The sequence below is a fragment of the Trichosurus vulpecula genome, chromosome 2 (assembly GCF_011100635.1).
Source record: "Trichosurus vulpecula isolate mTriVul1 chromosome 2, mTriVul1.pri, whole genome shotgun sequence".
NCBI classification, from domain to species: Eukaryota; Metazoa; Chordata; class Mammalia; order Diprotodontia; family Phalangeridae; genus Trichosurus; species Trichosurus vulpecula.
The window spans coordinates 86,711,524-86,783,612 of NC_050574.1; the positions used below are offsets into that span (position 1 = coordinate 86,711,524).

General features: G+C 37.5%; 4 protein-coding genes and 2 pseudogenes across 4 annotated transcripts; 4 read left to right on the top strand and 2 right to left on the bottom strand.

Annotated features, from left to right (window-relative positions):
- Nucleotides 1-5,794: 5,794 nt before the first annotated feature.
- LOC118840531 lies at nt 5,795-5,895 on the bottom strand (annotated as a pseudogene).
- Nucleotides 5,896-13,874: 7,979 nt separating this feature from the next.
- Nucleotides 13,875-14,822, top strand: LOC118838934 (olfactory receptor 51F1-like). Its single transcript, XM_036746317.1, has one exon. It carries the CDS (start codon nt 13,875-13,877, stop codon nt 14,820-14,822), a length of 948 nt encoding a protein of 315 aa, XP_036602212.1.
- A 10,097-nt stretch (nt 14,823-24,919) lies between these two features.
- LOC118836618 (olfactory receptor 51F2-like) lies at nt 24,920-25,876 on the top strand. The gene has a single exon (XM_036743859.1). The coding sequence runs from the start codon at nt 24,920-24,922 to the stop codon at nt 25,874-25,876; it is 957 nt and encodes a 318-aa protein (XP_036599754.1).
- An 8,542-nt stretch (nt 25,877-34,418) lies between these two features.
- Nucleotides 34,419-35,369, top strand: LOC118838866 (olfactory receptor 51F2-like). The gene has a single exon (XM_036746239.1). The coding sequence runs from the start codon at nt 34,419-34,421 to the stop codon at nt 35,367-35,369; it is 951 nt and encodes a 316-aa protein (XP_036602134.1).
- Nucleotides 35,370-47,838: 12,469 nt separating this feature from the next.
- Nucleotides 47,839-48,789, bottom strand: LOC118836619 (olfactory receptor 51F2-like). The gene has a single exon (XM_036743860.1). It carries the CDS (start codon nt 48,787-48,789, stop codon nt 47,839-47,841), a length of 951 nt encoding a protein of 316 aa, XP_036599755.1.
- Nucleotides 48,790-63,098: 14,309 nt separating this feature from the next.
- LOC118836620 lies at nt 63,099-64,088 on the top strand (annotated as a pseudogene).
- Nucleotides 64,089-72,089: the final 8,001 nt, after the last annotated feature.

A 72,089-nucleotide genomic window follows, 5' to 3' on the forward strand; every position in this document is an offset into this window, starting at 1 on the left:
GATACTGATTCTGCCCCATGGTACAAAGGAAAGAGTGTACGATAAGGACGAGGGAGAAGGTGGCAAAAGACAGGGGAATCAAGAGCTGACTAGACAGGAAGGCTCCAGGATAGAAGGAAGTGAGACCTGAATCAAAACTGGAGTCTGCCTTCTCCCTATAGGGATGACCACAAACTAGGAACCAGGTTTTGAACCAGGAAAGAAAAGCTGGTGCTAAAAAAAATGAGAAGACAAACCAAGATACTGGTAATTCAAGAATACATGTGAGAGGAAAAAAGGTCCCAAAGAATGCTTACATATAAAGTTAGCTCAGAATTAAATAAACCAACAATGAGTTTCATAAATATAAAAGTAAAAAATGTATAAAAATTCAAAGGAAAACCACAAATCCAGTCTCAAGTCAAATAAAGTCAAGAAGCACTTATAAAGTGCTTACTATGTGTCAGGCACTGCGCTAAGTACTGGTAATGCTAATAGACATTGTTTTTTGTTCTCAAAGAAGACCAAAATAACCTCATTATGTTAGAGTTACAGTGTATCTGGCTGCCTGGTCAGACCAATAGGGGCTTGGAATGCTCTACCACAGGTCAGGAACAAATAATCCAAGTGAACATTTGGGGTGCATTCTCTAAATTTGTGCAACTCACATCTCTTTTGAACTACTTCAATTCTGCTCTGCTCATAGGGCCAAGTACCTTCTTTGATGCAGGCACATCATACTGGGCTATCCTTTGCCAATATCTTCCATGTCACAAATCAATTCTGCAGCTCTTCAGAGACCTTGAAAGTGTCCTTGTATCACTTCTTCTCATTCCCATGTGAGTACTTGCTTAGAATGAGTTTTCTGTAAAGTAGTCTTTTAGGTAAGCATATGTTTGGCATTCCAACAAGATGGCCAGCCCACAGGAGTTGCGCTCTCTGCAGCAGAGCTTGAATGCTTGGCAGTTTAGTTTGAGAAAGAATCTTAGTGTCTGGCACCTTATCCTGCCAGGTGATCTTCAGAATCTTCCTAAGACAGTTTCAATGGAAGCAATTCAGTTTCCTGGCATGACACTGGTATACAGTCCAGGTTTCACAGGCATACAACAAGGTGGTCAGCACACTGGCTCTGTAGACCTTCAGTGTGGTAGACATTCTAATCTCTCTTCTTTCCCATACTTTCCTTCAGAGCCTTCAAAACCCTGGGCTAACTCTGTTAATACATGCATCAACCTCATTATCAAAGTGCACATTCCTAGAAAGTAAGTGAAGGTAAGTGAACTTATGCAAAACTTCTCCATTTGCTTTAACTGATGGTTTCACATGTGGATAAGGTGCAGAGCACCTGTGTTTTCTTGGTAATGCCAATACAAAACAAACAAACAAAGGACAGTCCCTGACCAAAAGAAGCTTACAATCTAATGGTAGAAGACAAGGTATAAAAAGGAACTTAAAAGAAGGGAAGGTAGGAAAGTCGTGAGAATAGTGGAGGAGTGATCATGATTCTTCTGGACCCATCTTCAAAATGGAGCTTCCACAAGGAACTTATCAATTCCAGGAGAAGGCAATGGGGGCAGTTAGATCTCCAAAGTGATAAGTCTGCTGGAACATCGTTAGGGGTATTTGTAACACTATTAAAGAGAATTAACCAAAAATTCTCAGTGAAAAAAAAATTGCATAGACTCTACCAATTTCTCAATAAAAAAAAAAGAATTCTATAGACTCTACAAAGATCATGGAACACAGAAAGAGAATCTAGGTTACTGTGTCTACGTTATGTAAACATACATACATATATCTGCATACATATGCATATACATGTGATTTATAAATGGAAATATTAGTTTGGAAATGACATCAGAAATTAGATCTTATAAACTAGCATTAACAAAGACAGATAGACTATGTAGAACAAATGATGGACAATCACTTCAAAGAATTAGAGTCTGAAAAATAAAATAATAGATTGAAATTCAAATGTACTGAAGTAGAACAAAATTTGTCTAAATTGAAGCAAGAAATGATGGTTATATCTTTTAAAATTATTTTTCATTTCACTATTATATGTTTGACATACATAAACATGACTACATCCTTATAGAAAGAATAGGGGGAAAAAGTACTACATGTGAAATTCTGATACTCCCCTACATAAAACTTGTATATACACACAGATGCACACTCGTATACATGTGTGTATATTACATAAATATATATGTATATGTATATATATATATATGTATTTGTATATAAATATATAATTTAACACGGTTGTTCTAAGAATATCTTATTCTTTTTTGTAATTTAAATGATTTATTGATTTTATTTTATTTCTTGTATGTATTACAATCACTACCTCCATTCCTCATAATTTCCCCCTCTAAAATGAGTTAATAAGTCTTCCCTATTAAAAAAAAAGTTTAATTACCCAAAATAATTCCAGACATTGACCATGTCTAAAGGAATATAATGTATTTTACACTTCAAGTTCCATGACTTCACTGCTAAGAGGATTCATCACTAGCTTTCTGGAGACATGATTGGCAATTGCATCATTTACAGTTGCCTTTTCCCAATTGTTTTCCTTCTCCTCTTTATAGGCTATTTAGAAAACAAAAAAGAAAGAAAGGGAGGAAAGGACAGAGGGAGGGAAGGAGGGAGAAAGGGAGGATTGAAGAAAAGAAGGAAGGAAAAGAGGGAGGGAGGAAGGAGGAAAGGAGGGAGCAGGGAATAAAGGAAGTGAGGGAGGAAAGAAGACAAGAAGGAAGGGAGGGGAAAAGGGAGAAAGGAAGAAAGAAAGGATGGAGGGACAACAAAATAACAACAAATAAAAAAACAATAAATACACTCAAGGAAGGGGAAATGAGATAAAATCTACAAATGAGCTAACTTAGACAGGATAGTATAGAAAGGGAATTCTATTTTGGTATGTAACAAGCTCTAAGTCCATGTGTGACTTAAAAGAGAATAAAAATGCAACAAATTAAGACAGAAAATAAAAGGGATTGCACTAAGGAAGAGGAAAATAAATGAAAATTTTATCTAAAACATCATCATAAAAGAGTATTACCTCAAGCTAAGAAGGGGGCAGGACTTGTAAATATGGTTTTACTTTGCTAGGAAACATTGAAAAATGGAAAGAGATGGGAAAACTTAGAGTAGTAAAAAGAGAAATTGAACTTGGTAAATTTGAGGAACATGGGACAGAAAGTCAAGGTTGGGGCTGGTGAGAGATCCTTTGAAACTAGGAAGTAGTAAAAGAAAAATTAATCACAGAGGCAAAAATGAGGGAGTTGAATCAGATGGACTCTGATCCTTTCTAGAACCATGGCCTTATGATCTTAGAGTGGAAAGGGCGTAAACAATACAAATGAAACAAAAATCCTATATATGTATAAATATGTGTGCATGTGTGTATACATATACACATCTATGTGTTTTATATTGTTGTGCACACATACACACATGTACATATACATACACACGTGCGTTTATGTGCATGTATGTGTGAATAGACAATGGGAATCGGAGGAGAGAACCCTTAACTTTGTATAATTACAATGATCAATCTTGGCTCTGAAAGCGGCACAAGATAATTCATAGCCCATGTTTCCTTGAAGATATGAGAGATTATGGGCAAAGATGTCATACATGTTGTTATGTTATACACATTGGATTCATTTTTGAGGGAGGATTTACTGGGTTTGAACAGGGGAGAAAGGTTAAATTTAGAGATGAATATGATATAAACACAAAAAAGGTACTGATAAACATTTTGAAAGAAAGATAAAAAGATGAGATCCTGTTAACTTAATCATGAATCTTTTGGACCTTTCAGTTTTATTAAACAAATATTTATTAATTGCCTACTAAATCCAAGCCCTTAAGTTAAGGACTGAGAGTGAAAACAAGAAACAATACTTACTCCCTAACCTCAGGAAGTTTTTATGACACGTAAGGGATGGCATGTATGAAAACAAAAAAGTGTTGAAAATTAGAATATGAAAAATACCTAGGGAAGGTCAAGGTCTGATAAGATATTTAGAAAAAAATTATATATTTCTAGGGTAGCTATGGTTTAGGGAAGAATAAATGAAAAAGATGTTACCTGACTGAGACTTGACAGAGAGAAGATTTTGAGGAGGAGGAAAAATCTTTGGTAAGCACAGAGTACAATATGAGCAAAGTTACAGGGGTCAGAAAGGGTTGGCCAAGAGTGGGGGGTAGTGAGTAACTCAGTTTGTCTGGAATGTAAAATGTGGGGAAAGAAACGTGATATTAGGACAGAGCGGATCATCAGTGGATTTTTATGAGCTGTGACTCTTAGCTATTTATGCTTTTCGTTCTTTATTTGCTGTTGTTGTTGTTCGTTTGCACAGATTTCTGACAACTAGAGTTTTGCCAGGTTGGAAAAAGCCCTTCTGCCTTTGCACGTGTTTGTTGGTATTTGTATTTGGGGACATTCCCAAAGACCCATTACTTTCACATACTAGGGAAGATGCAGGAATTTAAAGAAGGAATCTAAAGAAGGCTAAACAAAATAGAGTAGAAGAGAGCCACATTCTAAATTCCCTTCACCTCTGAGGTCTTGATACATCCAGAGCCTTTTGAGTAAGGTTTTCAATAAACCCTAAATGCTCTTCTTTTGTTTGTTGCCTCATATAGCACTTTGGCTCATCAATCACCCTTTTGCTCTTATGCTATCTCCCTCTCCATGGTCTCTTTCCTCTCTGCCTACAAATATGCCCAGAGCTCTATTATCCTAAGAAATCACTCCTTGGATCCTACTATCCCTTTCAGCTCTCTTCTCTCTGTTTTCCCATATGTGACCACATGTCTCAAAAGGGTGATCTAAATTTCACACCTTCAATTTCTTGACACACTTATAGCTCCACTCATTAAACTGTCTTTCCCAACCCTCTAATGAAGTTGTTTTATCCAAGGGTGATATAGTGCTATTTTCTTTAATCACCAAACTCAATGGCCTTTCTCTACATGCATTTCTCTTAATCTCTCTATCGCATTTAACACTATTGATTACCTTTATTCTTGAGCCCTCAGTTTTCTCACCTCTATGATGACTCCTCCCTTTCATATGGTAAATCATTTTCTTTCTCCCATGTCAGAAATATGGATATCCTGTGAGATTCTTTCCTGACCCCTCATATCTGTGCTTTAAACAAACTTTCCATAGTAAGTCATTCTTTGGTGTATCTTCAACTATAAACTCTGTTAGTCACTTCCTAGTCAATCTATTATTCAGTTCTGAATTTCCAATTACCTGCTAGAAATTGCTACCCGGATTTCTCATTCATCCATCTAATTGAGTATATTTACAATTGAACCATTATTTTTTAAACTTCTCCATAATTTTTAATCTTTCCACTGATGAAGCTATCATTTGTCTAGTAAACAAGAATAAAAACAAAGGAATATTATTGTCCCCAAGCTCTCCCTCATTTCTCAAATCAAAGCAGCATCCAAGTACTAATTCTTCCTCCTTGAAATTTTTCTTATTTATCTCTTCCTTTTCTCATCTCTTCTATTAGCATCCAGATCCTTCTTATATTCTCCCCAACTATTACTCTCTCTCCCAAATTGTCTTATACACCACCACTAGATTAATTAGCCTAATATGCAACTCTAATGAGGCCACTCAATTATACAGAAACATTAAACAGATCATCACTATTTATAGAATAAAGTCTAATTTCTTTAGTCTGGCATTCAAGGCTTTTTAAAATATTTCCTTAACATTTTTTTTTCCAAATTTTGTCTAATACTACATCACAAAATCTACCCTTTTCTCCAACTAAACAATATAGATTATTTCATGGATTACTGTGTCATCCTTTTCCAGAGACCACACTAAACTTCCCTGTTTCTTTCTAAGCATGATATATACTGGGAAAAGATCTTTATCTTATGAAAACAATAGCATCTTCTGAAAATAGAAGTGAATCTGGTCTTTCCATTTAAAAGTTTTCTCTATGCCTATAATCAGCCTACTAACTTAATTTCATATTAATGACTTTTTTTTCTAGATTTTACATTGGGGTGGTAAAGTTTCAGTTGCAGTGTATGAACACTTTAAATATCCCATTAATTATGTTCAGTTTACAACATTTAATCTTGAGAAGGGCATTGACAATTGGAGCAAGTTCAGAGGAGGGAGAATAAGATGCTGTAAGCACCATCCTATATATGAGAAACAATTGAAGAAATGTATGAGATTTTGCCTCAGGAAGAGAAGACTTAGCCAGAACATCTTAGTTGTCTGTGAGTATTTGACGGTCTTTCATGTGGAAAAGGAGATAGTCTTGTACTCTTGAATACCTATTACACACACATACACACACACACACAGATATATATATATATATATATATATATATATATATATATATATATATATACAGAGAGAGAGAGTAAGAGAGAGAGAGAGAGAGAGAGAGAGAGAGTAGCAAGTTACATTTTCATAGAGATAAAGGTTAGAAATATTTATTAACAAACAGAACTGTCCCAAAGTAGAATGAGTTGCCTCAGGAGAGAATGGATTCCCCATCAATGAAGGTCAAGTGGAAGCCAGATCTCATGAATGTTGTAGAGGGGATACTTACTTTTGTTTGGATTTGATGAGTTTGCTCCTATGGCCTTATCCACTTATGATATACTGTGATATTAGAACATTCTCTTCAAATGTTTTAAGTTAGCAAATGACCAAATGTACAAAGTTTCAGTTGTGAGAGAATGTCCTCAAAGGCTAAAAGGCCTTTGTCTCTGTCTTCCACATTCACAGCTATAGAAAAGGAAAAGCAGAAAATCTTTTTGTTCCATAAGTCACCAGGGAATATCCTTCCAGGGACAGAGAGATTTAAAATGCAACATATTCACAGAGTTCTCCCATAGGAACAGATCTTTCCATTGGCCATTTCATTAGCCTCAAACATCATGGCTCTATATAAATCCTCTCTCATCAATTAGCAAGTATTACTCCTCCAAGCTGTTTTCCTATTTGGATAGGCTAGCTCTTCCTCCTTACTCTAAGGTATTTTTGAAGTAGGAAGCTATCATCAGATGAAGCCCTGCATATTTGATTATTTGTCTTATAATGTTTCAGATGAACTTAAATTACACCAAAAGAAATTTAATTTAGATACTAGAAAAATGCCCTGAGATGTGAAGATTGAGACCCTCGGCTGTTTCATTTTCAGTCACTCCTTCTGTATGTTTCAGTGGCTCCTCTGCTTTCCAGATAATCCAAAAGTAAGTAATTAGCCCTCTCTCTGCTAACATCCTATTACTTTGTGATTCTCTCATGTACCTGGCATTTATTATAAATGTGTATTGATACATCCATTGTCAATTGATACATAAATGAGATAAAAGAATTTTCCTTTAAACAAGCTATTGAGTTTTGGCTGGTTCTTAAACCATTTTTCTATCATTCATCTCCATACTTGTATCACTAATAGATAAAACTCTTTTCTTGGTCCCTACACCCTCATCTCTGTATGCATTTTGTAAACATATGAACATCTGCATGGAGATGTAGAAGGTGGGAGCTAAACTATGCAATGGATAGAGGGATAGGACGCTTTGCTTGGAGTCAAGAAGACCCGAGTTTAAATCCAGCCTCAGATATTTACCTCCTATGTTATCTTGGGCAGGTCACTTAATCTCTTTTTGTCTCAATTTCCTCAACTGTCAAAATGGATATAAGATTAACACTCACTTCTCTGGGTTTTCCTGAGGATCAAATAAGGTAGTATTTGGAAAGTGTCCAGCACAGTGCCTGGCACATGGTAAACATTATATAAAAGATGTTACTATTATTGCAGATAAAGTTCAATAAAGATAAAAAAAGCTAAACAAAATTTTCCTCTTAGTCTGCTTCTTCTTGCCTGATATCCCATTTTTAAGCCAATTTCAAGCCAAAATCTCAGTTCCTGAATCCTGTTATATCTTCCTATTATTTTTAGTTTCATGATGCTGGGCTCAACTTTTAATTGATCATGAAATACTTATTTTATTCTGAAGAAAAATATTAAGTTTGCTTGGTCTCATGGGAAAGAACTAAAAACATTCATAGAACCATCAATCTATGCTATGGAAATACTTGTTTTATTCCTTAAACAAAAAAATATATAGAGGGTAACTCAGAAACTGTCTAGTCCAACCACTTTACTTTGCAGATGATGATACTGAGGCCTTTACTTACCCATAAAGGTAACATGCATCTGAGGTAGATTTTGAAACCAGATCCCCTAACTCCAGGGCCAGTACTTATTCTATTATACCACGCTTCCTCTTGAGTTATGACATAATACATGTAAAGTGCTTATTACAGTTCTTAGCACATAGTAGGCACTTAATAAGTGGTTATTTACTTACCTCTTCCTGAATTTTAATTGCTAGAGTGAAATGTCTTGATGAGTCTTCTACATGCTGTTGAAACCACAGGTTCTGTCAAAATAATATATAACATCATTACAATTATGATTTATATTTAGCTTTTTCCTCACAGCCACTCTGTAACGTTTATAGTCTAAGGAAGAGTTTCTTAAAATTGGAACTATTAAAATGGTATAGGGGATACTTCACAAAGAGTGGGTTCTAGAATTGTCCACTAGAGGTCAATACTCAGAAGATGGATGGTCACTTGTCAGTCAGTCAGCCAATAAGTGTTAATTACTGCATGCCAAGCATTATGCTTTATCAGGAGTATTACAATGGAACTTTTTATTTCAGGAGGAGATGTGTCTCAATGAATTATGAGGAGATTTCTAACTTTTATAAGGTCTGATTTTTAAAAATTATTCTAGGAGCCTGTTAAGGGGGTCACTGATACTCTGGGGACATAGAGTGACATGATCTATCATCCTTTTTTTAATTAAGATTTTTTTTTTAGTTTACAACACTCAGTTCCACATGATTTTGAGTTACAGATTTTCTCCTCCCGCCCAAGATGGCATGGCATCCAATATGTCTTCTACATATAACTTCACATTAAACTTATTTATACAATAGTCAAGTTGTAAAGAAGAATTATGACCAATGGAATGAATCATGAGAAAGAAGAAACAAAAGCAAAAACAAAAGAGAACAAATAGTTTGCCTCAATCTGCATTCAGACTCCTTATTTCTTTCTCTGGATGTAGATAGCTCTCCCCATCATGAATCCTTTGGAATTGTCTTTGAACCTTGTATTGCTGAGAAGAGCCAAGTCTATCAAGGTCAACCATCACAGAATCAATATATCTGTGGTTGTGTATAATGTTCTTCTAGTTCTGCTCTGCTCACTCAGCATTACATCATGTAGGTTTTCCCAGGTTATCCTTTTAAATAAAAATTTCTTGAAGCCCACAGCATTCAAAGCCTTGTATGAGGTGATAGGAGTATAGAGAGAGGAGGTATAACTTGTAATCACAATAACATAGAAAGATAATTTGCTTCTTTTTTGTCTTAGAGTAAACATTGCATGGCTAGCTACAGTCTCACCATAACAGATTCAGAGGAATGGAAAAATCATTAAATGTGTCATCTAGTTCAATATTCTATAAAGTATCCCTTGCAATAAATTTAGTGTAATTCCAAAGCAGCATTTCTCAAAGGGTGGTCCAGGAACTCCTATGAGTCTCTGAGATCCTTTTAGGGAAGGTTAATGAGGTCAAATATATTTTCATAATGATACCAAATATTTTTTTAATTTGAATATAGTAAATATTGATGGATATAATTCACATAAACCAAAGCTCCTAAGGTTGTCCTGAATGATTTTTAAGAGTGAAAAGGAGTCCTGAAACCAAAAAGATTGAGAACTACTGATCTAATTAAATGAACCTACTTTAAAAAAAAAAAAAAACAAATATCCCAGAATGCACACATGCAAATGAGTATTACCTTTACAATTACCCCCTTGGGACACCTGAGGAAATGAAAAATGAATCTGGTTTGAGGACACAGAAAAAACAGAGTTCTAATAATGGCTCCTTCACTTACTAGGTATAGGTCAATGGCCAAGACATTTAGCATCCCTGAATCTGGGTTTCTTGTTTTGTAAAATGGAGCCAGTAAACCCACAGTACCTATCTGGTAGGATTACTTTGAGGATCAAGTGAGATAAGCCATGTGAAGCAGCTTGAAAATATTACAACAGGGACAGCTAGGTGGTGCAGTGAGTAGAGCACCAGCCCTGGAGTCAAGAGGACCTGAGTTCAAATCTGACCTCAGACACTTGACACATTTACTAGCTGTGTGACCTTGAGCAAGTCACTTAACCACAATTGCCCTGCCTTTCTCCCTCAAAAAAATAAAATATTACAGCACTGTATACAAGTCAATTATTATTGTTGTTTTTATGGCAATGGAGCATAATGGAGCTTGGGGACCTGACTTTGGAGTCAAGAATCCCTGGGTCTGATGCTCATCAGCTGTACAGGCATAGACAAATTCCTTAAATTTTTTGTAATTCCAAGTACCTCCATAAATTTGTGAACATATTGATTGACAAGATGCCAATCTGAATAGATAAAAACGATTTCCACAAACAGTCCCCTCCACCCAATAATGAAATTGCCGGTTCAGACGCATTTTAATCAATATCATTAGCATTGGTAATATTTATTCATTCATTTATTTATCATCTGTTTATTTCAGTGATGATGCCATTACTTGAACCATTTTGGAACCTGTTCTCAGGCTTTGCAGCAAGTTTATTTAAATTTCATGAATCGTGTTATAATTATTAAATATGAGCTTTGGAAATGGTCAAAAGACTGCTGGATAAGGTGAGTGATGAAGCTAGGGAACATCTGTTAGGGTTAATGACAAGATGTGACTATAAGATAACAAGACTGGCTTTCTTGTGTGGTTCATAATTGGCATCTGAAAGTTATTATCATTCTTTTTTTTTATTTGAGCAACGAAAGTGTCATTGGATATTAAAAAGAATGCCTTTAAGAGATGACATTCACCTGGATTGTGAGTTTTGAGACATTTTCAAAAAAATCATTCTTGTTACTTCAAAGTCAATAAATAGTCTCTTGTAACATGGCATTAAACATTACTAATACCATTATTAATAATAATAATACTAAAATTTATTACATGTATACATTATTTTGTACATATAAAATACAAACCATATTATTAATTTACGTATATCAACATAAAACTATACACATTATTAATTTAAGGAGAGAAAAATGAACAGACCAAAAGATGACAGAAAGGTGGAGAGAGAGAGAGAGAGAGAGAGAGAGAGAGAGAGAGAGAGAGAGAGTGAGAGAGAGAGAGAAGAAAGGGAGGGAGAGAAAGAAGGAGGGAGAGAGGGAAAGTAAGAGGGAAGGAAAGAGAGGAAAAGAGAGAGGAGAGAGACTATCAATATATCTTAAGAATTTTAGAGCCAGCCTTGCAACCATTCAGCAAATCATGCAAGCTGAGTCTGTTGTTTGTAAAATCTCATCATGATAAATGTTCTCTCACAGGGTTGTTTTAAGGAACTGATTACTAGGGCATAAACTAAAAAGTACTAACTAAATTCAAGGAATTATCACGATTTATTATTTTTTTTTTACTTAGCTGAACATATTTATCTTCTCATATCTATCTCATATATAGCACAAACTTGAAGAGAGTATCTTTGACAGTTCTGAGGAATGTGATAGTAAAGGAAACTAATTTTCTTCCTTTAGAAGGTAAGGATGGGATATAAAATTTGTAGAGTTGACTCTCCCACTGTTGAATAAGTCCTTGATATTTAGCAAAGTCAGTTCTGTCTCCTGCTTTTCCCACTTCTAAACAAGAGATAATATAATGTAATGTAATGTAATATCATATCATATCACTAAATCGGTAATTATTTCCAAAATGCCTGCAATGTTCCAGTCACTGTGCTAGGCACTGAGGGCAGAAGTAAAAAGAATGAAACAATCCCTACTTGCTAGGCACTTATGTTTTGATTGGGGAGAAAATATGTACACATAAAAACATATGCAGTCTAAATATAAATTTCATAAACATAAATGTATACAAAGTAGCTAAATGTAAAATACTTTGATAGGAAAGCAGTATTAGTTGTAAGGATGAAAAAGAGCTTCCTGCAGAAGATCATGCAGAAATGCATCTTAGAGTGAGAGAGGGGCTCTCTAAGGCTGTGCTAAGGAGAGATTTATTCCAGGTGTTTTAGATGGCCAGTACAAAGGCATGGAGACCAGATGTGAAGTCCTTTGTGTAAGAAATGCAGAGGATGGCAATTTTATTGAATCTCAGAGTGTGGATGATGCTGGTAACAGCTAGAATTTATATAGCATTTATAAGCTTATCATGCATTATCTCAAGTATTCTGCTTTTATCTGATCGTTAGCTCTTTGAAGTAAATCAGGCTGTCCATACTTAGGTTATCTTAAGGCTGCATTAAAATAAAATAATTATTTGAGGGCCACACCCAGAATTAAAAATACAGTACACTAATAGAAAGTTGTGGAACGAGCATCATCAATATGACAGATGAAGGTGGAAGTGCAAAAGCAAACACAAAACAACAAAGTGACAACTCAACAGTATTAAGGTAGGTGCATACTGACTAGTCTGCATCGTACAAATGTAATGCATCCCACAGATTGATTGAAAAGTCCATGCAATATGTTCTGTCCATAATACTGCTTAAAAACACCAAAGAAAACTAACATTGATGAGATTATTTATTATTGATGGAATTAAAAAAAATAATATGCATTCCCTACAAATTATTATTTTATTTATTCACTTGTGAAAACTACAACACACAGACGGGCTGCATAAAATCAAACTGCAGGCTGTATACAGCCTAGGAGCCATATTTTGGACATCCCTGAAGTAAATCATTAAACTATGGACCAAATCTTCACAAATGTGAGATGTCTTATCCAAAAATATAGAGCTGGCAAGTGGCAGAAATGCCATACAACTATCCTGACACCAACTCCAGTGAAGCTATACTTTACTCCAGCAGGAGATTAAGTATGTACCCCCCCCAACACCCAACACCCCAGTGTTTAAGCCCAAGAAATTTCATCCCAGGAGACAGGGTGGACTGTAATTCTCTAGAATGGATCATGTTTCCTGCTCCAATGAAGAGCTATATAAAAAGTAAATTTCTCATTGTCCTATGTCATTAGAGGACAATTCCTGGGAAGAAATCAGTACCTGCCCTCACCGAAAGCATAAGATTGATACTTCAGAAAAAGGGAGGAAAAAAGAGAGAATTCATTTGAGTAATAATACTTAATAGCTAACATTGATTTAGTTCTTTCTATATGCCAGGCACTGTGCTAAGTACTTTACTGACCAAATAAAGGTTAAATAACTTGGGCAGGGTCATACAGTTACTCTGAGTCTGAATCCATATTTGAACTCAGATCTTCACGACTTCAGGCCTGGTCCTCTATCCACTGTGCCACCATTTTCCCCTAAAAAGGAAAAACAAATATAGAGAAACTGCCACATGCAAGGAACCATATAAGGCCAAGAAATTGATACTAAGAAGAGTTAGAAATAGTCCATTAACTCAAGGAGTTTATACTGCTGCTGTTGTTACCATTGCTGCAGGTCTTGTTCAGTCATCATTCATGTCTGACTCTTCATGAAAATGTATGGAGTTTTCTTGGCAAAGATACTGGAGTGGTTTGCCATTTCCCTCTCCAACAGATCACCTTTTGTTAGAACTCTTCACTATCACTGGTCCATCTCTGGTAACCATGCATGGCATAGCTCACAGCTTCATTGAGTACACAAGTCCCTCCACCATGACAAATCAGCAATGCAGGAGGCACATACTGCAGTTAACCTGAATTATATGTTTCATTTCAGGATATTAACCTCTCATAAGAAAAAAAAATCTTCCTTATCCCATCATGTCAGCTTTCCCTAACAGTACGTCACCACCATCTTTGACCTTCTTTCTGACGGGTGTTCCTGGACTAGAAACTGCCCATACGTGGATTTCTATCCCCTTTTGCTGTCTGTACATAACAGCCCTCTCTGGAAATGGTATGATCCTATTTGTCATCATCACTGAACCAAGTCTCCATGAGCCCATGTACTATTTCCTCTCTATGCTATCCACCACTGACCTAGGATTGTGCATCTCCACGCTGGTGACTTCACTGGGAATATTCTGGTTCAATGCCAGGGAGATAAGCTTTAATGCTTGCCTGGCTCAGATGTTCTTCATTCATCTATTCACTATTATGGAGTCTTCAGTACTCTTAGGCATGGCCTTTGACCGCTTTGTGGCCATCTCTAATCCACTGAGGTATGCTACCATCCTCACAAACTCCAGAATCATCCAAATTGGAGTGGCAATTGTGACTATTGCAACGGTAATCTTGATACCCCTTATTCTGCTTCTTAGACGCCTCTCTTTCTGCCATAGCCACGTGCTTCAACATTCTTATTGCTTCCATCCTGATGTGATGAAACTCTCTTGTTCAGACACCAAGATCAATAGTGCATTTGGGTTGACTGCAACCATTTTAGTTGGAGGGGTGGACTCAACATTAATCCTACTTTCCTATGTACTGATCATCCGCTGCATCCTCAATATTGCATCCCCGGAGGAACGCAAGAAAGCCTTCAGCACATGCATCTCCCATATCACTGCTGTTGCTGTCTTCTATATTCCATTGGTCAGCCTGTCCTTTGTCCACAGATTTGGAAAACAAGCTCCTACCTACCTGCCTACACTCATTGCCAATGTCTACCTACTCATTCCCCCAGTGATGAACCCCATCATTTATAGTGTAAAGACCAAAGAGATCCGTAGAGCTTTGCTCAAAGTTCTTTGTCCCAAGGCAATCTAAGTCTAACCATCACCATCTCCATACAACCCAAGCATAGGAAATTCCATCCATGAGAGTTTTATTTTTATGGTATAACTTTATCATCTTAGAATTGAAAAGAATCTTAGAATTTATACAGTCACCCCAACCACCATTCGAGAAGATTCTACAATATTCATTTCAGATGATTATCTGCTCTCCCTTTGAACTTTGCCAGTCATAGTCATAGAGAGCAAGAAGATCTTTTATGCAGTCTCTCCAAATTTAAGATAGTTCTGCTTGTTAACAAATATGATCTTCTGTATTTTCCACCAATTGGAAATTTCCATCTTCAGCAGCATAATGTGTAGATTTATTTATGTTGAATCTTAATTCAATATGAAAACCATAGTATAACTAAGTTGTCTTTTCCTGAGCTTAAGTTCCCACTTGTTCAAGATGAAAATATCTCTAATGTTCTTCCCAGTAAAACATTGATGATCTCATAGATCTCTGAAAAGAGCAAATACTAATAAATCATCTCAATTTTTGTTTAACACACTTTAATCCACTTGTGAATCTATTATTCTCCTGAAATTCCCATATGCTTTTAGATTCCGCAAACTCATGATGAAGACCTTGATTACTATATCCCTAAGTACAAGCTACCATGATGCACAACTATTTGAACACATTAAGTATGCCATTTCCGCCCCCCCGATATGATTATTTTCCTAAAGCTATTTTTGAAAGCCTAATCCAATCTAGAGAATTTAATTGATTTTTTCCCACTTAAATCTCCTTATAGTTGTTAAGGTATAAAATTTATAGAGTTTTAGAAACTCAGAGATGGAAGGGACTTATTCAGGATTCTCTACTTTTTCATACCCATCAACTCATAACCCCTTTGATCATTTTGTCAAGCTAATATATAGTTTATCCTTATCAACTGGCTTCTTATACATTGTGTACAAATAAAACCAGATCTTAACCTATAGCAAAAGAAAGCCAGTTGATCTTACCAAGTCTTATAGTTGTCATCTTTGCCTTTGCAAAATCAAAATCCTAGAAAAAACAGTCGACATGTGCCACTTTAACTTTCTCATCTATCATTGAATTGCCAACCCCATGCAAGACTGCTTCTACCCCTACCACTTGATTAAAACTGATCACTCCAATGTCATCAGTGATCATTTATTGACAAATCCAGTAACCTTTTTTCATCCCTCTTTCTTCTTGACCTCTCTATTGACTTCCCTCTTTTATTATCTCCTGCCTGAGATTTTGTGGAAATGATTCTACCAGATCATTTTATTGAACCATCATCCATAAACATCCAACAATTCTTGGGTATGCCTCAGGGATCTTTTATTGATCTCATCAGTTCCCACATAGGCAAATATTCTCTCTATGTATATTACTTCTAATTCTGCACACCCAGTACTCATTTCTCTACTGAACTCCAGTCTCACATCTCCAGCTGACTACTAGACATTGCATCTGAATGCCTCTTTGGCATCTCATATATGTCCAAAACTTAGTTCGTTTTCTTTCTCCATAAACCATTTCCTTATCTTAACTTTTCTGTTTTCTTTAAAAACAATTAATTGTTTCAGTTACCTAGATTTGAAATGTAGGGATTATTCTAGATGTATCACTCTTACTCATTCATGTTAATCAATCAATTAAGCACTTATTAAGAACCTACTATGTGCTAGGAACTGTGTTAAGCACTGGGGATAGGAGATGAGAAAAAAAATGCAGCCCCCGCCCTTAAGACATTACAATTTAACAGGAGTGACAATATACAGATATATACAAAGTTAACAATATACAGAATAAATAGGAAATAATTAATAGAGGGAAAGCAGAAGAATTAAGAGGAATTAGGGTAATTCCAGTATAATTCTAGTAAAAGATGAAATTTTAGTTAAGACTTAAAGGAATCCAAGGAAGTAAACAGTCAGAGTGGAGGAAGTAGAGAATCTCAGGCATGGGAAACAACCAGAGAACATGCTCAGAGCCAAGAGATGGAGTGTCTTGTTCATGGAACAGGCAGTAGGGCAGTACCACAAGATCAAAGTTGTGGAGTAAAGTATAAGAAAAGTGGAACCTAAAAGAGGTCTAGATTATTGAACAACTTGTGATTCTACTTCCGTGACACCTCTTAATTTCATCCCCTTTTCTTCATTCACACTGTAACCACTCTAGTCCAGCACTTCTCCCTAAACTTCCAATCTCCTTGACCAGAGATGCCAAACATACCTGGCTAGCAACACTCCTGAGACAGGCTGAAGCAGATTAAAATGTAATAGTTGACAAATAAAATACAATACAATGTACATAATATTAATATGGAGTTTTCTAAGACAAGTATATAGCTCAGAGGAATTCTTATGTATGGTTCACTTTTTATCTGAGCTTGACAACATCAATGTCTTAGACTATTGAAATAGTCTCCTCACTGGTATCCTTTCCTCAAGTCTCTCTTCTATATAACCCAGGCTCCACAGAGCTGCTAAGTTGATATTTCTAAGACACGGGTCTGACCATGTCACTTCACTGCTCAAAAAGCTTCATTGGCTACTTAATGACTCTAGAATTATGTTGAAACTCCTCTGTTGGTCCTTAGAGTACTTCACAAATCTTCAAAGCCTATCTTTCCAGAACGATTGCACATTCCTCCCTTTTAAGTGTTCTGCTTTCTAGCCAAACTGACATATTTGCTTCTTCTTGGATGGGACATACTCTCTCCCACTTCTGTGTCTCTTCACAATCCACATACTATTTTCTACCCTTCACTTCTTGACCCCTGCTGGCCCATTGCTTGTAATGCTTTGTCTCCAAAAGTCCATCTCTTAGAACCCTTCTTTCAATGCTCAGTTAATCTGCTACTTCCTGCAACAGACCTTTCCTCATTACCCTAATTTTTAGTACTCCCTTCCTGGTAAAATATTTTATATTTGCATATGTCATATTCATTTATCAGTGTTGATGTTTTATTTTTAAGTAGGATATAATTTCTTTGATATCAGTGACTTTTGTTTTTGTATTGTATCCTCGGAATCAAACATAATAATTGTCACTTTATGGCGTTTATGAATTCTTGTTGTGAAATTGAAGGCAGGAGTGTATACATAAATGTTTAACATATGGCTCTACAGAAAAAAAAAGTAATTTTAATCTGTATTGTTAACATTTTCTACATCACTTTCTTAAGTCTAGACAATCAACAGAATAACAAAGCCTGCTTTATACTGTTTAACTATTTATGAGTAAATGCTCATCCTGAAAGTTTAACAATTGGCTCTTATGAGCCAATATGAAGTAGCTTCAACTTTCTCAGAGATTCAAGTAAAAATCATAGTTTTCACTCTTACACTCTTGAAGTTTGTGAGTAGACCACCAAATGCACATCTTTGGCCCTGAACTCTTTCCTATATTTCAGTTATGGATTTCCAACTGCTGGCTTGAATTTACCTCTAAGCTATCCCATTGACATTTTTAACTTGATATATTGAAAATCAACATCTCCATCCAATAAATCCCCTGGTTATGAAATTCTTGTTTAGAGTGCCATCATTCTTCTAGCCATCTATGCTAGAAACTTGGGAGTCATTTTTGACTCCATTCTCTATTTATTTTCCTGTATCCATGCAAGCACCAAGCATTATTGATTCTTCCTTCCCAATATTTTTCATATATATTTCTTTCTTTTTTATTCTTATTGTCAGTAGCCCAGTTTAAATCATTTTCACCACCAACATGGGCTATTCCAATGGCCTTCATACAGGTTGTCTCCTGGACTGAGGTTTATCTCCCTTCAAGTTCAGGAAGAGTTCAAATTCAGTCTCAGAAGGTACTCACCAAGAGTCACTTGGGTAACAAACTTAACCTCTATTTTTCTCAGCTGTCTCAACTAAAAATTGGGATAATAACAGCACCTTCCTGGAAAGGGCATTGTGAAGAGGAATGAAATAATATTGTCAAGCATTTAGCAAAGTGCTTGCAGTTAGTAGGTACTTTGTTATGGTTGTTATGATGGTGAGGATGATGATGATGATGATGTTATACATCCCTGCCAGATTAATCTTCTTAATGTACAGCATTTTTTACATCACCCAGTAGCTCAAAAAATAATTTTTCCCAATTGCTAACACATAGGGAGTGCTTAATATAAACCTTTCTTATTGATTGATATGTGAAAGCTTATTATGTAGAGATAAGTTTTGTGCCAATTGTTCTCAAAGGGTAGAAACAGGATTTTAGGAGATTTTAGGATTTTGGGACACAAATTTAGAGTTGGAAGGCACATTATTTATGAGGACAACTAAGATTTAGAGAGTTTAAGTGATTTGTTCATGGTCACATGAGCAGGGTAAGGATCTAAAACTAATTCCTTTGACTTCAAACTGACTACACCCAAGTCATCCTGACTCTCAGTCCAATGCTCTTTCCACCATGCCATTTTAGCTGCCTTAGAGAAAGTATGAATGGGATGGTTTCTGGAGAAACTTGAGATGTATATAAGTGCATTTAAGATGTATGAGAGCGAAATGAGAAAAACCAGAAAAAAAATTTACACAACAACAACTTTGTAAATATATACAACTTTGAAAGACTTTAGAACTCTAATCAAAGCAATGATGAATTTCAATTTCAGAAGACCAATGATGAATCATTCTATCCAATTCCTGACAGAGAGGTGATGGATTCAACAAGGAAACAAATTTTTATGGAAAGCAGAAATGTGTTTTGCTCAATTATACATGTTATAGAGTTTTGTTTTTCTTTCATTCCCAATGTAGAGGGAGAGAATTAAGAGACATTAAAAAACAGTGTTTTGTTTATTAATAATAATAGAAATCTGTTGCTTCAGAAGATAATGGGTTCTTTATTACAGAAAATTACCAAGCAGAAGCTGGACAACCACTTATGAGGAATATGACAGGATTCCTGTTCAGATCAGGATTGTCATTGATAGACTCTGATGTCCCATTCAACTCTAAGATTTTGTGATCTTAAATATTTTGTTGCCCCCCCCCACAGAAAAATTGAACATTGTAGGGACAACCTGTCCTTACAGGCTAAAAGGTACCAGGCATTTATGCCTGAATATTCCTACCTCTAGACAGAGAAAAATAGAAAATTTGCTTTTCCCTGAGTCAGCAGAGAAATGCCCCCAAAGGAAATTGAGTTAATAGGAAACAAATGCATAGAGCTCTCCCATCAGAATAGATTGCCTTGATGTCCACATGACTATAGCAGCTAAGGGCTCCTTATAAAAAAATCCAAGTGAGGAAACCAGTGGGACTTCTTTCCAATTCCCTACTCTATTGCTGACAGGTCAGTCAGCTCTAAGATAGGGACTGGATCAAGAGACATCATTTAGATTCAGCCTTGAGCATTTGCTTTTTTCATCTTGTCAGCTATCAGATGGGCTTTATATTGAAGAGGAGGAAATTTAGGTTAGACATAAGGAAAAAAACTTAACTGGAGAAATTTATAAACTTATCTTTAATATCTGTCACTAGCTTCATCAGCTTCCCAGTGCAAAAGGTAAGTTTTCCTTAAGTGAGAACTCTACGCCCATTTTTTCATGCCCTTTCAGATCTCCTATCCCAATTCTCAAATTCCCATTTTGTACTCTCAGTTTGGGACATCTGAGAATTATATTCCTCCAGGCAAGTGACTGTGTTTTTGCTACAGTATCCCTAGTGCTAATGCCAGGCCTAGCATATATTGAGATGTTTAATAAATGCTTATTGCATTATATTGAATTAAATTAAATCATTGAGTTAAAAGAAGTCCCAGTGGTCATCTAATACTTTACTCCTATAGGAATCCTCTAAATATCCTGTTTAGAAGGATTCTTCTAAACTAATGCACAATATCTTTTATGAGAAGGAGTACATTAACCCTCCAGGCATCCCATTACACTTATGGATAGTCCTAATTCTTAAGTCTTTCCCAGATGTAAAGCTTAAGTGTTGTTCTGAAAATTCTGTTTATTACTTCTACCTCTTTCTCTGTATAACATAATACACATCTAATCCTGCTTCTGTGTAAGTCTTTCATGTCTTTAAAGAGCTGCCATGTTCAGCATGATTCTCTTCTTCTTCTGTTAAGCATCCTTTATTCCTTCAACCCATTCTATATGTTGTGTACTTGAGTCCCTTCACCATCTTAAATGCTCTCTTCTCAAAATTCTCCAGTTAATCAATGTCCTTCTTAACTTGTAACACTCAGATCTATAAGTGATAGTTCAGATGAGTCTGACTAGGACAAAGTACAGAGGTACTGTCACTTCCTTATTCCAAGAAATGATGTTCCCAAAAGATAGAAACTATATGTTATGGGAATGCAGTCTTTTGGTTTTATACATTAAAATGACAATAACAATAATAACAATTATTATTATTATTATTATTTATGTAGCAATGTCCACAGGAATCTTTGAGAAGAATGGTATGAGGTAGCATAAAGAACTTCCTAAAAATGAGGATGATTAAATATGAAATGGAATACCTTATGTGATAGTGAGTTTATAGTCACATAAAGTTTTCAAGCAAAGATTGGATGGTTAATTGTCAGGGATATTGTAACAGAGGTTTATGAGTCAAGTAGATAGTTCTCTAGATAATGCATGAGGTCCCTTATGAATCTCAGGTCCAATAAATTTATGATACTAGGCTATCAAGAATCATGATTAAAAAGTAATTAATACACATGGATCAGACAAACAGAAGCATAATCCATCAGTCAGTACCAAAAGAAGCATTTATCCCACTTACCAAGTCAATTGCCTTATACTAAGCATACTAAGCAAGGGAGATATATAAGCAATACATGAATTAAATAACAAAAACAAAAACGACATGTTTCTGTTTAGATTTACAGGGAGCACTGGATATTGAATAGTCTTTCAAAATAGTTGCTGTTCCTAATCTCACAGTATCATGGAATAGCAGGGATAGGATGAAACTCCAATACCATCTAGTCCAATCTTCTTCAAATATGAAGTTACTATAAAGATATATACTTTTTTATATGAATGCCCAGAAGTTACATGTTCAAATTAGGTTTTCCCATCAAAAGAATTTTCCTGAGATGGCTTAGACTTGGGTCAGGAGAAATTTTAGTTCAAACCATTCACTTAACAAGAATTAGTCATGTGTCAATGGACATATCATTTAAACTCATCAAACCTGAGTCATCTCTTCTGTCAAATGAAAATAATATCTCTAGTTCCTATTTCCTGATGTTAGTCTGAAGATCAAATGAAACAACATATGTAAAGTGCATTGCAAACAATATTGTTGTTTGGCCTTTGTTCTGGAAGAGGACCATGACATCAGGAAGGTGATGTCATGACTTCCAAATGAACTGGATTTAAGTTCAGGACTTCTTACAATTTTACTTGAATGCCTTAAAATTTGATAAATTTTCTGTATGTAATCTTCTACAAGTGCCAAAAATTTGGCAAATAAGGTGAGTGATGAAAGTGCATATTCACATTTAAGATCAAAATCAAATTGTGACTAGGAGGTAACAGAACTGTCTTTTCTTGTTTGGCCCATAAACTAATTCTGAATATAATTCCTCAAGGATAGGTCATTTCCACTAGTGTAATGCCAGTATCTTTGAAGTAAGTGTTTGATTTGTCAAGAGGATGCCTTCCAAAATGAACATTTTTTCAGGATTATATTGGGGAAATTTTTTATGAAATAACTTTTCTTGGTTCATAGTCATACCTCATACAATGGAACCTCCACTGTCTGTCAAGACATGATATTAAACATTTGGAACACTCTGTTTCTATAAAGGGAGATCAGGAAAGACACAACATATGAGAGAGAGAGAGAGAGAGAGAGAGAGAGAGAGAGAGAGAGAGAGAGAGAGAGAGAAATAGAGAGAGAGAGAGAGAGAAACAGAGAGAGAAGATAAAGAATATTGTCATCAGTGTAATCTGAGTTGAATACCATCTGTTTAAGAATGGACAATTCACATAACTGCTCTATGGCCCCAGGAAACTCTTGAGGACTATAAATTACAAGCAAGTTGTTGATTTACATTACTAAGTTTCCAAACTGGGAGTCTGGGAGTTCTCCCAACTGATGAAATCACAGATCCAAGTCTAACTTGCTCTACAAAAGAAGGGAGAGGAGAAGAGAGGAGAGGAGGAGAAAGGAGAGTAAAGGAAAGGAGAGAAGAAGGGAGGAGAGGAGAGAGGTGGAAGGAATCTTCTACATAAAAAGAGGCAACTCTGTGGCAAGAACCCAGGTTTCAGTCTTTGCTCTACCTCTTAATATACAAGTGAACCTGCACTAAACATTTAAGCTCTCTGTGTCTTAGTTTATCTGTACAATTTGATTATAATGTTTTTTTTTCTGCTTACCTCAAAAAATGTTCTGAGTATCAAACAAAATAATAGTGTAAACTGTATTACAATGATTTTGATTATATCAAGTAAATTCCCATGTCTTATCTGAACTTCCTTGTAGAAAGCTAAAAGTCAGTTTTCAGATGTGCTTGGATACCTTGTTCTACAGTATTTAATGTCCAAAATGCAAACAAAGATTTAGGAGGCATGTGTTAGTGAGGGAAGTGAATTCTCTTCCATTTCTGGGGCACTTGACAGTGAAGCTCATTTCCTACTGATACATCCTTCCACCACTAGCCCTTTATTGTGGGAACTTTTGATATTTACCAATGCATCCTTACCATGATTTTCTCTTACTGAGGCAGGGAGCTAATAGAAGGTTATGAAGTAGTGGTGATGATGATGATAATGATAGTGACGATGGTGGAGACATATGCTATTTATACAATAGTTTAGATTTACAAAGCACATGGCATACAATTTTTTTTTCATTTGCTCTACTTAACAAAACTTTGAAGTAGTCATGAAATTGTTGCATTTTTTCCCATTTCACAGATAAACTGAGATTCAAAGAGGTGAAATACTTTCTTCAGTGTTTTAATCTACTTACTCCATGTCTACTCAGTCAACAAACATTTACAAAGCACTTACTATATACTATGCATTGCCCTAAGAATTAGGGATATAAAGCAAAGGAAAATATCATCCCTGCCGTGAATGGACTCAAATCCTAAGAGGAGAAACAGTGTATAAACAACTATGTAAATACAAATATGTAAAGATTAAATGGAATTAAATTTTCCCTCAGAGGAAAAGCACTAGCAGTGATTGGGACTGGGAAAGGATTCTTGTAGATCATGGAATTTGAGATCAATCTTAAAAGAAGTCAAAGAAGCCAGGAAGGTGGGTATGAGGAGGGAGAACATTCTAGACATGAGGAACAATCAGTTAAAGTGCATGGAGATGGGAGTGGAGTGCTCTTTCCATCTGTGATACAGGTGAAGAGCAATAGTTCGACTATATAATAGTTCAACTTCCTCCAACAAATGACAAACCATTCTGTGAAAGCTAATCCTCTAGTGCATTGACCCTAGTGAACATGTTAGGATGTACTAGAATACTCTACAGTATTATTTGGCTAATGATCTATATGCTCATGAAGAGGGTTGTCTTTCTCCCAAATAGAGAAGTGCACTCCACAGAGTCTCTCTATTGAATTATATACTCCCTTTCTCCCCCACCCCCACTGCCCCAGGGAAAGTAAGTAAATTTCCTTTCTCTGAAATTCATTATTGTTGTTCAGTTGTGTCTGACTTTTCATGACCCCATTTTTTTGGTAAAGATACTGGAGCGGTATACCATTTCTTTCTCCAGGTCATTTAGAGATGAGGAAGTGAGGCAGAGTTAAATGACATGCCCAGAGTCTCACATTTAGTATGAGCCTGAGGTCTGATTTGCACTCAGATCTTACTGGCTCCAGGTTTGGTACTCTATCACTGTGCTACCTAGCTGCTTCTGTGAAATAGCTCATTAAAAGAAAGGGGAGAAAATGAAAGAAAGAAAAGGGAGAAAATAATCTATACTTATTGAGCACCTACCTATTATGTGCAAGGCACTACATACATTATAGGGAATATTGAAGAAAAATGAAATAGTCCTTGAATTTAAGAAGTTTATGCTCCAGTTGTAAAGTATTTAATTTATTGTTTCAGGATATAAATTCTCCTATAGGAAAATTTTGCTTCTTCATCCCATCATGTCAGCTTTCTTTAACAACACTTCACCACCATTCCTGACCTTCTTTCTGATGGGTGTTCCTGGGCTAGAAGCTGCTCATTCCTGGATCTCCATACCCTTTTGCTTTCTGTACGTAATAGCCCTCTCTGGAAATAGTATGATCCTGTTTGTCATCATTACTGAATCAAGCCTTCATGAGCCCATGTACTATTTCCTCTCTATGCTCTCTTCCACTGACTTGGGTTTGTGTATTTCCACTCTATTTACTGTGTTGGGAATATTCTGGTTCAATGCCAGAGAGATCAGTTTTAATGTCTGCCTGGCTCAGATGTTCTTTATTCATCTCTTCACTTTCATGGAGTCTTCAGTACTCTTGGCCATGGCCTTTGACCGCTTTGTGGCCATCTCTAACCCACTGAGGTATGCTACTATCCTCACACACTCAAGAATAATCCAGATTGGTGTGGCAATCATTACCAGAGGTACAGTCATCCTGATACCTCTTGTCTTGCTTCTCAGACGCCTCTCTTTCTGCCATAGTAACGTGCTTCACCATTCCTATTGTTTTCATCCTGATGTTATGAAACTCTCATGCTCAGATACCAAAGTCAACAGTGCATTTGGACTGACTGCAATAATTTCAACTGCTGGAGTGGACTCGATCTTCATCCTCCTCTCCTATATTCTGATCATCAGCTCTATTCTTAGCATTGCATCTCCAAAGGAGCGCAAAAAAGCCTTCAGCACTTGCATCTCTCATGTAACTGCTGTAGCCATCTTCTATATTCCTCTGATCAGCCTGTCCTTTGTCCATAGATTTGGGAAACGAGCCCCTCCCTATGTGCCAACTCTCATTGCCAATGTTTACCTTCTCATTCCCCCTGCAATGAACCCCATCATTTATAGTGTGAAGACCAAACAAATCCGTAAAACTATTCTTAAAGTCTTTCATGGCAAGGGAGACCAGATCTTATGATTGCTGTTTCCATACAACCTTGAGAAACAGAAGAACTTTCTACTGACAGTAGCATTTTTCATGACAGAATTATAGAACCTTAGAAAGAGAAGGAATCTTAGAGATCATAAAGTCAGTTCATTTGCCACTCAGTGAAAGAGAAACACCCTTTTACATCATTTCTTAAAGATGATAATCTGCTCTTGCTTTGAACTCCTTCAGTTATAGATATGTTATTGCCTCTCCAGACAGTCCTCTTCAGTTTCAAATAGTTTTTTCCCTAAAGAAATGAATGCTCTGCAGCTGCCTCCAAATTGCCTGAATTCTGATCTCTAGCACAGCAAAGACTGAGAGTCTGAGTCCTGTTTCAGTTTAATGCAATGCCCTCAATTAACTAAGTTATTCTCAGAGCCGTGGCTCACTCCTGATGGAGATGGAAAAGTCTGACATTATTCTCAAAGGGAGTGTAATGCTTCCAGAAATCTATGAAAATTTAAGTACCAATAAAGCATTTTAGTAACAACCATCACTGAATTTCAGTTCATGTCTGAATCTGAGGTTTACCAAAGATTCCCATCTAGTTCTGAACTCCACATTATTAAGAACCATTGCTTGCTTCACTATAATATGACATTTTCTATGATTTATGATTTTTACACTTGTAAAAATGTTACAACATGCTTATAAAAATATTACAATGTTAATCTGACCATAAAGAACTATATAAATGCATTATTATTTTAATATAGTAGCATTCTTACTGAATTTTCTCAAAACTGGACAACTAAAAATATTTTACATTCAAATTTAACCATTTTGTAGTTTTTAAGGTATTAGTTACCTAGAATCCTACAGCCACAAAAGTGGAAGGAATTTTAAGAGTCATCTAGTATACCCTCCTACCTCAAAAATGATTCTCTACTACAGTATCACTTAACCATGAAAATCTGGACTCTACTTGGATACTTCAGGAAATGGGGGCCTCGATATCTGATGAAACAAGTTTCACTTTTGAGAATTGAGGCATTTTTCAAAATTATACATATATGAATCTTATCAGCACAAAATTAAAAACCAGAAATAGAAGTATCAGTGTGCATACGGGAGGAAAATGAGATGGAGGGAAATAAATGGAACAGGGTGAAAGTGGGGTGCAATGGTTAATGTACTATGAGTTTAGTATGAAAATATTGTTTTACAGCAACAAAAGAAGGAAATATAACTATAAGCTGCATTGAGATACTCAGTGACCAAAAGAAAAGAAAAAGGAAGAAAAAGATAATCCCACCACATACTTCCTTGATCAGACAATTTATAGAATGTTTTATTTAATTCTGGATGAAAAGACTATAACAAACTAGAATGTCCAGATGAGAATTACCCTGGTAAATTTTATGTAATAATTGATTTAAAGTTGATTATCATGAAGAAGAGAATATTTGGCTAGGTGAGGGGAGGAGATGATAACTGTCTTCATATATTTGAAGAAGTGTTATGTAGAAGAATAGATTGTTCTTCTTTGAGATTACAGAAATGAGTAATATGTGGAAGAGGCAGAGGGAGATATGTACTTGTAAGAAAAGTCTTTCTCACAATTAGTGTTACCTTATGATCTAGATATTATGGGTCATTTAATTTAAAAATAGAAGAGAATCAAATAACTTCCTTTCACAGATAGAGCTACATCAAGTTTTTAATAAAACCAGAAATGGAGGTAAGCCAAAAGATAAAATTGGAAGGTGCAATTCCATGAAATTGAAAATTTTCATTATTAACTAAACCATTACAACTAGTATAAAAATCAATATTATATTGGTGAAAATTCTTTACATCATATATTTTGATATTATTCTGATATTTTAAAAGATGAATAATGAACAAGCATTTCTTAAGCACTCACTATAGCTATCCAAGGCATAGAGTCTCATAACAAAAGCTTGCTTAACAAAAGTCTGTAGGAATAAGATCCATTTTTCCAATCTAAGTGGTCAATGTATCTGGAAAAAATGTCTCAGAAGAATTGCAAACTATTAACTAGCATATTAAAATGTTGCACCTCACTACTAATAAGAGAACTATAAATCACAATGCAAAGCACCCAGAAAATTGGCATAGATCAGAAATGATGTGAATAATCAGTGTTAGATTGGTTAAGGAAAGACAGGCACTATGGATAGAGCTATGAATTAGTATAACCATTCTGGAAAAATTTTGAATTGGACTAAGACTGAATTAGAGATTTTAAAAACAGACATAAACCCCAAATAGCTCAACTGTAGGGGAAGATGGTTCTTATATACCAAAATATTCATAGCAGAACTTTTTAATAATTGAAAGGAATGTATATGCCCACCATTTGGGAAATGACTAAATAAATCGTGAAAAATGAGTATAATGATGACATGAAGACCAAAAAGAAGCATGACACAACTTATATGAAAGTATACAAGATATTATACCCAAAACAATATGCACAAAAGAAAACTATACACCCACAGAAGACAACTATGAAAGTGGAGAGGGGAAAAGCCTATACACTATAATTATAATGATCAAATTTCCCACTAAGGAAGACATGAAAAAAATGCACCAACTTCCCTTCTTTGAAGAGGTGGCACACTATGGATGGGAAACACTACACATATTGTGAGAGTTGGCTGATATCTTGGCTAGCTCTTCTGGATTGTTTCCTTTCTCCCCCTTTCTTTTTTATTCTTTGTTACTGGGAATGACTTGCTTGTGGGAAGATAGGGGAGGAATATATTTGTGAATGACTTATGTAAAAACAAAAGACAGTAAGATTTTTAAAAATTATAATTATGCAAATGTGAAATGTGCTGCTTTAGAACCTACCTCTTCAGAAAAACTCATTTGAAAACTGGATAAGACTTGTTGGAGATTTTATAGCTGGGAACCTGCTCTGGAACTGTGTGGACTTAATAGTCTCTGAGGTACTTTCTATTTCTGAAATTCTTAGATTTTGTGAGAGTCCACAAATCTTTAAGAATATGTTTCTTTTCTGACAATATTATACTTTAAGGTAGAGACATCTCATGGCATATTTGATAAAGTTCTGGCCTTGAGTCAGGAAGACCTGAGATCCAAAAGGGCTTCATACTAATAGAGTCACAGTGTTGAGTTTCAGCTGACCCTGCAGACAAAGACCGTTTTGGGACTAGCCAGGATTCTACCTTAGAGAGCTATTGGGGCACCGTTCCTCCTATTAGTTATTCCTCCCCAATTGAACTACTCTAGGTAGGAAATTTGCTAAGGGCAGAGAGGGGTTAGGGACAGGCATTTAGTGAAGCACTTCTATGTGGCACATTCCTAAAACTTCAATGTGAAGGCTACAGAGGGGGTAAGGGGGAGGTCATGGCACAAGCAGACCCAGCTCTATCCCTGTTTCCCTTGACCATTCCACCTTTCTCCCCTCACTGCTCCCTCAGTAATTTAGATACAACCGCTACCCCCATTTTCTCTCTGGTTAGGACCTCAGGTGTGTCCAGGAAATTCAAGCAACAATACCAATAGAAGACCTCTTCTCTCTTCCCAACCCAGTGTTCCTTTTATGTCCTGAGAAGAAGGTTTTGTTATCTGCTTTTAGGTTTCCATTATTGGTTTTGTTTTGGTTTTATCTTCTGTTTCTTGGATGGGTGGGCAGCCCAGGATGGAGCTAATTGTCTAGTAATAGACTAAGTCTACTTCCTCTTCCATCCACATATTTGAAGACACTTAGAATGATCCAAGACTCCAAGACTTCTCTTGTTTCAACTAAATACCCGGTATGAATTTTGTTTCCAATCTCAACTTTCTGGTCATCTTCCCCTGAATGAGTTTTACCTTTTAACAGTCACTCTTAAAAAATGCTAGTCAGATTTATATATAGTATTCCAAATGTGATTTGGAAAAAGAAAAGCAAAGGTGAGAACAGTGATCATCTCTCTTTTACCAGATATTGTGCCTTATGCCCTGCTCTAGGTAATATGAGTTTATATCTCTGATTTCAAAGATATCGTTTCTTTTTTTGTAATACCAAATATTGAAAAAATGAGTATGGGACTAAATTCAACAGAAGTCTCAAGCCATTTTATGCTGACCTATATTATGTGTTCAGTGGATTCTTCTCAGAATTGTGTTTACTAAATTCAACCAATCAATCAAAAGACATTTATTTACCACCTATTATGTGCCAGGCACTATCTTAAGCACCAGGGATATGAAGACAGAATTGAAAGTAGCTTCTGCCTTCAAGGAGCTTGTATACTAAGAAAAGCTACAACATGTATGCACAGAAGATTTACATATATATATATATATATATATATATATATATATATATATATATATGGAGAGAGACAGAGACAGAAACAGAGAGAGACAGAGAGAGAATTTTTTTCCATTAAATATTTTATTTTTAGTTTACAACAATTAGTTTTACATGTTCTTGAGTTTTAAATTTTCTTCCCTTCCTTCCCCTTCTCCCTCCCCTCCCCAAGATAGCATGCAGTCTGATATAGATTCTACTGAAAGCTTTGCATTAAGCTTATTTACACAATAGTCAAGTTGCAAAGAAGAATTATGACCAATGGAGAATCATGAGAGAGAAGAAACAAAACCCCACAAAAAAGATGAAAAAAAAAGAGAGCAAATGATTTGCCTCAATCTGCATTCAGACTCCACAGTTCTTCCTCTGGATGTAGCTCGCTTTCTCCATCATGAGTCCTTTGGAGCTGTCTTTGAGTCATTAATCAGCTAGCATTTACTAGCCAATCAATTAGCATTCATAAGCACCTACTTTATGCCAGGTGCTATGCTAAACCCCGGGAGCTAGTATAGCAGTTGGGTTGGTGGGGATCAGAAAAGGTTTAATGTAGAAGGTGTTGCTTAAGTTGATTTAAAAAAATAAAATATGGATTCTAAGAGGTAGAAATGAGAAGAGAGAGCATTTCAGTATTGTGGGAAGGCATTGAGATAAGATTAAGTATATTGTGTGAGCAACAAAAAGCAGGCCAGTAAGGCTGCAGAAAATTGTTGAAGAGTGTAAGGCATAAGAATACAAAAGTAAGAAGGGACCATTGAAATGGGTTTGCTTACTTGTTGAATTTATGTTTCAATTTTCCTTCTATCCCACCAACAAGGATAAAGACTTGCAATATCAATCATTGCAAATAAGACAGAAGAGATTCATAATTATAGTAATTTATGAACATACATTGGATAAGAAAGTACAGGCAGAGAATGCAACAAAACCTTCCCTACAGAATAAATCACAAAGTCTCAAAGAATGACCAGGGCATAGATGTGCAGAGAACTCCCTTAGGATTAAGGCTTCCACTGGGAATATGATGCCAGCCAGGCTGGCTCATGCCTCTTTATAAATATTCACCATTCTGGGAAAGCAGTGGGATTTCCAACCCCAGGTTTCTGCCCACCACTTGGTGAAGTTTCCTCCTTATTTCTCCTCCCACTGGATGATCACAGTAAGTGCAATAGAGTGCTTAGACCTAAGAACACCCATTAACACTGGAAGGTTGAAGATACTCCTTTTAAAAAAATTTAGGGACAGCTAGGTGGCACAGTGAGTAGAGCACCAGCCCTGGAGTCAGGAGGACCTTCAAATTCAGCCTCAGACTCATTAGCTGTGTGACCTTGGGCAAGTCACTCAACCACAATTGCCCTGCCTTCTCTCCTCAAAAAAAAGACATGAAGAATTTCTTATGAGAAAATTTTAAAGCAACCAATGTTTTAAATGAACTAAGAAGACATTCGGGGAGAAAACAGGGTACATTGGAGGAAACATTGAATCTAATATCAGAGGTGTTGGGTTCATATCCTGGCTTGCTACTTATTATCTGTCACTTGGGCAAATGACTTAACTTCTCCTGTGCATTGGTTTCCTCACCTGTTAAACCAGGGCATTGGAATTAGAAAACCACTATAGTCCTATCCAATTCCAAATCTATGGATCTCTTTTTGTTTTAAGTCATTGAAAAAAAAGAGAGTCTCATTTGTCACTTATAGTTCAGAAGGGCCTGTTGGAGTCAAATGATAAACTATGTGTCTTTCCCATGTTTCCTTCAAATTTGATTCTACATTTAAAGAAAATCTCAAAAAAATTAGAAGGTAAACTTTGGTTGAATAGAATGGTAGGTAGTCTACTATTAAGAGCTGTCCGATAAAGGAATGGCCTTCCTCATGAAGTGAAAAGGTGAAAAAATGAGCATTTAATATGTGGCACGTACTGTGCTATGAGCTTTTACAAAGATTATCTTATTCGAATCTCATAACAACACAGAAAGGTAGGTGCTGTTATTATCCCCATTATCTCCATTATTATTATCCCCATTTCATAGTTCAGGAAAGTGAGGTATGCAATGGTTAAGTGCCTTGCCCAGGGTCATGGAGTTTGTAAGTATCTCAGGCCACATTTGAACTCAAGTCTCGCTAACTCCCGAACTCTAGGCTTAACTTAACTTACTGTAGATGGTGCCATTTAGTTACCTGAAGCTATTGTCCATTTTATTCATAGGCTCAAGAGATTGTCTGGAACTGCCCCACGTTTCAATGAGTAAATTGAAGCTCAGAGAAGGAAAAGATCTTGCCCAATGTCTCACAATAAAGACAGTAAATATTCAGAGCCAGAGTTCAAATCCAGGTGTTTTGGGGATTCATTTCTATGAAATTTTTCCCAAGATACTCAAAGATCAAAGAACCTCAGAGCTGAGAGGAAGTTTAGATATAGCACCTAAACAAATCTGTATCTGAACAGAAATCACCTCTCTAAGTGACCAGTCCCTGTTAAGTGACCATTCAGATTCTGTTTAAAGGTCCCCAGTAAGGAGAGATCCACTCTCTCTCAAGGATATTCCACTTTTGGACAGCTCTGTAGGAAAGTTTTTCTTCATTTTAAAGCTAAAATTTCCTGTTCGCACTTTGTACCTGTTCCCCCTAGCTTTGCCTTCTGCAGCCAAGGGAAAACAAAGATAAAAACAAAGCTATCCCTTTTCTAAATAACAACTCTTCAAATATTCAAATCCATAAGAGTAAGCTAGAAGGGACCTCAAAAGTTTATCCAGTCCAACCAAACACCTTAGGGATTAAAAATGCAGAAAGTCTTAAGTCTTTTAAGGCTGTTAGTTTTTCAATTCTGTTGAAAAATGAGACATACAATTTCAGGCAAAGATAATGTAGGAATTTATTTTTCTCAACTACGTAAGAGGTGTTTTTGGTTTTTTTTTGTAACTACATTACAAAGTCATATTAACTATTTTGTTAACTATAACAAAAGGGTTTTTTTCTTTTTCTTCAGGGTGAGGGAGATAAAAATAAATACTTGTTCATTTTAGAATGAAAAATTAATAAGTAAAAATGAGGAAATTCTAGAGAAGTTAAGTGATTTGTTCACAGCTATACAGGAACTAAGCAGCAGCCTAAGTATTCCAATACAGGTACTCTGACTCCAAATCCAGCATTTCTTCCATACCATGCTGCTGACTGACAGCTGACATACCCCATCTAATTCTTTACTTCGTCAGGGTAAAAATCCTAACTTCCTTCAATTATTATCTATGTGATATGCTGCCAATTCCCTGATTGTCCTCCAGAGGGTATCTTCTAGTTTTTAAATGTCTCCCCCAAAATGTGGTACCCAGAATTAGATAAACCCATTTAGATGTTAGAGCAGCTAGGTTGCACAGTGGTCAGTGTCAGGCCTGTTGTCAGGAAGACTCATCTTCCTGAGTTGAAGTCTGTTCTCAGATGCTTACTAGCTGTATGACTCTGGGAAAGTCACTTAACCCTGTTTGTCTCAGTTTACTAATCTGTAAAATGAACTGGAGAAAGAAATGGCAAACCACTACAGTCTCTTTGCCAAGAAAATCCCAAATGGGGCCTCGGAGAGTTGGATAAGGTTGAAATGACTGGACAACAAAAAAACAACAAACTTTATATGTTACTTTAGATATATACATATCTCCCAGATATTGAAGATATCAGTCTATCCTTTATTCTGGAGCGATGAAAAATTGTCCCAAGTTCCATTTTCCTATTGTGACTAAAATCAGAAAATTGCAGTGAGGACATTAGCAGACACTAAATACCATTACCATTTTCTCTATGTGTTCCCCTCCATATAATACAGAAGAGTAAAAAAGGGGGGACCTTTTCTATCTGGCTGAGGAGAGAAGAGACATAGAGGAAGGGAAGGAAGAAGAACTTCTGGCAGAAAAAGCTTATTTTAATTTGTCACTAAGTTTGAAGATAGAAGGCCAATTAGGAAGCCAAACAATATGTTTCAAAGGGGAGGCAAGAAAGTGACAAAAAGACCTGAGTACTTATGATGTACCATGCACACACACACACACACACACACACACACACACACACACATATTTGTGGGGCGGGGTGGGATGGGAAGTACGGAAAGAGCATGTAGGTCTAAGTGCAGCTATGTAACAGTGATAAATCTACCCATAAATAAAGGTATTTTTTATTTTACTCTATTAAAGCTAAATTTCTCTTTCTAGGTCATTTTGTTACAAATTTTTTTTTCTCCATAATCATCATGTCTTACTATCCTAATGCCAATTCCTCCTCTTTGGTCTTCCTCTTGACTGGTGTCCCTGGGCTTGAAGATGCTCATGTCTGGATCTCCATTCCTTTTTGCTGTCTCTACCTAACAGCCCTCTCAGGGAATGGCATGATCTTATTTGTGATTATCACTGAGTCAAGCCTCCATGAACCAATGTATTATTTTCTTTCCATGCTGTCTACTACTGACCTGGGTTTGTGCATTTCTACACTGGTCACTATGCTGGGCATATTCTGGCTCAACACTAGAGAGATAAGTTTTAATGCCTGTGTGGCCCAGACGTTCTTCATTCAACTCTTCACTGTGATGGAATCCTCAGTGCTTCTAGCCATGGCCTTTGATCGTTTTGTTGCCATCTGCAACCCCCTGAGATATGCCACCATCTTAACAGACTCCCGCATCATCAAAGTTTGGTTGGTGATCCTCTTTAGAGGGACAATAATATTAATGCCTCTTGTATTGCTTTTGAAACGCCTGTCCTTCTGTCGCAGCCGTGTGCTACACCATTCCTATTGCTTCCACCCTGACATCATCCAGCTATCTTGTTCAGACAATAAGATCAACAGTGTGCTTGGACTAACTGCCCTCATCATCACTGCAGGGGTGGATTCTGTCTTTATCCTGCTGTCCTATGTTCTGATCATTAAGACCGTCTTAAGCATTGCCTCTCCAGAGGAGCGGCACAAGGCTTTTAGCACATGCATATCCCACATTGGTGCCGTAGCCATCTTCTACATCCCCCTAATCAGCTTGTGCTTTGTCCACAGATTTGGAAAACGAGCCCCTCCATATGTACACACACTAATGGCAAATGTGTACCTACTCATTCCTCCTGTTATGAATCCTATTATCTATAGTGTGAAGACCAAGCAGATACGCAAAGCCATTCACAAAGTTCTCCTTCCCAAGGGAAGCCAGATTTGATACTAATTTCTCCCCCATATAACTAAAGGAGTTTCAGCTTCCAAGGCAATCAATTGTATTTGCTTAGCTGTGAATTCTCATTGACCAAGGGTTCTGGGGAAATACTATATAATCTCTACTCTGCAGTGAGGCTTCAATGTAACCCAGAGTAGAATGTTGTCAAATGGTTTTCACCTGTTGCTGACAAAGCTAATATAAGGGATGAACAAAGAAGAGAAATATACGAATAGCAGGACTTATAATAAAGATCTGCACACAGAACCATAACAGCTAAAGTCAACATTTTTCCTCTACGTGCCGGGCACTGTGCTAAGAGCTTTACAAATACTATCTTATTTGATCCTCAAAACAAAGCTGCAAGAAAGGTGTTATTGTTATCCTCATTTTATAATTAAGGAAACTGAAGCAGACAAAGGTTAAGGTCCTTGCCCAGGTCACACAGCCACTGAAGTCAAATTTAAATTCCAGTCTTCCTGACTCTAGGCCTAGTGCTCTATCCATTGCACCCCCTACGTGCCTTTTAATGAGGGAGACAAAATGTACATTTAACTGTGTGTATGTGTGTGTATACATACATACATACACACACACCTATACACACTTTTACATATACATGTTCAAATAAATACAAGCAATTTGGAAGAAACTGTTCTAGCAGCTAGAGGAGTCAGGAAAGCCTCTGTGTTGAAGATAGTACTTTAACTGAGACTTGAGCCAGAGATTCTGAGACGCAAAAGTGAGGAGTGAATATACTCCACACATTGGAAATAGCCAGTATAGAAAGGGATCAGGACACAACAGAATCTAAATAATAAAGAGAAAACTTTGGTTTTGATCCTAGTGGTAACACGGAGCCACTAGAGTTTATTAAACAAGTGTGCAAGGGAGATTACATATACTTTAGGAAAATAACTTCAGTAATTTTGAGGAAGGTAGAATACAGAGCAACTGATTGAATTATGGAATAGATTTGATTGTGGGCTGAGTGTCAGCAACAAGTCAAGAATAAGACAAAGATTACAAAGCTGGGTGACTAGAAAGACGGTGGTGTCTTCAACAAAAATAAGGAATTTCATAAGAGTCATGAGTTTGGGGAGAAAAGAAGTTCAAATTTGGATATGCTGAGTTATAGATATCCATGGCACATCATGTTCGGACTAGCAGTTTTTGGTATGTGACAGGAGCATGTCAGAAAGACTAGGCCTGGGTATACGAATCTGGGAGTCATCCAAGCAGGGTTGTCATTGCAACTTTTGGAAGGCAGTGAGGTAACCAAGTAAGACTGTATAGAGGGGAAAAAAGTTGAGGGCGGGGAGGAAAAGGATAAAGCCAGTTAGTGAGTATTACAGGACGAAGGAAACCATGAAGGAGTAATCAAGCAGATAGAAGGAGAACAAGGAGGGAGCAGTGCCAAAAAAATAAACAGAGGGGAGGAAGTATGTAGGAGGAGAAAGTGGCCAATGTCAACTATTTCAAAGAGGTCAAGATAGATGAGGACAGAGAATAAATTATTACATTTGGCAATTAAGAGATCATTGGTGTCTCTGGAGAGAGTAGATTCAATTTGGTGATGAGTTCAGAAAACAGATTGCAGAGAGTTTGAAAGACAAGGAGAAGAGAGGAATTGGAGTCTTCTGTGTAGATGACTTCTTAAGGGAGTTTGGTAATTTAAGGAAGAAGAGATATAGAATAAGAAGTAAATGTAATGCTGGGACCTAGTTAAGTTTGTTTTGTTTCATTGTAGGATGGGGAAGACTTAGGCATGTTTGTAGATGAAAGCAATGTGTAATGAGCCCAGAAAGACAGGTTAGAGCCAGATTTGTGAAGGGTTTTAAACGCAAAGCTAAGAACTTTTCATTTTATCCTAGAGGAAGCAGGAGGACATCAATGTTTCTCAAGAAGTTATGCTCTCACAGTATCTGCAGCTGTTTTATATACAGAATAATATAGAATGGATTGGGCAACAGTCTTTCTTTATCTTGTTATTATGGTGGGGGGAGACAATATAAGATTTGGCCAATTGGACTCCTGGGTTAGGAAGTATTAATAAGGGGCCACGTCTATGGAAAGTTGAATGGAGAAGGAAGAAACTCGTTAATGGAAGTCCAATTGGAAGTTTTTTTTCAATAGTTCAGACAAGAGATGATGAAGACTTGAAATAAGGTGATGGCCATGTTAATAGAAAGAAAAACATGGGTATGATAGTTGTGGGGTTCAACAAGACTTAGAAAATTTGATTCCTGGGAAAAATGAAGAAAAGTTCATTAAAGAGATAGTTGACAAACACATAGAAAGAAAAGAATATAGCTTCTTCAAGAACAGATTATGCCAAATTAACCTCATTTTCTTTTTTATATGGGATTGCTAACTAGAGGATGTGAATGTTGTAGATATTCAGTTTACCCAGCTTTTGGCAAAATTTTTCATTGTAATTTTTTATGTGTGTGTGAAAGAAGGTGGAGAGATATACTCTAGACAATAATACAATCAGATAGGTTTGATTTGATCAGATAGATAGAATTGATTAAATGACCAGACTAATTGTCAATAGTGGGAGGGAATAAGCATTTATATAGTGCCTACTATGTACCAGGCTCTGTGCTAAGCACTTCTATGAATATTATCTTACCTGATCCTTATAACAGCCCTGATGGCTAGTTGCTTTTATCCCCATTTTAGAGTTGAGGAAACTGATGCAAAGAATGGTTAAATGACTTGACCAAGATCGCATAGCCACTAAGCATCTGAGGCCAAGTTTGAACCCAGTTATTCCTGACTCCAGGACAGCACTCTATCAATTGGTTCAGTGTCAATGTGACAGGTTTCCGAAAAGATAATTAAATTAAGTGCATTCAAAAAGGGTAAAAGAAAGTACTATATAAATGCTCACATACCTATGAAATAGTTATTTCAATTGTTGTCCATTTCACGGGTGAAAAAAAGAACTCAAAACCTGAGGCTCAGAGAGAAGAGTGACTTACCCAGCCTCACAAGATTTATAAGTGCCAGTACCAAGACCAGAACCCAGGGCTTTGACTCCAATTTGAATCCTATGGCACGAATTTAAGAGCCTTCACCATCTTGATTTCTGTCCTCTGGATACTCTCCTGATTATTACACGTTACTATCCTTCCTGGACTCTATAGTCTGAACAAACTTAATTGCTTTCTGTTCTTTGTACATGATTTTCTACCTCCCATCTCACTGACTTTGCATGGGCTATACCTATATTCTGGAAAGCAGTTTTTCCTCACCTCTGCTTTGTATCTCTAGCTATTTCAAATCCCAGTTCAAATATAACTTGCTTCAGGGGGTTACTCATGATTTCCACAGTTGTGAGTGTTTTCATCCCAGCCGTTACCTTCGATTCAACTTTCTATGAACATTTGTATCCAATAAAATGTAAACTACTTGAGAGGCTGTGGCATTTTATTTTTGTCTTTCCTTTGGTAATTCCCGGCATATAATAGGTACTTAATAAATGCTTATTGAATGCATAAATGAATGCTAAATTCCATTTTATTTATTTGACTCATTTGCAATCAAAATCTTTTTGAATCACATCATTCATTGTTAGCTATCCTCAGCTTTTGCCATTTGATAATTTGGAAAGCATGACATCTATGCATTTAATAAAATTATTTATTAAAACATTAAACTGCACAAGGACAAATAATAATCCCCAGATCACTCCACCAGACACTTCCTTCCAAGTTTATCTCATATCTAATAATAATTATATTTTGCATCTGGCCATTCACACGGTTCTGTATCTACTTGATTGTACCATCATCCAGCTCTTCATCACTTGGCTAAGGATAGAATAAAATAATTTATGAAGTACAAACTTCAGGCAAACTGTACGTATAGCATTCTCCTGTTTTATCAGTATGATACTTCTAAGAAAATTAGATTAATCAGGCATATATTGTCTTTGATGAAGCTTTATTTTTTTTTCTTTTGGAACCTCTGCTGAGCTATTTTCTTCCCTTTCCAACTGAAATTCTTATTTGCTTGTATTTGTAGCTCTCAGTGCTTTACACAGTGGCTAGGACATAGTGTGTGGCACATAGTGTGCACATGATAAAGGCTTATTCTTTTTTTTTCATTCCTACATTAAGCCTTTCCTAGATGTTCACTTATTATCCCTTAAATAAGACAACCTAGAACTTCACCAAGAAATGAAGTCATACTCATGGGCCTGTAGTTTTTGGACTCGATTCTTTTCATTTCTTTTTTTAAAGATTAATTTATTTTTAGTTTTCATAATACTTTTTCTCCCCATCTCTCCCCTTCCCCACCCCAAGATGGCATGTATTGTGATTGCCTCTTTCCTCAGTCTGCACTTTCTTGTATCACCCCACTCCCCTCACCTTATTCCCTCCCCCCTTACTTTGTTGTAGGGCAAGATAGATTTCTATACCCCATTGCCTATATATCTTATTTCCCAGTTGCATGTTAAAACAATATTTAGCATTTGTTTTTAGTACTTTGAGTTCCAGATTCTTTCTCTTCTTCTCTCCCCACCCACCCTTCTTGAAAAGGCAAGCAATTCAATATAGGTTATACTTGTATTGTTATGCAAAACACTTCCATAGTAGTTACTTTGTGAAAGCCTAACTATATGTCCCACTATCCTGTCCTTTCCCCAATTTATTCATTTTTTTTCTTTGACCCTGTCCCTTTTCAAAAGTATTTGCTTCTGACTACCCTTCCCCCAGTCTGCCCTGCCTGTATCATCGCCCGCCCCCAGCATTATCCCCTTGCCCTTTACTTTCCTGTAGGGTAAGATACCCAATTGAGTACGTATGTTATTCCCTCCTTTAAACCAAATCTGATGAGAGTAAGGTTCACTCATTCTCTTTCACCTCCCCCCTCTTCCTTTTCACTATAACAGCTTTTTCTTGCCTCTTTTAGGTCATATATTTTATCCCATTATATCACTCCCTTTTTCCTTCTCCCAATATATTCTTCTCACCCCTTAATTTTTAGATATCATAACTTCATATTCAACTCATCCTGTGCCCTCTGTCTATATATATATATATATATGTATAAAATACATATATATAAGATACATATATAATACATATATATATAATACATATATACATACATATGTGTGTATATATTCCCTTCAACTACCCTAATACTGAGAAAGTTCTCATGAGTTACAAATATTATCTTTACATGTAGGAATGTAAATGCTTCAACTTTAAAAAGTCTCTTATGATATCTCTTTCCTATTTACCTTTTTGTGCTTCTCTCGATTCTTGTATTTGAAAGTCAAATTTTCTATTCAGCTCTGGTCTTTTCATCAAGAATACTTGAAAGTCCTCTATTTCATTGAAAATCCATATTTTGCCCTGAAGTATTATACTCAGTTTTGCTGGGTAAGTGATTCTTGGTTTTAATCTTAGCTCCTTTGACCTCTGGAATATCATATTCCAAGCTGTTCAATCCCTTAATGTAGAAGCTGCTAGAACTTGTGTTATCCTGATTCCATTTCCACATTACTTGAATTGTTTCTTTCTGGTTGCTTGCAATATTTTCTCATTGACCTGGGAACTCTGGAATTTGACCACAATATTCCTAGGAGTTTTCCTTTTGGGATCTGTTTCAAGAGGTCATTGGTGGATTCTTTCAATTTCTATTTTACCCTCTTCTTCTAGAATATCAGGGCAGTTGTCCTTGATAATTTTTGAAAGATGTTGTCTAGGCTCTTTTTTTGATCATGGCTTTCAGGTAGTCCAATAGTTTTTAAATTTTCTCTTCTCGAACCATTTTCCAGGCAGTGGTTTTTCTAATGAGATATTTCACATAGTTTTTTTTTATTTTTTTCATTCTTTTTGTTCTGTTTTATAATTTCTTGATTTCTCATAAAGTCATTAGCTTCCATTTGCTCCATTCTAATTTTTAAGGCATTATTTTCTTCAGTGAGCTTTTGGACTTCCTTTTGCATTTGGACAATTCTGTTTTTAAGGCATTCTTCTCATTGGCTTTTGGACTTCCTTCGCCATTTGGGTTAGTCTATTTTTTAATGTGTTATTTTTTTCTGGTTTTTTTTTTTTTGGATCTCCTTTAGCAAGCTGTTGACTCATTTCTCATGATTTTCGTGCATCTCTCTCATTTCTTTTCCTAACTTTTCCTCAGTCTTTCTTTCCTCAATCTTACTTGATTTTCCAAATCCTTTTTGAGCTCTTCCATGGCCTGAGACCAATTCATATTTTTCTTGGAGGCTTTCGGTGTAGAATCCTTGACTTTGTTGTCTTCCTCTGGCTGTATGTTTTGATCTTCTTTATCATCAAAATAAGATTCTATAGTCTGATTTTCTAATGCTGTTTACTCATTTCACCAGCCAATTACTTGACTTTTGAGCTCTTTGTCAAGATATGACTCTGCTTCCGGAGTGGAGAGTGCTCTGTGCCAAGCTTCAGGGGTTTTGCCCAGCTGTTTTCTGAGCTACTTATAGGCCCCTATAAATTTTCAGTTCTTCTGTGGTGGCATGATTCAAGGACAGGTGTTTACTCCTCTCCTTGCCTGTGCTCTGGTCTGTGAGTGTCCTCAAGGACTCTTTTATGCCTTAGAACTGCTAGGAAGACTCCCTCTCCACAGCCACCAAAAGCTTTGCCATACTAGCACTCCTCCTCACTCCAGGATGGCCAACCAGGGCTGCAACCCACACCCAAGCAGGGCAAAGCAAGAGAATCCTGCCTCAGCACCAGCAAAGAGATCCTTGCCCTGTAGCTCTGATCAGTGGCTTGATTCCCCCCACTATCTGTGGGCATGGAGCTCTGGAAATAGCCTCTGCTGCTGCTGCCACTTTTGCTGCAGCCACCTCTGCCACCCTGGGGCTGGGGCCAGATGACACCCTTCTCTCACCCAGGTAAAACAGAGTTTTCTCACTTACCTGCTAAATTGTCTTTGGCATTTTTTGGTTGAGAAGTCTGGAAACCATGACAGCTCAGTGATTCAGTGCCCTGAAGCTTGCTCTGCCTGGTCTGCTCCAGCTTGGTCTGGGCTGGTGCTGGGTTGTGCTCTACTCCCAGCACAGTGTGATAGACCCTTCCCAGTGACCATCCAGGCTATCTTGGGCTGGATAATTGTTTCACTTGGTCATTTCATGGGTTCTGTAATTCTAGAATTTCAGAGTCATTTTTTACAGGTGTTTGGAATGATTTGAGGGAGAGCTCAAGCAAGTCCTGCTTTTGCTCCACCATCTTGGCTCTACCCCACCCCCCATTATTTTCCTTTCTTGAAAATAAAAATGGAGTTTGCCTTTGTTGAATCCTGAAGCATCTATCTTACCCTCTACAATTCTTCAAAGATCATGTAATAGCTTTGTGACCTTGATCAAACCATTGCACCTGGCTGAGGTTCACTTTCCTCATCTGTAAAATGGGGGGGGGGTTAATGGCAGTATGATCATTCCTAACTTTTTTAATTTAAAGAGTTTTTGTAGGACTTTTGTTAAATAATTAATATTAAAGTAGTTTTTTTGTTTTGTTTTATTTTGTTTGTACATAATACAGGTAGCCATTTTTTAGAAGTTCCTTTTTTCCAATACATTTTGTGTTATTTCACTTAATTCTAAAAACTCTTCTGAGTTGGCAGGGTCAGTATAGTGTCATTGATTTTTCCAAAAGATGACTAGAGAAATGTATGACTCTTTCAAAATCACTCAGTAAATTTACCAGAAACTGATGCTAAAATGGAGATCTACTGACCACCAGGATATTTATCTTCCCCCACCCCTCCCATCTCTATTTAAATGGTTTCATCCTGAAATTCATCTATGAAATGGTATTAATATTTTTAGTCATTTAATTTATCATTTCATTCATTTACTGGAAAATGTATGTACATTTTTCTTGTTGTCTCCCTCATTATAGTGTGAGCTCCTTGAGGGCAGGTTCCATCTTTGCTTTTCTTTGTATCCCTAGTGCTTAGCAGAGTGCCTAGAACATAATGCTTCATAAATTCTTTGACCAACTCAAAAACATTCATTAAAATGTACTTACATGATAGACATTGGCAGCTAGGTAGCACAGTTGATGGAGTTCTGGGCAGGAATCAGGAGGACTCATCTTCCTAAGTCAATCTGGTCTCACACTCTTACTAGCTGTGTGACCCTGGTCAAGTCATTTAATCCTGATTGCCTCCCCCCCAAAAAAAATTAAAAAATGAAATGGCAAACTTCTCCAATGTCTTTGCCAAGCAAACCCCAAATGGGGTCACAAAGTCAGGCACAACTGAAAAGACTGAACAACAACAACAGGATAGACACTCCACAAGATATAGTGATGTAGACCATAAGAATCCGGTCCCTTCCTTTAAGGGACTAGTAGGGAGAAGTTTAGATTAGATGAGATTGCATAACTGTAATATGAATTGTGGTTGTTGTTCAGTTGTGTCCAACTCTTCAGGACCCCGTTTATGGATTTCTTGGCAAAGATATTGGAGTGGTTTGTCATTTTTTTTCCACATCATTTTACAGACGAGGAACTGATGTAAACAGGGGTAAGTGACTTGCCTGAGGTCATACAGTTAGTGTCTGAGGCCATATCTGAACTCAGGAAGACTTCAGACCTTCACTTCATCTTCTGAGCCACATAGCTGCCCAAGTGAGTAATACAAGTTAGTCTACGTTAAATGTGTTTTTTTTTAAAAAAAAAAAGCCAATAAAAGGTTATGGAAGATTAAGGAAAAAGGGAATTTCTTCTACTTGCCATGGTTGTTACACACAGAAGAAATGGTAGATGAGTTAGACCTTGAGGAAGGGAAGGCTTGAGACAAATGTACAGGTGGGAAAAGACCATTCCAGGATTGAGAGACAGCATATAATGCAGGATGATGGTAAAGGGCAGGGTAAGAATACGTGAAGGAATAAAGACTATGATATATTTAAAAGGCACAGTGCATCCAGAGTGTGAAATGCCTTGAATGTCAGGGTTGGTTTTATTCTATAGACAAGAGCTAATGAAGCTTTTGTTTGTTTTGTTTTTTTTTAGCACTGGAGTGAAAAGGTTAGACATGTAGATTAAGATTACTTTTGTCTCGGGACAGCTAGGTGGTACAGTGAGTAGAGCACTGCCCCAGGAGTCAGGAGGAACTGAGTTCAAATATGGCCTCACACACTTGACACACTTATTGTGTGACCTTGGGCAAGTTACTTAACCTCAATTGCCTGTCCTTCCCCCCTGCAAATAAAAACAAACAAAAAAAATTGCTTTTGTCTGGTACAATGCTTTATAGCAGAGTAAGTGATTAATAAATGCTTGGTGAATGAGTAAAGGATGAAAATTTTAGTCAGGTTTTGAAGAAGGTAATTATATAAGCTGTTAAAATAGGAATTCTTAAATCTGGTGTCAATATGCCCTTAATAGGTTCACAGACAGATTTCAAGAGGTCTTCAAATGTGAATGGAGGTTACCTTTTTATTTTCACTGACTTCTAAAAGTAATTTAATGATTCCTTCAATTATTAAAAAATATCATTCTGAGAAATGTCCCAGTGGTTTCACCAGACTGACAAAGAGATCCACAAGTCTTTGGTAAAGCAACTCTTCACTAAGCCATAAGTTCCTTGAAGGCAATGGTTGTGTTTATTTGCCTTTGTATATATCCAAATCTCTTCACAGGGTATTGCAGCTTTTTCCAAAAATTCAGAATTTCAAAAACAATGAAAAGCGAAGAGGAATGGGGCAGACAATAAGCATTTATACGTACCTGCTATGTGCTAGGAAATGTGTGAAAATGTTTTTACAAATATTATCTCTGTTGATCCTCACAACAACCCTGTGAGGTAGGTTCTATTATTATGCCCATTTTACAGTTGAGAAAACTAAAGCAAACAGAAGTTATGTGGCTCGCCCAGGGTAACACATCTAGTGATAATCTGAGGCTGTGTTTTAAGTTATGTCTTTCTGACTCCAAGGTCCATGCTCTAGCCACTGTCCCACAAGCTGTCTCTAAGCAGAGAGAATAGTTCCATAGAGAAAATAGAACATAAAAGAGAGATTATGTATAAAACTACAAATTTCTATTATGTATAGCTTGATTTTATATATATATACATACACATTTTTGTCTCTCTATATCCATATGTGCATATATATATTCACATATGAATTTATGTACATGTGAGTATATACACATACAGTACTTAGATATAAACATATAAAATTTCAACGTTACTTTTAATACCGTCCTGATCATCTGTCTTTAACTTTATTGTGTGAATTTTTAAATTTATCAATGATCCTCTTTTCTTATTTTTTTAAGTAGAAATATCACTACCCCCTCTCTCTGTACCAACCCTCCAATGAAATACATACATACATACATATGTACATATATGCATAGATCACTATCCTTATAACAAATAAGCAAATCAAATTTGCCACGTGAAAAACCAGTGTGTCATTTTGCATTTTAAGTTATTCATTCCTCTGTCTGGAGGTAGTTAGAATGCTTCCTCATGAGTTCTCTGGAATTGTGGTTGGTCATTGCATTGATCAGAATCATAAGTCTTTCAAAACTATTTTTCTTTATAATGTTATTAGGGTATCATCATTTTCACTCCTGGTTTTTCTCATTTCTCTCTGCTTTGGATCATACAAGACTCCTTTAATTTCTCTGAAATTAACCTTTTCAAAATGTCTTATACCACTACAATGTTCCAGTTCATTCATATACCATAACTGCTTTAGCCAATGCGTAATTGATGGATATCTGCCAGTTCTTTATTACAATAGAAAAAACTGCCATAAATATTGTTTGTCCACATGAGTCCTTCTGTTCTTTCATCTCTTTCATATATAAGCCTAGAAGCTGTATCAGTGGATTAATGAATATATATGTGGATTAATGAATATATATACATATGTATGTATGTATGTATATATATATATATGTGTATATTTTAGAGACTTTTTGCCCCAAAACTGCTTTACTAAAAATAGGGACCTATATATTCTAGTTCTCCACAACAGTCCATGAGCAGGCCTACCTTCCTGCAGTGCCTCCAACAATTGTAATTTTCCTTTTTTGTGATTTTTTCTAATAAAATAAGCATAAGAGAGAATTTCAGAAGTATTTTCATATATATTTCTCTAATTATTAATAATTTTGACCATTCTCTTGTAAGTCTACCAAATAACTTAAATTTCTTCCTTTGAGAACTAGATGTTTTTATCCTTTGATCATTTATTGGGAAGTTCAATGGATAGTGTAGGCACTTAATAAATGTTAGTTAAACTCTAATATTTACCAGCTATATGACCTTAGCTAAGAGAGTGAGGTATAGTAGACACAACACTGGACTTGGAATCAAGAAATGTGGAGTTAAATCTATGTGACTGTGAGCAAGTCGTTTAACCTCAGGTCCTTTATCTATAAAATAAGGCTAATATTATATATTCTGTATATGTGTTAGGATGTTTATGAGTGAAGTCCTCTAAGTTTAAAAGTGCTATTTAGATCTGAGTTATTACAAACAAGCAAATAGATGGATGGATGGTTGGATAACCTGAGCAAAGTCTGATTGTCAGTAAGATCAATATATACAGTGTTTGACCAATAGATTTGACTCCAAGAGAAAGAAAAAATAGGAAGTGTTACTTAAAAGAAGAAAAAGAAAAAAAAACAGGATAGTCATTCTAAATCCATACTCTAGACTTTGAACCTAGTATAATAAAATAGTATAATAATAATATGATATAGTATGCTATATAATAATTATAGTATAGTATAATGAACAGTTCAGAGTTTATAAGTTCAGTGCTGGAAGGGACCATAGAGGTCATATAGTCCATCCCTCTTGTTTTATAGAAGTAGAAATTGAGACCAGAAGATTAAATGATTTGAAGAACATCATAATGGTACTATGTGACAGCGCCAGCATTCAAACCCTTGTTCTTTAGCTCCTCAATTCTCCACTTCAACTAACTATATAGCTTAGCTCCTTGAGTTCAGAGGACACATCATATTTCCTTACAATAATCAGAGTACCTTGAACACAACAGGTTTTCAGGAGATATTTGCCAATTGAAATTTAGAAGGGGTTGGCTGTGACTTTTACAAAGTGGCATTTGTGGAGAATGTTTACTTGCTAATATGATGGAAGATTGCTAAATGGAAGTCTGGAAACAGGAAAAAAAAACAGAAGCAATTTAAGTTTTAACAAAGCACACAATATAACCTCTTGCCTGCCCTCTATGACAGAAGATTGACTAAGAAATTGATCACTCTAGTAATGTCACATTTTCTTTTACAGGGTGAAACTAACCCACAAGTGAAACTGTTATTTTTTTTTCGTTCCTCATGTGAGGTGTTGCTGATGCTTCACTGAGCAGGTGAATTGAATTACACTGTCCCCCAAAACAATGAAAAAAGTTTATCTTAATTGATTGGACCCTCAGCATATTTGAATCTTTCCCATAAAGAGTAGAAATGAGGAGTTTGGATCCTCAGTCAGACTTAGGACTCTTTTGAAGTAGGACTTTGAGCACTGCCTTACGGATTTGCTTGGTCTTCACACTATAGATGATTGGATTCATCACTGGGGGTATGAGCAGGTAAGCATTGGCAATGAGTGTATGCACATAAGGAGGAGCTTGCTTCCCAAACCGGTGGACAAAGGACAAGCTGATGAGAGGAATGTAAAAGATAGCTACAGCTCCAATGTGGGAGATGCATGTGCTGAAAGCCTTGTGCCGCTCCTCTGGAGAGGCAATGCTGAGGACAGTTTTAATGATCAATACATATGAGAGGAGAATAAAGATGGAATCCACCCCAGCAGTGCTGATCAAGGCAGCTAATCCTACTGCGCTGTTGATTTTGGTATCTGTACATGACAGCTTCATCACATCAGGGTGGAAGCAGTAGGAGTGATGGAGTACATGGCTGTGGCAGTAGGACAAGCGTTTAAGAAGAAGGACCATTGGTGTAAGTATGAGTGTCCCCCTTGTGACAATTGCCACTCCAATTTGGGCAATTCTGGATTCTGTTAAAATAGTGGCATATCGCAATGGGTTAGAGATGGCCACAAAGCGATCAAAGGCCATGGCCAAGAGTACTGAGGACTCCATGACAGTGAAGAGTTGAATGAAGAACATCTGGGCTAGGCAGGCATCAAAACTGATCTCTCTGGCATTGAACCAGAAGATGCCTAGCATGGTGACCAGGGTAGAGATAGACAAACCCAGGTCGGTGGTGGACAACATAGAGAGAAAATAGTACATGGGCTCATGGAGGCTTGATTCAGTGATGATGACAAAGAGGATCATGCCATTCCCTGAAAGGGCAGTTACATAAAGACAACAGAAAGGAATGGAGATCCAGCTGTGGAAGGCTTCCAGTCCAGGAACACCAGTGAGAAGGAAGGTGAGGGAAGAAGTAGTGTTAATAAAAGGTAGCATATTGAGCAGAAGAGGCAAAATTCTGAGCCAAAATTCCAAATCCTGGAAGAAAAAAGAGAGAGAAGCTATTCATTGAACCCTTACAATGCAAGTAGTCCCTTGTGGTAGTCCTGGGGTATTCAAAAAAGAGAAGATAAAGTGCTTCTCCTTAACTTGCTCCCAATAAAGCTACCCAAAAAAGCACAATGTGTACTGTGCCCTATAGAGAAGTTGTTGGCGATCATTCAGAGGAATATCCCCCCAAAATGGAAGAGTTTTTTGGAAGAAATAGAAGTCTTTCTTTGGAAGAGTTCCTTATGGTGAAGGACAGCAGTACAACAAATGCCACCTACTATTCCAAAACCTCTGTTCTTCTTTCTCCACAAACCTGTCAAAATATTCAGCATCATACAGAGCTTATGCATCAGTGGCAAGGCTCAAAACCAGGTCTTTTTCTGAATTCCAGGCTACCTCTCTATCTACTATACAACACTATCTCTCATGGCTCTTCATGGGGATCACAAAGCTTTCACTTCTCAACAAAACTCTACTCCTAGTTCTCACAAAGTTCTCTACATCCCACTTGAGTTGAGATCCCAAGGCAGAATATGGGACTATGGGCAGAGTTCCATATATGGGCTGAGCCCAGTAAGAGGATAACATCACATTTCCCATGCACCCTGTTCAGAATTAAATTGTCCTGTATCACCTCCTTTCCAGTCCTTATTACGAGACACATTGTTAGTCATATTAACCTTGACTGGTTCTGCCCTACACCGAGTCAATAAGGAATCTCACAGTGGAAATCAAACCTAAGAACCCAAGCCAAAGGATAGGTTGATCATGGACATCCCCTGAGCCTGTCAAAGATCCTAATTCATTCTATTTCTACCGTAGAGGCATCAAGATTATGTAGTGGATAGAGTATTAAACTTCAAGTCAGACAGACTTGAGTGTGACTCCTTTCTCAGATGTTTACCAGCTGTGTATACATGGGCAAATCATTTATCCTCTTTCATACTTAATTTGCTCATCTTTAAAGTGGCAATAAATAGCATATACCTCATAAGGTTGTTGTAAGAGGCAACCGAGATAACATATGTAAAATGATTTGCTAACCTCAAAATGCCATATAAATGCTAGCTTTTATTACCTTTTCTATACCCTGTTTTAGATGTTTCACCATGTTATGATATATACCTATAATAAAATTATTAATAACTAAGGCCCATGTGCGTCTAACACTCAGGGACACTCAATATGACAAAAACAATGAGGTTGAAGAATTTACTTCTCCCCCACAGTATTTTCTCCTTTGCTCCTGATCCTTTTAACTGTCATCCCACTGAAGGAGCTCTTCAGCATTTTCCAGGCTATTTGATGCACAATGTCTGTGAGAGAGAACTACTATTGAGCATTACTGATTGCTGATCATCTTATAACATATTAACTATCCATTATTTCAACTGACAAAAAGCAGAGGAAAATAAGACTTATTCCCAGTATTTACCTCTCTCCTATAGCTCTTCAGAGGCAAACAAGGAGAATTTGGAGGTTTTAAAGAAGGGGGTCTTCAAGCTACACAGCTAGCAAGGTCAGAAGGGATAGAGCAGAAGAAGAGCCTTTAGAGACTTTTTAATCTTGACAATCATAAATTCTGTATCTTTATTTGCTTTCTTAATCACTTCATAAAGTTGTACCCCAGCTAGGTTTCTGTCAAATTAATTTTTGAAAGCTATTCATTACTCATCAGGCCAGAAAGTTGAAAATATTCCAAAGGACCGGGTAATAATAGCATTATTGAAGCCAGAAGGATAACACCCCTGTGGACCGAGGTTGTCAGAGAATCAGGGAATGGAAAGATCACTGGAATTTTTGGCATAAGGCTCTTGCATTGGTTGTCATCTCTGACTCTTATAAGCTGTGTAACCGTAGGCAAGGCAATTTACCATTCTCATTCTGATTCCTCTATAAAATGAGAGTAATGAGACTTATAATACTATTATCTCAGTGCTATTGTGACTGAAGTCTTTTGAAAATGGTAAAGCATATACACACACACACACGTGTGTGTGTGTGTGTGTGTGTGTGTGCGTGTGTGTGTGAATCTTGGGGCAGCTGGGTGGATAGAGTGCTGGGCATGGAGTCGATAAGACTCATCTTCTTGAGTTCAAATCTGTTCTCAGACACTTACTAGCTGTGTGACTCTGGGAAAGTCACTTGAACCTGTTTGCCTCAGTTCTTTATTTGTAAAATGAGCTGGAGAAGGAAATGGCAAAACATTCCAGCTGCTTTGCAAAGAAAACCCCAAATGGGGTCACAAAGAGGCAGACACAATTGAAATGACTGAGCAACAAAAATCACAAAGCTATTATGAGGAAAATCCTTTGTAAATGATTATATATATATATAATATATACATATATGTGTGTGTATACATACATATATACATGCATACATACACACACACATTAGCCAATAGTAGTAGCAGTAGTGATAGTAAGAAAAACTTCACAGAGAGATTTTGGACTCAGCTATGAATGTTGCCCAACTTCCCATCTGATGTATTTCTTTATATTTCCCCCTAGCACTCCTTGGGACCCTTGGAGCCTAAGTAGGGTGTCTTTTCAATTCCTTTCATCCCAAGTAGGACCTCACAATAAACCATTGAATCTTACTGACATACTCTTTCCTATATAAAGCTGACATGCCTAACCAACTGTTAACAGAACTTGATCTCTAGAAGTGGAGATGGACTACACTAAGGCATCTACAATCGCTCCTCCTAACTTTTGTGATCAGTGGCATATTACTAGTGAAATGGAGAGATGAGAATACACATTTGTCTGTAGCTGTGGAGCAGAGCAAAACTACATGATCTAAACCTATTATGATTAGGATGAAAACTTATTAGGACCATGCCATATATAACTGCACTAACATACAACAGGATACCAGGATAGCGAAATACAGGTGAAGATGACTGATGCTTGTTCAGACTTCCAGAGAACACAAGATTCTAAAACCTAACTCAGTTGCCCATTTCAGTCTCTAGCAGCCTATCTTGTCAAGTATTTCTTCTTTACAGTTAATATGAATCTATGTATCTTAAGCTCAACGCTATCTCTATACAATAGCTTTCATGTAAACATATCTGCACTTGTTTTACTTACAGAGTCTATAAAGCATGGAGCAGACAGGAGTCCTGTCTTGTCATCATTGTGGCACCGGTGAATCTAAGATTAGGCCAATTGTTGTCCTGGGGTGGGAAGTATTAATAAGGGGCCAGGCTTATCCTAGTGGGGGTCACTTACCTAGTAAGGAAGCCTGATCCAGGGGGAGAGCTCATTATCTTCATAATTAGCATGTGTGTTAAATATCCCAAGGGACCTGGATTCCCAGTGGCCTTTCTGTCAATAAACTTTGCTTCTCTCTATGACTTCACTTGATCCATAGGAAATATAAAAGTGATTCAAGGCCTTTATAAATTTATTGACTTGACTGTTCTGTGTTTTCCATTCCATGATGCATTTGGGGGTGTAGGGAGGTTTCTCTCCTAGGGTCCTTTTGCAAGAGGGGGCATTTGAAGCAATTGTAGAACTGTACACAAGGCTTTAAAACAACTGCAACTGGCATTTATATACCTTTTTAAGGTTTGCAAGATGCTTTTCATATGCTAACTCATTTGAACCTCACAGTAGTTCTATGCAGTTGCTGCTATCACTATCACCATTCACAGATAAGGAAAGCGAGGCTGAGTGAGTTTAAATGACACACTCACCCAAGGCCACATACTTACTAAGTAGGAGAAATCAACAAGTTTAGCAATCTACTCTTTGATAACCCAAAGAGGTCAGCTTCTGGGCTAATAATTCACTATTGCACAAAAACTGTTGGGGAAAATTGGAAAATGGTAGGGCAGAAACTGGGCATAGACCAATATCTTACACTATATACCAAAATAAAGTAAAATGGGTTCATGATTTAGGAGTAAAAGCTGATACTATAAGTAATTTGGGAAAGCAAGGAATAGTTTACTTATCAGATTTATGGAAAAGTAAAGAATTCATGACCCAACAGAGATAGAGAGCATTACAAAATATAAAATGGATAATTTGATTATGTCAAATTGAAATGTTTTTGTGCAAAAAAGCCAATGCAACAAAAATTAGGAGGGAAGCAGAAAATTGGGAGAAAATCTTTACAACTAGTATCTCTGATAAAGGCCTCATTTCTGAATATACAGGGAACTGAGCCAAATATATAGGAATACAAGCCATTCCCCAATTGAGAAATGGTCAAAGGATATGAACAGGCAGTTTCAGAGGAAGAAATTAAAGCTATCTATAGGCATATGAAAAAATGCTCTGGATCACTACTGATTAGAGAATGCAAATCAAAACAACTCTTAGATACCACATCTCTCCTGTCAGATTGGCTAAAATAACAAAACAGGAAAGTGATAAATGCTGGAAAGGATATGGGGAAATTGGAACATTGTTACATTGCTGGTGGAGTTGTGAGCTGATCCAGCCATTTTGGAGAGCAATTTGGAACTATGCCCAAAAGGCTATAAAAATGTTCATACCCTTTGACCCAGCAATATCACTTCTAGGGTTGTATCCCAAAGAAATCACACAAGTGTGAAAAGGACCCATATGTACAAGGATATTTATAGCGGCTCTTTTGTGGTAGCCAAGAATTGGAAATCAAAGGGATGCCCATCAGTTGGGGAATGGCTGAACAAGCTGTGGTATATGAAGGTAATGGAATACTATTGTGCCATAAGAAATGGGGATGATATGGACTTTGTAACAACCTGGAAAAACCTACACGACATAATGCTGAGCGAGCAGATCAGAGCCAGGAGAACATTGTACCCAACCACAGATATATGGATTCCGTGAGGACCAACCCTGACATACTTCGCTCTTCTCAGCAACGTAAGGGGCAAGGACAACTCCAGAGGACTCACGATGGAGAATGCTGTCTTCATCCAGAGAAAGAACTGTGAAGTTTGAATACAGATTGTGGCACACTACATGCTCGCCTTTTTTCTTCTCTTTTGAAAAGAAAAATGCTCTAAACTCAACTTTCTTCAAAACTATTATCCATTTTCAACTATTTTTAATGGAATTGCTTCAGTTATTTCCACAATTGTTTGTGTTTTATGTTTATTGGACAGATGATATTCTCAGTAGTTTCTTTTATATCTTTCTCTCCCAACATTCTGATTTATTTTTATATATTATATACGTTAAAGAATTTTGATGATTTCTGCTTTATAATACAATAGAAGGTTTGATGAAAAAAAAAAAGAATGCAAGCTCACTCTCTTCAGCCTTAATGAAAACATCCTTGTCACAATGTCAATAGCCAACAGGGCTGTGGGTATGACATGCACTCTTCATATTCCCACATGATTCTGATCTCCTCCACTGGGACTGTTGTTGTGGTGGTCCTATTGTACTCATTGTTATCATTACCTCTCAGAATTCTAGACTTTTTTGAGGCTTATTTCCACTGTTCCCTATTTTGTGAAATCTTTCCCAGTATCCCCATTTGTTAGACCCAAAATAGACCTAAGAATAACACAGATCTTGAGGTGGGAGAGTGGCAAAAGGACACTTATTTCCACTATTTCCAAATACATTCCTTTATTAGAAAGAGAGGTAGAAATTCAGATTATTCCAGGAAACCCATTTCCCTGGGGGTGGAGGAAAGATAGAGAGAATCAGATTTATTATGTTTCTCCGCAGAGAATGTACACAAAGTCTGGAGGGAACTTGTTCTGCAAAGTAAGTTACAAGGGTCAAAAGCTTTTAAGAGCATTCATGTGAATAATCGTCTCCCCAAGGAATATGATCTCGCCTGAGAAAATAATTCCAATGAGGCTTGCATATAGGACTTTATAAATACTCCTACCCACTTCAGGAATCTTACAACATCTTCAGATACCAGGTCAGTGCACAGAATCTGAAAGTACAAGGACTTCACAATTAGAGATGATATGGGATCTTTTTGATGGTGGGTGGTTTACCATAGCTTTATTCTTCAGGTTTTGAATGTAATATAGAGATAAGCAGGAGTTTCTTGTTATCAAATACATGTTGACTTGGGGTGGATGGAAAGGAGGGGTGTTCTTAATGTGTGTGCATGTGTGCATGCATGTGTGTGTTTGTGTGTGTGTGTGATTCACGTAAGTCTGGTGATATGTCGGGACCCATTCACTGAATAATATGTTTAGGTGTGCAAAATGAAATACATAGGAGTATAAAAGGAGGTCAATTATATTGAAACACAACTACCAATTAAAAATAAAGGTTGAAGACTTCAGGTTACTAACCCTTGATTTATAATTTATTCAGAGTAAGAGAGACTCACAACCCAAGGGGATGGATTTAGGTTGTCTTCCAGGATTTACTTCTTTACAAGAGCCTACATATATTATAGGTTAGTTCACAGCTTTAATAAAATTGGCCAAAGGCCACTAGCAAATTTCCAGATCAGAGTTCTATGAGATCTTCAGGACAAGTAATTAACTTTAAAAGATGACAAAGAGTGTTTTCAAACATGGACATATATAACACTCTGAGGTTGACTTCATCTTGCAAAATGATGAGTTTCTGGAGACCACAAAATCTTGGAGAGTAACTGGATAGAAAAAAGATGAGATGAAGGTCCATTACAGTGTGCAATGTACGAACCTAAGATTTTTGATCAGTGATCATCACCAAGGAGGCTATATGGAGACACTTGCATCAAGTCACGGTTAGTCTAAATGCTGTTGGGGTTCCTTCCTGCTCTAGCATTCTTTGACTATCCTAGATTATCTGTAGAAATTTGTCTGTGAAAATGGTAGCAGCATGAGGGAGGATCAGTCACAAAAAGTTGGTATTGTTTTGAGAATTAACCTGTGTACCCACAGAATTTGAGTAAGGAAATTAAATAGGCTAAAATAATAAGCAACAAAATCTTACAGTTCTGGAACCTGCAAATTGGTTACTTTTGATAATATCATCAGGCAATTAATTATATACATTATATTATACACATAATTATGTTATAAAATGATATAATTATGTTGCCTCAAAAGGAGCTCTAACTGGGAGGAGCTAAAGATTTCTGCCTCGATCCAAGCTTGTGGTAGGTAGATTAGGGAGGGAATGGTGGTCATGCTGGACACAAAGGCATTATTAACTTAAAGCATTATCTGAACAAAGCAATTATGGAAAAGTGTGAATGACCAAGAGTTTAACCATTCCAGCAAGGTCACTGAGATAAAAAAAATGTTTGTTAACCCAAATTAATTAGAAGAACTAGGTGGCACAGTGCACAGGGCCTGGAGGACTCGGCTTGGAGTCAGGATGACCTGAGTACAAATGCAGCCTCAGAACACAATAGCTTTATTACCTTAATAGAGTCATTTAACCTCTGTTTACCTTAGTTTCCCAACTGCAAAATAGGGATAGTAATATAGCACCTGCCTCTGAAATATTATGAGAGACTACTGAGATAATTTTTGAAGCTGTTAACACAGTGTCTGGCACATAGTAGGTGCTTTGTAAATTCCAGTTACTGTATCATCGTCTGTGGTTGTTGTCATCATCATCATCACTATCATCCATTGGCAGCGATTTGGGAAAGAATCGTAATATTTAAAAAATGGGAAAATGTACTGTTCCTCCTTTTTCTACCCCTTTTTCTTCTAGGGATGCTGCACTTTAGGCTTCTAAAAGTCACAACTGAGTGGTACGTAGTGGGATCAGGGTATGTATTTGCATAAAAGAGACAGAGAAAGATTCCTCTTTCCAATAGTCACTTGTTTCTGCCAATGAGAACTTTTAAGAGGCAGATTGGGACAGGAGCAACTTTGGATTCAGATCCTCGAAAGAGCACTTACTCATGCATATCCTAGACACATAAATTCTCTGAGTATTAGCTTCCTCATTTTTAAAGTAGGGATCATAATTCTTACACTTCCTAACTCAGAGGGTTTTGAGGAAAGTTCTTTGCAATCCTTTAACTTACTATGGAAACATAAACTATGATTATAACCATTAGGACACTTTGAGAAAAAAGATCATATACTGCACATCTTCAGTGTACAGAAAGGGAAATTGCTGGTCCTTACACCATTTAGGCTATGACATTAAGAGGAGAATGAATAGAAATTGTTTAATCCCCTTTAAAAGGACTACCTTAGAAACCAGCCTCGTCTGACACAGATGACAATAGAAAAGTAGGATTTTCTATTTCCTGAAATTAGCCACTTTGCAGGAAGCAGTAAAGTAAGGTTACCCTTAGCCCTACTTCAGTTCATCTTTATCTTAATGCCATAATCTAGAGGTTTTCAGTAGGAGTTTTTCCTCTTTTTTTTCTATTTTGTTTTCATTTTTTTACTTCTCTCTTTGTTGAGGATTGGGATTATCTACTTCATATCTTCATAGGGCTTAATATTAATTACTACTACTGCTACTATAACTTCTACTATAACAATAATAATAATACTTCAATAGGAAACCAGAAATTCTCACATTTACTTTGTCATCAACTATTACTAAGAAGCTACTAAAGCAGATGTTGCTGACTTTTCTTCTCATGCTAATGGCAGATTAGTTGAATGTAACTGGTATTCAGCAAGTAAAAAGCAACAGGGAGAGAGTATCATAAAAGGTCACAGTTGTAAGGGAGGTCAGAGATCATTTAAATGATGAATACTTATCCTGCACCTTCTCCTTTTTAGTCGCTAGAGGTTCTTCCCTGCATAAATTACTTTGAACCTACTTTGAATGGCAAGTATGGTTTCGCCCAAATAAAATATAAGCTCCTTCAGGTCAGGCACATTTTAAACTTTTTTATATCCCTAATGCCTAGCACAGTGAACATTTCAGGCACTTAAAATGTTTTTGAATCAGTCAGTCTGGTTTAATAACTTCTTTTTGAATATGAGAAAACTATATCCAGAAAGGGGAAATGAGTTTCCCAAGGTCACATAACAAGTTAATGAAAGACTGGACTAGAATTCAGGTTCTTTTCAATCCAATATTTTTGCCCTCACCACAGTTTGACAGAACCCTGCCTGGGTTTGACGGAACCTGGCTGGGGCTCAATAATGCCCTGCAATGATCATAGATCACAGATGTAAAAACAGGAAAAGATCTCTGAGCCCCTCTTATTTTACAAATGAGGAAACGTGAGGCAAGGCTCAGCTGAAGTGCTACTTCCTCAAAGAAGACTTTCCTGATCCCTCCCCATGTGTGTCTAGAGTAATACTTTTCCTGCTTAGCAGTGTACGTGTTGTTTTTCCCCAGTAGAACATTCTGTAAACTGTTCACAGGGACTATTTTGTCTTTGTCTTGGTATCTCCAGCACCTAGAACAGTGGTCTAGGTTCATATCAGGCAACCTACAAATGATTGCTCAATTAAATTGAAATTAGTTAAACTTGAATAAGGTCAGAAAGGTAGAGAATGGCCAGAATTTAATTCCAGCTCCTGTCTCATTTGAAATTCTAGACCTCTGTCATTGTACCTCATAGATGATATTCCCCAGTTAACTTAAGTGCCACATTAAAGATGTATTGGATAAGTTACCACAGTCTTATTTATAAAACCTTTAAGAATATTAGGATTTATAGTAAGAGTTCAATGGCAAATGTTGATTAAGTGATTCTCCGTGGTGGGGCGGGGGGGGAGGAGTATGAACAACAACACACTTTTAAATTTAATCTGACTTCTTAATATTTTCTTCAGCACTTTTTTCATGCCTAAACAGTCAAGCCCTGATTTGTAGCTTGGTAGTTTCGGAAGTGCAAGTGTGATATTGAAAATATAACTATCAGTTCTGTGAGCTGGTTCAACATGGCTCCAGCACATAGGTGAATTCATGGTCCTGTTGGAGAGTTAGCCAAGACTAGTATCCACTGGGAAGACTTGGGTTCAAGTACTGCATCTGACACATTTGGTTTTGTGACCATGGCAAGTCACTTAATCTCTTCAGGCTCTAAGTAATGCTCTAAGATTGTAAGTCACAGAGGGCATCTTCACCTGAATTGCTAGAAGGAGTTTCCTCCTGGGAGTCCCTATAGCAATGAAATCTGTGTCTGGTACCCATCTTTAGTTCCCACCAACAATGAAATTTTCCGTATAAGCAACATTTCCTTCTCCTTGTGCCTTTTATAAAAAAAAAATCTTTAATTGAACCTAAGATAGAGGTCAGTTTAAGAAAGTTTTTTTTTTAAATTCTTTTGGAAAATATTTCCTATTAACCCAAGGGGAGCTCTCAACTCTTCCTAAAGTAACCACCACAGTCTTTGGCAAGTTTCAGTTCCTCTATTTAGGTTCTGTTTTCCTTAGATTCAATAAGATAAAGGCCTAGCATTAGGATCATTGTTACCTATTAAAAGTAAACTAAAATGTTGCAGCTGATAACCAATTACTTTTTACATTACCATAACAAGGAAATGTGACCCTTACCACTAATCCTGGTAAAGGCAAAGATAACAATCATAATAGCTCCCATTTCTTTAGTACTTATGCCTTTCCTCACAACACACGCTGTGAGATACATGCTCTAGGTATATAACCCAATTTATAGATAAAGAAAGTCAGGTACAGAGAAGAAGAAACTCATTCAGGATCATATAACTATTAAAGATTGGAGCTAGAATTTAAATTCATTTCAGAATTTAAATTCTGACTTCATAACATTCTTCATTTTACTGCATCCCAGAATCTAGAAGTTAGCAGACTTGCAATAAAGTTGCAGGTGCGTTGACCCAAAGGCAAGTAGAAATATGCATAATTGCTGAAGGTGGCGTACAGAAAATTATCAATGAGGTAGAATAAAAGCATTATAACCAGGAAATGAGTAATCTAGTAGTGGAGTGACATTGAGGAATATAAGCAATTAAATAAGACAAAACAAATGTTAGTCATCCAGGAGATAAACCTAAGCTAGAAAGGCGAAGAGGTTAGTATAGCCAGGGACTAGAATAACTGTCATCTGAAGGGGTGTCTATTACTGTTCCCAAGATAGCAATCTACAAATATTGATTGATTGCCTCCATGGAAAGGTTTGTTGTGAGCTTCTGTGAAAGATACAAGCATACTTTTATGCCTTTCTTCAAAAAATGAAATGATATGAGATAGATATGCAGGGAAAGTCATTAAAAAGAGGCTTCCAATTTCCCTTGCCTGGACTGTTAATTTTCTATTTCAATTTCCTTGGAGGTCTGAGTTCTTTGTTTTTTCCTTTCTTCTTTACTGAAGTGTAAGCTCATTGAATGCAGGGGCATTTGTTTTGTCTATCTTCTTACATTCCCACCCCAATATGTTTATTATATTTTGTTGAATTCAATTCACAGAATCTCAGGACTAGAAGGAATGTCAGAAACCTCTTACACCAAACACTTTATGTAAGACAGAAATCAGCCAGTCCTTCCAGTCATTCTAGTACAAGAATCTCTTCTACAAGATACCTCTTACTCCATGGTCCCAATTCTGTGAACCTCAGTATTAGTTATCAGAAGCTGGCAGATCTCCTGAGCTCTTCATTGATGCTCTTTTTTTCTGGATAAAAAGATAGATGGAGCACTTATTAAGTGGCCCTGCACTAAATCCGGGGATACAAATACAAGCAATCAAGACAGCAACTATCTTCAAGGTGTTAATAGTCTAAAAGGATAAGATACATAAAAAAGAGTTGAAAATAAGGAGCGGGAGGATGTCAAGACAATTGGTGAGGGGGAGGAAATAATTCTAAGTTAGTGGAATCAAGAATTAGTAGGAGCATGGCGAAGACCCCTCCTGAAGTCAAAGCCACCCATCAGGAGAATAAGGCTTTGGGGTGGTGATTTCTGAAGGTAAAAAGGTAGCTGGTGAAAAGGAAGAGGAAAAGAAGTCTAAAAAGTGGAGTCAGGAATGAATTATGGAATAGATAGAGGGTTTTACCGATTTAAATCAGATGGGATTGATTTGATGAACTCTGCTTGCCTGTTCCCACTCTACTAGCATGAGGCTTTATTTAAAAATAAATAAATAAATAAAAGCCAAGATCCAAGATGACTAGAAGGGACAATAGAACTGTTATCAAAGCGCTATTTTGCAAGCTATCATTGTCCAAGGGAGAGACAGATGTAGATATGCTGATGCTGGAAATTTCCTGAGAAGGTGAGGTATTTGAACATCCTGACATGGAATGGTTTCATGGCTAAACCTCCACTATTGGTTCAATAGAGTTAAGGTCACTAAAATATTGACAGAGTACTGAGATTGCATGCATCATGGGATTTACTTATGAAATCACAGAAATGGGAAAGCCTACTGTTCTATTTTTATTCCACTTGCTAGAGTGGTGTATCATCGTCAGTATCAACAGCGCAGGAACAAAGGTTTTGTGATCTGCCAACATTGTGCCATGAAGCCTGGGTTAGATGAGGAGATATAAACCAGCCCTTTAGGAGGATCTTTATAACAGTCATTCTTATCCCCTACCCCAAACTTCCATACCCTTATCTCCCACAAATGGGCTAAATAGCTTCCTGTCTGAGGCCCAACTGCTAACATAATATCTGACTTGACTCTATTAATGACAGGGGCAGCCCCAAACAGAGGAGACAGGGCTGGCTTTTAAGTTGAACATAGCCCTAAGATTCTCGTATCAATTTTCTCTAAGATCCCAATGCCCAAGGTGGCATGAATAGCTATGATCCAACAAAAATGAGTTACAGAATCCCTGGGATGGGCACTACCTGAAAGAGAACTCAAGCATTATGACTATCCCAAGTTATAGCACAGGAAGATTTCAAAATGACCTCAAAATAATTCTCAGCCCTTCCTACTTGCTCTTTCTAATTCCCCAGATGAAAAAGAAATGCTTTCTTGATTATACCTTCAGATCCTCAGTTCTCTTCCTAAACCTAGATTTTACCTTAAAGGAAGAGGGGTACTGACTTCCTGACTTGGGGTCGGAAAACCTTGGTACACATACCACCTCAAACCTTTGTTATTCCTAGGGTGGCTAGGTTATGCAGCGGATAGAGCACTGGCACTGGAGTCAGGAGGACCTGAGTTCAAATCCGGCCTCAGACACTTGACATTTAGTAGCTGTGTCACTCTGGGTTAGTCATTTAACCCTGATAGCCTTGCCAAAAGGAAAAAAAAATACTGTTCCAGTGACCCTGAGTCCTCGAACCTCAGTTTACTCAGCTTGAAAATGGGAACAATAATGCCTGCAATATTTATGTCACAAGGTTGATGTGAGGATCAAGAGAAATAACGCAAGATGTCCCAACATTTATAAAGTTTTTTTTTTAATGCATAAAGTTTTTATTATACAAGGTAACCCTTAGTATAGGGTTTAAACCTGCACTGAGACTTGAGAGATACCCTATATACATAAAGTACATTTTACTACTATGACTATGATTACAACTACTACAACTGTAATATTTTATTCCCCTGGCCTGCAAACTTTTGGATGATTTTGGCCTCAGTTATCTGCCTTTCCAGGACACTGTCCAATGTGATATATAAGATTTCCCTAGAAAGCTAACCCTCAGATGGGGGAGGGGACAAAAAGATCTTTCTTACCTCGTTTCTGTCCTAATTGGGCCCCACCATGTCATAATGATTTCCTCTTGACAGTTAGACTAGATTAAGAATTAATAACTTCTAACTAAATTTTGGTCGTGGGTATCTAGTCTTCCTAGTATATCACTCACATAGCATATTGTACATTCATCTAGTATTCATCTGCTCACAACTTCAAAGGATCTTTTTTTAATGGGGGCAAGGGGAGACATGGTTTCCAACCATTCTAGTTTCCTTAGTAGTCCAACATAACTGGAAAAAATATCTCACCCTTTACATCTATTTGTTTTATCAGCTTGTGCCAACTTTAAGTATTAGCTCACGATCATAGGTACAGCCTCAGTATTAGTGTCTCAGTTCATTCTGCATAAGCCCATCCCAAATAGATTTCACAGCTAAGAAAATAATATAGCCCTTACTGTGAAAGTCCTATGTGTTATGGGGGACTTTGCTGTAAAGACTCAATCTTAGTCTAAACGAAGTGGACAGCAGGACAGCTAGGGAGTGCACTAGATCAAGCTCTGGTCCTGGGCTTAGGAGGGCCTGAGTTCAAATCTGGTCTTAGACACTTGCTAGCTGTGTGACCCTGGGCAAGTCACTTAATGCCAATTGCCTCAAAAAAAATAGACAGGGCCAGTTAGTGACTCTAAATGGCACTGCCACAAGCAATGTGTGAAAGAATTATTTCTTTCCATTTCAGGGCATAACCAAGATAATTCTGTCACCTTCACTCAGCATGGCATCCTGCAACAACACCTTGCTCTACCCTCAAGCTTTTTTCCTCACAGGTATTCCTGGGTTGGAAAGCTTTCATGTATGGCTCTCTATCCCCTTCTGCTGCCTCTATGGCATTGCCCTCTCTGGAAACAGTATGATCCTCTTTGTCATTATCACAGAGCCAAGTCTCCATGAGCCAATGTACTATTTCCTCTCCATGTTGTCTTTCACTGACCTGGGCCTGTGCTTGTCCACCTTGATCACTATGTTGGGCCTCTTCTGGTTCAATGCCCGAGAGATCAGCTTCGACGCTTGCATTGGTCAAATGTCTTCATTCATGGCTTCACCTTCATGGAGTCCTCTGCTACTGGCGATGGCCTTTGACCGCTTCGTTGCAATTTGTAACCCATTAAGATACACCACTATTTTAACCAATTCGAGGATAGCTAAGGTAGGGATAGTGATTGTCATCAGGGGCACAGCAGCTCTGGTGCCCTTGCTCTTGCTCCTAAAACGTCTGTCATTCTGTCATAGCCACGTTCTCCACCATTCCTATTGTTTCCACCCTGATGTGATGAAGCTATCATGTTCAGACACTAAAGTCAATAGTGTATTTGGATTGGCAATTGTCATCTCCACCGCTGGAATAGATTCAGTCCTCATCCTACTCTCCTACGTTCTGATCATCCACTCCATTCTCAGCATTGCGTCTCCTGAAGCGCAAGAAGGCCTTTAGCACCTGCATCTCCCACATCAGTGCTGTAGCCATTTTCTACATCCCCTGATCAGCTTGTCCCTGGTGCACAGATTTGGGAAACATGCTCCTCCTTATGTACACACACTCATAGCCAATGTATATCTACTCATTCCTCCAGTGATGAATCCCATCATCTACAGTGTGAAGACCAAGCAAATCCGCAGAGTGATCCTCAAAATTTCCTTCCCAGAGAGCTTAGAAAGGTTATTGGAAAAACAGAGAAGGTTTAGAGTGATTAATTGCCACCAATGACCATCTGGTTGCATAATTATTGCCTCCCTGAGACCAAAGGATGTGAAAGCCCTTAATTAACAATAATGACTGTCATTAGAAACACTAGGGGTCACACAGTTACCCTAGTTGAGTATTTGACAGAATGATGGATTCATGGCAAACCTGGGATTTATTATCTGCAATGTATCATATCTTCCTTGAAAAAGAGAATCCTAGGACATTAGGCTTATTTATGGCTCTTGCAATCAAGCTAACAGCAACAGAACAGACTGATTTATGCATAGATAGACTACAGAAAGGACTTAAACCCAAGTTAGTAGACAGCAATGGATATTTATGTAGTGAGTCCCTCATTTTCCAAGGAGTAAGAGTCTCTCCAGACCTATAAGCAGCATCCAGGGATTAAAGATCTTTAGGGGGAAAAATCAGGAGTGTTAAAGAATCAGGCAGCCCATTCTTTTAGGAAGTCAAGTGTGAAAAAGAACTCAAGGATCTGCATAATTCAGTTAACTCACAATTTCAATGAAAGGAAAACTCAGAGGTTGTTCCTCCTAGTCATTACTCTGTCCCTCAATGTCCCTCAGTTCTAGCTCCTGCAATTCCAAATTTGAACTAGGAACCCTTCTTACTCCAAGAATGTCTCTGTAGCTCCTGTGTCCAGCCATGCACAAGTTCTGAACCATTCATAACTGGCTGTATGACTGACCCTGAAGCATGCTTCTATTACCTGAAGCCATAGCTATCCTCTGTCTCTAAAGAAAAACTCTTCTCTCATTCAAATTTAGATGGCCAGAGACAACAAGGGTTTGGACTATATGACACTTTGGCAGTGCATTCTATCAAGCTTATTTTGGGTTACCTCTGGGAAATTAACTGATGTCCTCTCCTGTTTATATAAACAGGTCCATCACCCTGAAGGATTATCACACAAAAGGACCTCTCAGGCAGCTCTGAAGAAACCCAAGCTTTTCCCTTCTCATCTCTCTAACACTTTCCTTCTCATTGAGAGGTGCTGTGTCATTCAGTTTCATTCACCACTTTCCCTACCCTAGGATTCAGGCAGTTTGCCCACTCACCTGGTTTGTATCATCTGCTAGATCTTTTTGAGGCTGGGGAAAACACTTTCACTCTCTTTCCATTTGCCTTTTCAACTCTGCTTCAAACCCCACCCTCACAATTGCTAGCTCCTTAAGTGCCAGTCCAGGCAGATTACAATGAAATGCAGGGGATAAATAACTCAACAAGCCACAGGAAAGGCTGGCACTTCAAGAATAAGGTGACATTTAAGATGATCCTTGAAAGATGGCCTAAATTTGAATATGGGAAAATAGAAGAAACACTCTAGGATAAGAACTGTCAGAAGTGAAAATTCAAAGGAGGGAAAGTTTAGGGCATTTTGGAGAATGGGGTGAAGTAGATTAGTTGTACCAAACACATATAATAAAACAATGGATATGAGACTAGAAAATAAATTAGGGACAGATGACCATGAGTTATAAAGAAGCTGAGATACCTATGGTCTGGAGTCAGTTATCAGGGGAATCTGGAAGGAGCAAATGCAAATTAAGCTCAACCTGGAAATATGGATAGCACTTGGGTTGGGAAAATGGATATTCTGAGTTAGGGGAAAAGCGTTTGGCCACAGGTGCAGGAATGATAGAGATCATAAGGCTGCTTGGGGGTAATGAGTAGATCCTTGATTTAAGCACAGGGTTCACGGAGAGGAAAGTGAAACATAGAATCTTTTTATGTTTCTATAGTACTTTTAGGATTGCTGTCTCAATGTGCATCTTACAATGCACATAATAACATGAGAGGTGGGGAGAACAAGTGTTGTCTCATGCAACAGATGGGGAAACTGAGTAGTGGTAGATGTGTCATTCATACCATTCTCATGACTTTAAGTTCAGAATTTTGCTAACTGTACCATGTTGCCATTTCAGAGCTGTTTGAGCAAGATTGGTGATCAACAAGAGCCTTCGGTGCAAAGATAATATGTGTGAACTCCATCTTGCTATTACCTAAAACTAGTGAAGTAATTAACCACGGAAGTAAAAGGGTTAGAGTAATCCTTTCTATATACCCACCATAATCTTTTTCATATGATGTTTTTGTATACACATGAATGATAAATCATTAGGGAAGATCCTCCATATTACAGTGTAAGGCCAGCACGTATGTGTCAAGCTCCCTGCCTCCCTTTTCCAAAGCTTTGGACTCTCCCACTTGGAGACTGGCAGGTCTGAACAAGAAGAGGAAACTCTTAAGACAAAGGATAGGAAATAACTCCTCTCCCGCTGGAGAAACTTTAACCTAGTTCTTAGGAATGAGGGGGAGGAGGGTGGCTCCTCTCTCTGGCGGGAAAATACTTTCTTTGTTCAGGGACCTATAAAAGTCACCACGTGGGACAGGCACTGGAACCTCACCCACGGAAAGGATACTTTGCCTGGGACTATGTTCAAAAGACAAACCGAGGTAGCTGTAAAAAAATGGGATTCTCCAGCTTAGGAAAAACCTTGGGAATGTGCTGAACGTGAAGTGTATGTTGTATGTTATGTGTGTCCTTGTCATTGTCGCTGCATTTGTAGAAAAGAGAAGGATTCCCCAGCTTGGAGAAACCTTGGGCAATGGTGTTCCTCTGAACAGGTTTGCCTCTGTGTGTCTGTGTCTCTGTCTTTGTCACTGCGTTACTGTGTAGTAGGAATTGTTAAACATGCGGTTGCGGGTTAATAGAGTGTTTCCCATCTTTCAGTAAAAACTTTGTTCTGTTGGGAGTGTGCCTTATTGCCAGCGCAAATTCGAATCTGAACCTAACCTAGTTTAATTGAACACACATTTTATCAGGGGCAGCAAGTTGAACCAGGACTTGGAGTCAGGAAGACCTGAATTTAAATCCTGACTCAGAGGTAGGCCATTTGGCATTGACCAAATGTTCTTCATTCATGATTTCACCTATATAGAGTCCTTAGGCTCCTAGCTATGGCCTTTGACCATTTCATTGCTCTCTGTAAGCCACTAAGAAATCTCTATCTTAACCTAATTTAAGGGTTGCCAAAGCAGAGATGGTAATTGTCATCAGGGGCACAGCAGCTCTGGTGCCCTTGCTTCTACTCCTAAAAGTCTATGTTATATGACCATGGGCAAGTCACCTGATCTCTTTTGGCTTCAATTTCCTCATCCATAAAGTAAATATTATATTATACCACCTATTTCACAAGGTTGTTGTGAGGATCAAATAAAATAAGACATGGAAAGAGTTTTGGAAAACTTAAAATGATATGTAAATTCTCACTATTAATTTTTATGTCTCTATATTATAATATTTATCACCCAGTTAGATTTTTTTGTATCTTCGAAGTACCACGCAATCCACTTTGATTTTCCATGGGTTTCTTTTATTCACTGTATCTAATTGCCTTTTTTTTTGATGCACTGAATAATCTTTTTTGTCACTTCTGACAATGTACTATTGTTAGCAGTGGGTGCTGGCTTTGATAATCTTTTATTTTTGAAGCTGATAACTTCACACCAATAGACATATAGTAGGTCATAAGGAAACAATTTTCAATTAATTGGTATAAAATAAATGTATGACATGGTACAGGTAGCTAGGTGGTGCAATGGATAGAGTGCCAGGCCTAGAGTCAGGAAGACTGATCTTCCTGAGGTCAAAGTCTGAACTTAGACATTTACTGGCTGAGTGACCCTAGGTAAGTCACTTAACAATGTTTGCCTCAGTTTTCTCATCTGTAAAATGAGCTGGAGACAGAAATGGCAAACCATTCCACTATCTTTGCCAAGAAAACCCCAAATGTGTTCGGGAAGTGTTGCACATTACTGAAAATGACTGAACAGTGACAATATCTCCCCTCAAAGAACTCATAGTCTAGTTAAGGAGACTAGATGTTATACTTGTGACCATGTTTGACCACAGATCTATGGTATAGTCAGAGCGCTGCCATCCTTGACCCTAAAGAAAGACAGTGATTCTGTAATTATCCACAAGGGAGGGCAATATCCAAATTGTCCACAAGGTGGTGCTCTCTTTATCAAGTAGGTTTGTCAATTTCTCTAATGCACGTGCTTCCCTAAAGCCTGCAATATTCCAACTGCCCCACAGATGATTCTCACCCCGTAAATACCTAAAACTCCTCATACCATCAAAAGACCATGCTTCAGCAACAGTGCTAAGCTGACTGAACAAATTCCTACTAGTTAAGTTCAAACTGTCTAGAGGAAGAAATGGGATATTGTTCAAAATACAAAAAATATGAAATTGACTAGCCTAAAATCAGCTCATGACCTCCTGCTCTATATTAATTCATCTTTTTCTGCCAATGGCTTCTTTCATTCACAGCTCTCAGACACATAACATGCTTTGATCAAACAGTTTATTGGACATAAGTTGAAATGGAAAGGAGATAAATCTCTATGTGAAATAACTTGCTCTCAGCCACCTCCTTTGCCAGTACCTATTATCTTCCCAAATTTTCTGGTGTGTGTCTGTGTGTGTCTGTGTGTGTGTCTGTGGAATGGGAACAGGGAGAGGATTGGTGACCCAACCACAAGAAACTATGGTTGTGGGAAAGGAATTAAAGGAGTTAGCTGCACCAACTAGAAACAAATGGAGAATATTGTGGGAAATCAGTCCTACTCCCACCCCCACTCCAGCTTACTAGTCTATAGGGATTAGCCATGGATCAAGTCAACATCTTCTCCTGGTCTCTGAGATCTTCCCAGGCTCAGGACCATACCTCTTTCTTATCTGAACTTCAATTTTATGCTCCAGGGGCTTTATATTAAGGCCTGTTCTAGTTCTGGTCTCTTCACTTCTCCTTGTGTTTCCCAATCATAAGCTACTTGCCTTGTGGGTCTTTTATCTACAAGGAAATCTGAATACATGGACAATGGAAGGAAAACAGAAAGCCAGCTTTGGTTGCCACCAAATACAGATCATGCCTTCCTTTCTCCAATCTCAGAATTTATTATATGTTTCTAGCAACTGTTCACTTGGACCTCCAGTGAGAGATGATAGATAATTCCTCCCTCGTGTTGAAAAACATTAGAAAGTTTTTTCCTCAGCCCCTGTCTCTCTGCTCCTGTCTCTGTCTTTTTCTACCTATCTTTTCATTATCAAAATGTCTCTATTCTTTTGACTCTATCTGTCTCTGTCTTTGTTCATTTGTCTCTGTCTCTCCCTCTGTCTCTCCCCTACCCTCAATGGATCAACAATTCAAAAAAAAGAGGGCAAGGATCACAGGACACAGTTTATGTGGGAAAGGGAATGGGGAATGGAGGACAATTTAGCTTAACTATCATAAAGGGATGGATTGACTATGACCAGGTACCCATACCAAGAATATAGACATAATGTTGGCAGATCAAGGAAAAAGATCAGTGTGGGGTGAAGCCTTGAAGGATATTTTTTCTTGCAGGGGTGAGGAATGAAGGTGGGGTAGATGTAACAGACAGGAACAATCATAATCACAGCAGAGAAATGGGAATATATCTTTTGTATGTGTGTATGTAGTGTGGGAAAGGGTTAGAAGGGGAAACATTAAGAAATTCAGATTGGCTGAAGTGTCAGAATATTGTAAAAAAAGATTTTATTCATGCATCAGTTGCACTAGATGACCTCTGAGTTCCCTTCTCTCTAACTGAAAGTCTGTTATCTATGCTACTGAGTGAGCCTGGTCAGGTGACTGAAAAAGAAGACTGTGAATGCTGGGGACTTGTCTTTCACCCCAAATTTGTCACCAAATAACTGTATTCCTCATTTGACCTCATCAGCCCCTCCCTCATCTGTCAAATGGAGAAAATAATCTATTTTTCCATTCTCTCTTGCTTCAAGACTGAGTCAATGAGAGATTAGATGAGAAAGCACTCTGTCTATGTTAAGGATTTTTGTTATTTTCCCCCCGCATAAATCCCAAGGATTTCCTTGTTTTTGGCAATCTTCCTTATCCCAATTTCTTACCAACTGACTATAACCTTCCTAGTTTTTCTACCTTGGTTCCTGTTGAGACTCTGAGCTTCAGGACAGTAGGAACATTTATTTATGTATTTATTTTTAATCTGCTACAGTGCCAAGCAAAGTTGTGAATGGAATATATGTTCAATAAAGATCTGTTGTTTGCTTGGTTATTTGTTTGGTTGAATGAATGAATGAGTATGGACTCCAACATCAGATATGTAGGATGAATTCAGATATTATAGGGCCACTGTGAAGAGTTTGACTTTAATCCTATAGCTTTTAAAAGACTGGCAGTTTCCTGAATGTAGAAGGACAAACTATCATAGAAATGTATTTTTCTGCCTTCAAAGTCCTCTAGGGAATCCACCACTACCACTATGCCTGAGCACACACAGAACATTTTTAGCAAAATCCCTCCCCACATGAAACCCCATGAGGGTTTCTTGGCAGCATCATAAGAAGGCTGGAGCCAAACAGGGTCAACCAGATTACTCTTCTCATGGGTGGCTGGTCTGTGCTGCTCTCTTGGTGAGTAAGACAGTCTAGGTTGGTAGCTGAGGAGAAAATAGGATATCCTTAGTGAAATGGTGGTCCAGGAGTCACTGAAAGGCAGACAGGATTGAGCAACAATTAATCACATTAGGCTTGTGTGGGAGATGTTAAGTGACAGCAGTATTTCATATGTACAGTCAGGGCTCTGAGCCTTAGCTGCTCAAAGGAAGAAGAGAGACAAAAATAAACCAGCTATAATTAGAATGGGTTGATAGCTGATCTGGGAGCCACAGCACAAGAGGCTAGTGGAAACACAGGGAGGGATTGCTTTGGATTAAGAAAGTAGGAAGGAAGGTGATGGCAGGTGTCTTTCTTTGAGACTCATTCAATACAGAGGGATGCTGACTGGGAATGAGAGAATAGGGGCTGGGAATCAGGACAGAAAATTGCCCCAAAATAAGAGAAATAGAGAAGATACAAGGCTTTATTCTGGGGAAAAGATAAAGAAAAGACCTGAATTCATGAACTGACTTGTGGACTTAAGCCTCTTAGAGTGATGGTGTGAGAGCTGTAAGGGACGTGAGACCTATCTATATGGATTCTGTAGCCTTCTAGATCTTTCAGCATGGAAAAGAGGGGATGGCGATGCCCTCAGCTGGCTCTGTGCCTTTCTAGAATCACAATGTTTAGAGTGGGAGGGAACTTCAAATATCATCACCTTTCCAACTTTCAAATTTTATAAGTGAAGGAGAGATTAAATGATTTACTCAAAGGTAACTAGCAGAGCCAAGATTTTAATCCAGGTCTGTCTCAGAATTGCAGGATCAGAGCTCTGGCACTACAAGGACCTCAGAAACCATCTTGTCCAATCATCTTAATATTGCAAATGAAGAAATCTGAGATCCAGGGAGGTTGATTACCATACCCAAGGTCAGATAGCTAAGCATCAGAGATCGAGTTGGAACCAAAATCAAATTACTCCAGAGACAATGTACTATTCCTTCATTTTTTTTCTACTCCAAATTCAGGATTATTTGGTGACATACCTGACTTCCTCCTCCCCTCCTCCTCATCAATAAATGACTTCATCCCAACTACAGATACTCCATTTCATCATGTTATTTCTCTTTTCTCCTTTTCCAAATCAAACTATTCTTAGTACTGAGTTTGGAATCAATCACTTGTGCCTCAGAGAGAATCAGATTCTTAAATTGCTATGCCTCACCTTCCTGGCATTTGTAATGTGATCCCCATGGGTCCTTGAGGAATAAAACTCCATGCTGGAGAAGGGATTCCAGGGCTCAGGAGATGGCCTGGGAAGAGATTGAGAGGCAGAGAACCTTCTGCTCTAAGTGAAGACTGTGAGCCCCCTCCTCCTCAGGGCCGAGGAGGACAGGCTTGTTCAGATTGAGGGACAGTCACAAAACTGGGGAATGGGACCTGGGGAAGGATGTTGGACTAAAGGACAGGGGCAAGGAGAGAGACTTTATACACAGTGAAAAGACCACTGCAGTTAGAGTCACACGAAAGCTCAGTCCCTTGGCTCTTAGGAT

Excerpts from the sequence above, each read along its gene's own strand:
- LOC118838934 (XM_036746317.1), top strand. The coding sequence starts at position 13,875 with ATGTCAGCTTTCCCTAACAGTACGTCACCACCATCTTTGACCTTCTTT.
- LOC118836618 (XM_036743859.1), top strand. The coding sequence starts at position 24,920 with ATGTCAGCTTTCTTTAACAACACTTCACCACCATTCCTGACCTTCTTT.
- LOC118838866 (XM_036746239.1), top strand. The coding sequence starts at position 34,419 with ATGTCTTACTATCCTAATGCCAATTCCTCCTCTTTGGTCTTCCTCTTG.
- LOC118836619 (XM_036743860.1), bottom strand. The coding sequence starts at position 48,789 with ATGCTACCTTTTATTAACACTACTTCTTCCCTCACCTTCCTTCTCACT.